At 39.0% G+C, this 70,493-nt stretch overlaps 6 protein-coding genes across 6 annotated transcripts; 2 read left to right on the top strand and 4 right to left on the bottom strand.

Annotated features, from left to right (window-relative positions):
* Positions 1 to 2,703: 2,703 nt before the first annotated feature.
* On the top strand, positions 2,704 to 15,129 carry LOC134845781 (trimethylamine monooxygenase-like). Its single transcript, XM_063862861.1, has 5 exons — positions 2,704 to 3,060; positions 3,436 to 3,884; positions 4,265 to 4,442; positions 12,754 to 12,995; positions 14,683 to 15,129. Exons 1-5 carry the CDS (start codon positions 2,915 to 2,917, stop codon positions 14,928 to 14,930), a joined length of 1,263 nt encoding a protein of 420 aa, XP_063718931.1. The 5' UTR covers positions 2,704 to 2,914; the 3' UTR covers positions 14,931 to 15,129.
* Positions 15,130 to 21,559: 6,430 nt separating this feature from the next.
* On the bottom strand, positions 21,560 to 22,540 carry LOC134846797 (thymidine kinase, cytosolic-like). Its single transcript, XM_063864189.1, has 2 exons — positions 22,480 to 22,540; positions 21,560 to 22,002 (listed from the first exon to the last, which is right to left on the bottom strand). Exons 1-2 carry the CDS (start codon positions 22,538 to 22,540, stop codon positions 21,560 to 21,562), a joined length of 504 nt encoding a protein of 167 aa, XP_063720259.1.
* Positions 22,541 to 25,710: 3,170 nt separating this feature from the next.
* LOC134846130 (thymidine kinase, cytosolic-like) lies at positions 25,711 to 28,769 on the bottom strand. Its single transcript, XM_063863352.1, has 2 exons — positions 28,522 to 28,769; positions 25,711 to 26,215 (listed from the first exon to the last, which is right to left on the bottom strand). Exons 1-2 carry the CDS (start codon positions 28,763 to 28,765, stop codon positions 25,773 to 25,775), a joined length of 687 nt encoding a protein of 228 aa, XP_063719422.1. The 5' UTR covers positions 28,766 to 28,769; the 3' UTR covers positions 25,711 to 25,772.
* A 237-nt stretch (positions 28,770 to 29,006) lies between these two features.
* On the bottom strand, positions 29,007 to 45,307 carry LOC134846011 (dentin sialophosphoprotein-like). Its single transcript, XM_063863177.1, has 18 exons — positions 44,875 to 45,307; positions 44,105 to 44,576; positions 43,575 to 43,735; positions 42,986 to 43,225; positions 42,507 to 42,711; positions 41,974 to 42,118; positions 41,438 to 41,589; positions 40,257 to 40,589; positions 38,180 to 38,347; positions 37,667 to 37,815; positions 36,754 to 37,114; positions 36,332 to 36,471; positions 33,445 to 33,598; positions 32,902 to 33,203; positions 31,829 to 32,191; positions 31,477 to 31,631; positions 30,218 to 30,481; positions 29,007 to 29,306 (listed from the first exon to the last, which is right to left on the bottom strand). The coding sequence occupies exons 1-18, from the start codon at positions 45,236 to 45,238 to the stop codon at positions 29,199 to 29,201; spliced, it is 4,236 nt and encodes a 1,411-aa protein (XP_063719247.1). The 5' UTR covers positions 45,239 to 45,307; the 3' UTR covers positions 29,007 to 29,198.
* Positions 45,308 to 45,472: 165 nt separating this feature from the next.
* On the top strand, positions 45,473 to 49,828 carry LOC134846467 (uncharacterized). The gene is made up of 4 exons (XM_063863838.1): positions 45,473 to 45,752; positions 48,657 to 48,917; positions 49,230 to 49,354; positions 49,431 to 49,828. The coding sequence occupies exons 1-4, from the start codon at positions 45,629 to 45,631 to the stop codon at positions 49,707 to 49,709; spliced, it is 789 nt and encodes a 262-aa protein (XP_063719908.1). The 5' UTR covers positions 45,473 to 45,628; the 3' UTR covers positions 49,710 to 49,828.
* Positions 49,829 to 51,430: 1,602 nt separating this feature from the next.
* On the bottom strand, positions 51,431 to 52,724 carry LOC134846466 (metallo-beta-lactamase domain-containing protein 1-like). Its single transcript, XM_063863837.1, has 2 exons — positions 52,387 to 52,724; positions 51,431 to 51,803 (listed from the first exon to the last, which is right to left on the bottom strand). Exons 1-2 carry the CDS (start codon positions 52,621 to 52,623, stop codon positions 51,495 to 51,497), a joined length of 546 nt encoding a protein of 181 aa, XP_063719907.1. The 5' UTR covers positions 52,624 to 52,724; the 3' UTR covers positions 51,431 to 51,494.
* Positions 52,725 to 70,493: the final 17,769 nt, after the last annotated feature.

The following is a 70,493-nucleotide window of genomic DNA, read 5'->3' as shown; positions in this document are numbered from 1 at the left end:
CCCCTTGCTTCAATCTGTGACCTCTACCTTTCTTCACTGTCCTCGGGGAGCAGCACCGCCTTGTCTTCGCCGATAGTCGGTCACTACCACTTGAATGGATCTGAGATGCCAATCAACGAAAATATCCAGCTTCTGGAGGGTGGTAATGAGCCACCATTTCTCACCATTAAATGACCAACTAAAGAAAAAACTTAGCAAATTATGTGAAGTTTTTTTTACATGAATAAGTTTCTGGTGAATATATTGATAAATTCTACAAATACCAATACCTTTGCAATACCCATAACAATACCCAAGGGTAAATGAACAGAAAAGTTATTTCGTTGTTTATAGCTGATCTTCCCTTGTATAAGTACTACAAGCTTCACCCTCCACCAATGATCATAGATCATGGTGTACCCCAATCAACCAGTATTTTAAGCAGCCCCAGATGCTCTTGGTGGACCTTTTGGTTACTTTACTTGCCATAATTGTTGTTCCCACCATTTGAAAAATGTGAAGGAACTTTGTATTCGGTAAGATTTAGTTTTGTTTCTTTGTTTTCCATGCAAATAGAGGTATTTTAATTAGTCATCGGAATGTGTCGAGTGATATATCATAATTAAAATAAAATTTTGAAATGAAAGTGGAATCATTCATAGTTCTTGTTTCCCAATGGAAAATATCGGTAAGCTAGCACTGTCTTATGATGATTTTGATGTGAAACTATTGTGAATAGTCAAATAAACATTCAAAAATCATTACATTAACAAACATAGGCTTATAATGGTTTTTCATAGCAGTTTTCATAACATTTTAAAAAGTTATTCCGACTTTGGTAAGCTCTAATAATGAGTAAGGAGCCTTTATTTTGGGTGTTCTGACATAACTTTTAGATATAAAAGTCCGATATGCCAGTAACTAGGAAGGATTAAGTACTTACTAATTTGAGGATTCGAGGTCAAATAATACAAAAGGGATTTTAACTGCCATGTAGTGAAATTATTTAAGTGTGAAATGCCATGGTCTTAAACGACATTGTGTCGAAGCATAAGGAAAAAAATAGGGTGCACATTCCGTCACTTTCTTCAATCGGATCAAAAACAATTGTTTATACACACTAAGTTTCCTCCTCTGCTGGCGCCCCTTGCTTCAATCTGTGACCTCTACCTTTCTTCACTGACCTCGGGGAGCAGCACCGCCCTGTCTCCGCCGATAGTCGGTTGCTACCCCTTGAATGGACCGGACATATCAACCAAAGAAAAGATCCAGCTTCTGGAGGGTGCTAATGAGCCACCACATCCCGCCATTAAATGGCCATTTAAAAAAAACTAAGCAAATTATGTGAAGTTTCTTGCAGGAAACAATTCCTGATATATATTGAAAAAATGTACTCATAAATACCCTCGCTAACCGCAAGGGTATTTGAACAGAAAATGTTATTTCGTTGTATATAGCTGAGCTTCCCTTGTATAAATAAGATCTACAAGTGAAATGCTTTGGTTATTTTACAGATGATGAGCTTCCTCCTCTGCTGGCGTCACTTGCTTCAATCTGTGACCTCGACCTTTCTTCACTGACCTCGGGGAGCAGCACCGCCCTGTCTCCGCCGATAGTCGGTTGCTACCGCTTGAATTGACCGGACATGTCAACCAAAGAAAAGATCCAGCTTCTGGAGGGTGCTAATGAGCCACCACATCCCGCCATTAAATGGCCATTTAAAAAAAACTAAGCAAATTATGTGAAGTTTCTTGCAGGAAACAATTCCTGGTATATATTGAAAAAATGTACTCATAAATACTCTCGCTAACCGCAAGGGTATTTGAACAGAAAATGTTATTTCGTTGTGTATAGCTGAGCTTCCCTTGTATAAATGAGATCTACAAGTGAAATGCTTTGGTTATTTTCCACCCTCAATCATTTATCATAGAACTTCTCTCATAGAGCTTACCTCAATAAACTAGTGCTTTAAGCAGCCCCAGATGTTCTGCGTGGACCTTCTGGTTACTTACCATAATTGTTTTTCCAACCATTTGAAAAATGTGGAGGAACTTTGTATTCGGGTGTGATTTAGTTTTTCTTTGTTTTCCAAGCAAAAAGAGGTATTTTAATTAGTCATCGGGTCGAGTGATATATCATATTAAAAACCTTTCAGTCGTGATTCAAAAATTTTTTCTAGCATCGAAACAACCGGTTTAAAAATTTTGATTTTTCGTCTAATTTCAAGCAATTACGGCGAGCGAGCATGCTTATTTAAGCTTAATTAGGACCGTCTACAAAAGCTTAGCTATTCTTTAGTTTGGCTTTACTCGAGTACAATTAGTGTTTGGAGTTTTATTGACGCCCTTTTGAGAATCAAAAAATTTCATTCTGCAAAAAAAACTAAAATTTTCTTTGAATTTTTAAAACATTTTTTTAAAAGATGTTTTTGTTTTTCCAGTCATTTTTCATCAAAAACTGTTGTCCAGTTTGCCTTTTTCACTATTAAAGTTTTTTGATCATTCTTTTTATCACACCACGCAGAAAAACGACACTATTTTGAAAGAAAAAATTTGTGTTTTTCTTAAGACTACGGTCGGAAGATTATGTGCTACTTGCACAGTAACCGGCTATCCTTGTTTCAAATTATTAATAGCTAGAATACAGAGCTGCGTGATTCTGTTTTGATAAATCTTATCGAATATAATCGCAGGTACAAACAGTATTTAAACATACTCGTTCAAAAACAAGTACATAAAATGATCGCCAGATTCAACGAGTTAAATTCAACGCCAATTTCAACGAACTTTATTCAGCATTGAAGCTAAGTGAACAAACCAACTCTTTCATTCTTTCATACTATCAAATTAACAGATCAACAAACTCAAGACGTGTTTTTGAAAAACAAACAAACATTCTAGTGAAATCGACTACAAATTTGTGGCATCATTAAGTAATGCCGAGAAAACGAGTGTGCGTGATCGGAGCCGGACCTTCTGGATTGACAACTCTACACGCACTGCAGAAACTTGATACAGAAACAGATTACGAAGTGGTGTGTTTTGAGAGATACGACAAAATCGGAGGCATTTGGAATTTCCAGTAGGGCGAAACATTGAATGTCCATTTTTTTGGGTTATTTGATCAGTAATAAATTTAGTATCCACTTCCTGAGCTAAGGATTAGTGTCAAAGCAGCAATTTCTTCAATTTTTTTTCTGCAAGTGTTTCCAGATGATTCTATCGGGCCAACGTAAATTAATTCAAAACCATCCATTTACTCAATTATTTCAATTTTTGCATTTCAATTAATTAATTTTGGTTAGAAAAAAAGTATGTAAAACAGTGTACATATAAGCACTTGAACCTCTCTCAAATCTTAAATCTTAGCACATAAAACATCAAATATAACTAATCACATACTCGACTTGTTCCGAAATGAGAAGTTGAAGTTGTTCCGAAATCTGAATTATTTCAGGGGAAAAGAAGGCGTGGAAGAAGATGGCTTAGAGGTTCACTCCGGCATGTATCATAACCTCATCACAAATGGCCCAAAGGAATCAGTGGAACTACCCGATCACCTGTTCCCGCTGGACGACCCAGAACTTACTGGATACCCTTGCTTTCCAGACCGACCATACATGTACAAGTACCTCGAGAGCTACGCTGAGAAATTCGGACTCATGAAGTTTGTAAAATTTAAAACTTGGGTCGAGGACGTCAAATTTGAGGACGAAACGGAACATTTCATAGTTAGGGTGAAAGACTTGGACACCTCTGAAAGCCGAATCGAGGAACCTTTTGACTTCGTTATTGTAGCAACTGGTCATTTCAACTACCCAAACTACGTTTCATACCCGGGTCAAGAGACATTCAAGGGACAGGTGTTGCACTCGAAGCACTTTATAGACGGGGAACGCTATAAAGGTGAGCCAATTTTCTCTTTCCTCAGTACTTCCGTCAACCTTACCACCAAAAATTCCTGTTTAGCACTGATTTGCAACAACCATTTTGACTGGCCATAGCTCAACATTTTCTTAAGGCGTCTTTTGAGCCAACCAGTACAAATTTTCAGAGGGGACTAGATGCTAAAATAAAAAACCTCGCATTTCGGCACTTTTCGAAGCTGTCTTGCTGGCAGAATATTGCGTGCTTAAAAGGGCTTTTTAGTGATTCGGGAGATCTTGAAAACCAACTTGAACAAACTTGAAAATCAACTTGAACAGTCATTTTAAACAGACTATTTATCTGCTTTTCCATCAATATTTGCACCACATTTCCCAGAAAACAAACTTAAAAAATCACAGGGAAAAGAATTCTGGTAGTGGGTGCATCTTATTCGGCGGAGGATATCGCCTTCCAGACGCTCAGAGCAGGGGCTGCTCACGTGACCATCTCCTACAGGACTAAACCCATGCAGGCCACGTGGCCAGAGGGAATCGACCAGAGGCAGCTGCTGGAGAGAATCGAAGGCAACACAGTCAGGTATGAATCGGTCTGATTATTTCGCTTCAGCAAGGTATATTTTGAACTGTTGATATTAAACAAAAAAGAAAGCAGAGAACAACGCACATTTGCGACTGAAAGAGCAAATAATAGAAATATATTTCAGTATAAAATCAATCAATGTGTTGCATTTATGAAAAAGTTTAGACACAGAGGCGAAGCTGAGCTTTGCACCACTTGCAATACAACTACATCCATCAAAATGAATGAAGATAGCTGTGAACAAACATGCCCAAACACTATTATGCAAAATCAGTATCGGAACAAAGTTAACCAAGACAAAACAATTTGAGCAGAAACTCTTCAAGCCGAAATGCAGGGCGGATTTAGGGGGGGGGGGGGGGGCTGGGCTGACGTCCCCCCTCAGGAATTCGACCCCCTGACGACCCTTTGATACTTTTTCAGAAATCCATTTTTGGCCGACCGACCCTACAATTTTTCTAAAGGCGCCAATATATACTAACTTTAAGGGGGAGCGCGCGCCAAAAAAAAGCGATTTTTTGTCAAAATTTTTCAAAAACTGCCCAAAATAGGTGCAAAACAGTGCTTTGGGAGAGCTCGAAAAATCAATTTGGTCGACCGTAAAAAAGGTCGTCAAAATTTTGGAAAATTTTTTGAAAATCCGCCCTCCCCCTCGAGAAAATCCTAGATCCGCCCCTGCCGAAATGTTTTAAATTTCAAATTTATTAAAAATTTTTTGCCCTCTTTCGCCGCATAACGCACATACAGACACAAAAACTTTTTTTGCGCATCAAACTATACCTCTATTCAAAAATTTTTCCGGAGATCTTAATAACCGAGACAGAGTCTCTGCTTTTACATTAACAAATTTTAAAGCTGTTTTGAAACAATCACAGAAATGAAGTAACAAAGCCTCTCCAAAATTATTTGCACCCACACTCCAAAAATTGACCCGTCAGAACAATCTCTCTCTTGAACCACTCGCTATAAGCTCTCCCAACTTGGGTCTGGTTACTGAGTTATGACCGATGTGGTTAACTCATAGAGTAATTTCGGATAGGGTACACCGTCTGCTCGTCACGCTATCTTATTTTCGGCCGGATAGATTCGTGCAACTTCTTAGTCTAATACCGATCCTAGTCTTACTCTTATACTTTCTAGTCTCAGGGTGTTTAACTAGTCTCTGCTAGGCTCAATAGATCTAGGGTATACTGGTTTGTTGCGGCGGCTGAAGTTCTCTTGGAGAGGCAACTAATTTCTAAGTTAAATTCAAATCTCTCTGGTGCTGAAATTACAAGTAATTTCAGCACTTACAAATAAGTGGGTTGTTAGTTAGATGGATCATGATTGGTTAATATTAAATACTTTACAGTGGTAAAATATCTAATTTATTCAATCATAAAAAGTAGTTTGGATCACGTTCCACCCATCCGGGTTTTACAGAGTTTTTTAGAATTATCTTTCTGCAATTCAAAGGATGGATGATGAACGTTGGTATTGGGCGAACATCGTATTCTTGTCCGGTTCCTCATGTTAGAGAAGTTCCAGGACGCTGGAGTTTGGGGCATTAATCGTTGTGTCTTCTTGTGACAACGACTGTGTTTCCCAACGAAATCAATCTGATTTCAAAATGGTTTGCTATGACGGGTTTTTCTGTATTATGTAGAGAACTTGTTTTGTGTTCAACCTCGTCTGGGAATGGCGTGGAAATTGTGCGTGGAGGGGATGCCTTGTAACTCGGATCTGTACGTATACTTGCACATCGAGGTGGTCATTGGTCTAGTTCAATGAAGTCCTTTTCTGCGAAGTCAAGTCGTACTCTAAATCCTTTGAGTTAAGATTGTGGACGGCATATCGGTTGTGGTTAGCCATTCTTGTTCGAGTGTAATGGGGTCATTTTGTCTTTGGATGTTCGTCTTTGTTGTTGTGTGCTGATCTATATACTGCAAGGTATAATTTACATTGTATAAAATTTTTATTAGTTCAGTTTTTTAATTATGATTTTAGTTAGTTGTTTTCACAAAAGCATTTTGTTTTAGTTTGGTTATTTTGAAGAGTTACTCACCCTTGAGTACCTCTTATTAAAAATAGAAGTGTGGTCACAAAGCGTGGATGTAGCACGGTGGGTTCGGCCGGCTATAGAGCATGCTCAGGACGTCCTCTCTGGTGGGTTAGGCCAGGAGTGGGAGTATGATTTCGTGCGGTTTCTTTGAGAGGTCCTGTTATGTGATAACGTTTTATGTTGGGTTTATGTTGGTCTTTCTTATGTTCCTTTGGTTGTGTCCTTTTTTCAAAAATCAAATTGTTTTTGTTATGGGTTTGTCTTTCGACTTTTTTGTGTTTTATTATTTCTTTCTTAGACTTTATAATAGTCTTCAAAAAAATAAATTATCCAGTTTTAAACTGGGTTAATTCGGTTTGGGTACCGTTGGTTTTCTTTTCTTAGTCATGCTGTTATTTTATGATTTGTGGTGCTTAGTAAGCTGCGTTGGTTAGTTTGTTTTAGTATATAATTCCTTTCCAACCGGGTTAAAGGAAAGTTTGGAACTTGTTATCGTGTGTTAGAGTTGTTGAGTGTGAAAACTTGAAACTGAAATTCATTATTTAAACAATTCTTCGTGGGCGAGCTGTGCGAGTTTGGATAGAATTCTTGTGCGAGTGAATGAAAATATCAAAGGTTAGTACTGCATTTTTATTTTATTAATTTATTACATAGAATTTCAATTTTACTGCTAGTTTTTGGGGGAAGTTATAAATTTTCATCATATTTAGATTTACTGCTTTATGGGGGAATAATTTATAAATTAATTTACTACATTTTGTATCAATTTTATCAGATTATTTTGTGAAAATATTAATGAAGTTTAGAATAATTTTAACAAGTTTTTATTTTTTATTTTTCTTTTCTGTTTTTTGTAGATGATCGTGGTATGAGGACTAAAGATCTAAAAGAAACATGAGTAAAGAAGGCTTAGTATTAATTTAAATTTATTAGTAAAGTATATTTGAAATTATACTTACCTGTTAATCGTCTGGGAAAAAACCGTGGGGGAAGATGTCGTGTATGATGTCGGAATTTGTTAAAAACTTTGCTAGTATGCGAATGATGTTTTTAGTTTGAAGCAGTGGCCAAAGCAATTGAAGTGCTTTAATAGTTTTTAGTTCCTCGGTGCCAACTGCAAACTCATAAAGTGTGTTTTGAATGAGATTATATATTTTGTGATTGTATTTAGTATTATGAATAAATTCTAATATAGGGATTTCTATAGGTTGGATAAATTCATGTGGGATAAGGAAGGGTCTGGATTCTTCAGCATTAAAGGTCTTCGTGATGGGACAAAATATATACATCTGTGTTATTGGGTCATAATTGCGGAGGATGCCGTGGAGGTTAGTATCTTTGATGCAATAGGTGAAATTTAGAAAAAATGGTGAGGTGTACTTCGAGTTAAGAAACTGAAAACGATGGTGTGGTTGTCTTGATGGAGTATGTAGATCAAAATGATTTTGTATGAAGCGATAGTATGTATATGTGTGAGTTTGTTTAGTGCGTAACATGATGTCATATGAACAGTGCAAATCGCGTTCATGTGGTGCAAGGAAGTGAAAGGCTAGTGAAAATAATTGAAATTTTTCTTTAAAACTTTCGTAAGCTTGCATATCAGTTAGTGCTTCAGAAATGATGTGATCACATTTTCTATCAAAAATATTGAGTGTGAATACATATGATGTTGTGATGAAGAATTTTTCTGTTAGTTGTGGGTTAGCGAAGCGGTCGTCATCTAAAAATTGATCTTGATTAGTTCGGATGATATTATGGTCGTAATATTCTAGTGTAAATTCCTTAGCTCGGGGTGCAGTGAATGTTTTTAGTGATTTTTTATATCCTATATAAGTAAATTGTCTAGGTGTTAGTGTTGCGGTGAGTCTATATAGCATATCTTTATGCTTTTCTATATCGCTATGAGTATTAGATAGTGGGAGGCAAAGGGGATTAGTAAAATGATAATATGTTGTCCAATGAAGTGTAGGCATTAAAACATGTTCATCTACAAAACTACGTGTGTCGTTAGTGTCATTAGGTGTGTTTAAAGTATCTTGTGGAAATGAAGGTAAGGTGATTGCTAGAAAATCTTTCGTGTTGGTGTGGTGTGGATGATTAATATATTCACTGGCTGTTCCTGGTTTGGTCGGGAATGGATGGTTTGGGAATTTTCTTTTAAAAGTGCGATAAGCTCGGTTAGTGCTATTTGATGATTCGGTGGATGTTGATGATTGTGCTAATGATGCAGTATAGGCTGAGGAGGGTGTAGGAGTAGGTGGGTTTGAGGATTCTATTGTGGATGAAATTTGATTGATTGTGCGGGTGTTAGGGTGTATTAGCTGTTGTTGTAGGGTGATAAAGTTATCAAGTTCTAGGGAAATTTGGGGAGTATCGGGAGAATTAGATGATCGGTCGGAATGAAATGGAGAATAGGTTGGGGTTACTTTGGAAGCATAAGAGGGAGTAGAAATGGGCGGGAGTGGATTATTTGTTGGGATTGGTTGAAAAGGGGGCTTTGAAAAAACTGAGGAGTTGGTTTGAAAATTATTGGATGGAGATGGTTCGGAGTCTGCAAATTCGTCAGGGGTTTCTATATTGGGGTTATTGAGTTGTGAAATGGAGTATAAAACTGAAATATCTGAATTAGTATCCGAATTCATGCTTGATGTTATATTACTAGTTGGAAAATCGGGTGGCGGGAAAGCAAAAAGTGGGATTATTGTGATTGGAGTGTTGAGGTTGGTTGGATGGGAGTTTGAGCGGTGTAGGGATCCAAGTTGTCGGCTCATCGTGGGCTAAAAAAATTATTATTTCGAGACTGAAAAGCGGTGGTATGGGGTTGTTCTATAATTTGTTCATATGTATTTTCATCTTGTGAATGATGTGTCATTATGTGTTGTATGGGACTTTGCGATATGTTTGGTCTAAAATTTGGGTTATGTGTTATTGCTAGGTTTCGGAAATTTCGTGGGACTAAGGATAATGGATGGTTATGTGGTAGGGGTGGCAGCTGTGGTGCTGTAGGCGTTACTTCTATGTTATTATGTTCTTCGTTGTACGTGTTCTGTGTTGTTGCTATTTTTGTATTATATTCTTTGATTTGTGCGTCTAGAAGAATTTTGTTAATTGATGATGAAAAAATTCCAAAAAATCCTGCAAATAGTATGCGTGCTACACTTGCTTGTCTATTTACTTGTGTGTGTATAGCACAAGTGTTGTAGATTCCTTTTAAAAGTGAAAAAAGAAATCCTATAAAGTTAAACATTGCGTATAGGATAGTTAATTTTTCTAAGATGTAATAGGGCCATCCTAGAAAATCGAGAATTTCATTTTTTAGTGTAACAAAGCTAAAAATATTTATGGGTGAAATATCTTGTGGTCTGTATTTTTCACCGTTTAGATATATATAGTCTTTAATGTCTTTAAAATATCCGCTATAATCTTGTGTATAGATATCTGCAAATCCTGCTGTTTCGGCAAGTTTGCGTAAGTTTTGGTCAATTGATTGTCTTTGTATAGTGTCCATTTGTGTTAATAATTCCTGGAATTGTTGTGTTCTAATGTGATGTTGGATATCAGATTTTGAATATATTCCAATTGATTGTAAATCAATATTTGGGTTACGAGCAATAGCTCTGATGCTTCCGGGTGAAATTTTTTTGAGTGATTGCATTAATGTGGGGTATGGGGTAAGAAGATAATATTTATCTTCATCAGGGTTCAATTGTACTACATTGTGGCTATTCTCTGATCCACATGGGACTGCGGTATCCCAAAAATATGTTCGTCTTGAAAGTGTGTCAACAAAATGTACTTTATTTTTATAAAAGATAGGGATTCTTTTATAGCATCTTTTATCTTCAAAAACATAGTGGTGATACTTTTTTGGCACAAGTATAAAACCATAAGATGTTTCCTTCGTAGTCTAGAAAATTTGATCTATTTCCTGATAGTAAATATCCTGCGTAGGGTATTTTTAATACTGCTAGTGCAAGTGATTGCAGTATTTGTGTCCTTTCTAATTCGCATAGTTGGTGAAGTGTTTCTAATTCGGAGAGTGACATCTCTTGCAAAATTCGACTAATCGTGTAGTCTAACTTCATATCTAAGTGGATATCATAGTGGATATTAACAAAATAAGAATTATTCATTAGTGATAGTTCTTGTAAACGTGTGCTTCTAGTGTCACGTGGCTTTAGATGTCCACCAGGTTGACCATTACTTTTTTGAAAGTTAACTGGTATATATGATGTTCCTTCGTGTAGAGGATGACTTGTGGCATTGGGGTCAATTTTTATTTTTCCAGTGGTCATGTCGAAACCTTTTTCGTATTCAACTAATATTTCAGAATATTGTGTTTTGTGAAGTGGGTTTCTGTATTTGCATGCGAGTTCTGTTTCTTGATATATTTGAAAACGTGTTAATTTATTTTCTATATTATGGATATTTCGAAAATCAGTGCTTTGTTTTCGTGATGGATTGACTTGTTCATATGGAATTGATTGTATAAAATATTTTTCGTGAAATTTTATCATTCGAGCGTGTATTTTTGCTACTTGAAATGTTGTACATGTATCTTCGGGAAACCAAACAATTGTTGCTTGTGTCCGTGTTGTAGGATAACAATAACCTTGATCGTTTTTACAAGGTAGTCTAATTCCTTGATAGATCATTATGTTGTCAGATAAATCTCGTGTGAGTTGTATTTTTTCGAGTTGTATTTTCCAATCGAAAAACATTATTTCTTGATATCCTTTATTTTTTGTGTCTGCTTTGCAGTTTGATGGATTATTTATACCAATGTGTGGTATCCAGTGCTTATCGTGTATGTCATAAGTTAATCTTCCGTGTGCGCCGTTGTATGGGTATTTTTCATCTAATTTAATGTGTCCTTGATATCTTTCAAGTTCTGCTTGATGTACAGAATCGGCAAAGACTTGAAAATATACTAGTTTTCTGTCGGTGTTTTTATTTCTTGTGATGTTTAGTCTGAGTAGCTCGTTTTTACAATCATCAGGATTTAGATGTAGAAGTCGTTCTATATTACTTTGGTAGAATGATTCATGGTCAAGTCGGTTTTTATTTCCGTTTGAAACTTGTGAACAATGTACTTTCTTTTCGGAGAATGTTGCTGTAAATTTATATCCTATGACTGTTGTTGCTCGGGCTTTTGAATATAGTGTCGCTATTACATTTGTAGTTTCTATAGCTTGTGGTTCCGTTTCGCATTGTGATACTTGATTTATTGCATATTTGTGTAGTGTTTTTTGTTCATTTTCTTCACAATCATAATCTGTTACTAATAAATCTTGGGGTCCTGTGCGGGGAGAAGGATTTATGTTCTGATCGGAGATGATTAGAAAAAGGAGTTGAAGGAGTATCAATATTTTTAAAATATACATGTATATGATAAACCTGAGTACGGGTTATAAAATGTTATGTAACCAATTGTCTTTTTGGTATATCTGTAGTATTTATATATTACTTCAGTTGTTATGAATGGTGGTGGTAGTGATTGAGCTGTTATATTTGGTGGGTTTAATGGGTAAGGTTGCTGAGCAATGTTGTTTAGTTTAACCGTGATTTCAAATTTTATTTGTAGACTATTGGTGGAGTATTTGGATGTTATGGTCACGAATGTCTTCGTGGATGTCTTGTCTATACTGTAATCTATGAAGTGCCCAGTTGTGGAGTCGGTTACTTTCTGGGTGCTGTCCAAATAATGGTGGGGGTGCTGTGAATGTGTTAAACTCATACATCATCCAAAGGCGATCCCTTCACCTACTTAACCTAACTGTTCCCTTGCGCCCACAGCAAGTATTACTTTTTTATTAGCCTGAATTTCAAATACATTTATAGAAAACTGGATCAAAAATAATTTTTTATTCCGCTGGGATTTCCGAAAAATAAAGTCCACTTTTGAAAGTAGAAGCCATTCGGATTTTCGTGACCTTTTCACCGCTTCTGTTCGCTATTGAAATAACAGCATATAAAAGAAACTCGGCATCAAAAGTTAAGTCGCAACATAATACGCTCTCACAAAGTAACTCGCGCGATTGAAATTTTGTCTGATCAAGGCTTTTGAGTCTCGCTAGCACAGGTCTTGATTCGCTAAGGTCACGCCACAGCCTGGAAAGTCGCCATTTAAATGCATTACCCTCGCGTGAGGTAGATGGCGCCACCGAAATGTTCGGATTAGGGCCGAAGTTTTTCAGTCGCACAAAAACCAACTGTTGTATGCCAGAGAAAAACTATCATTTGAGGAAAATATTTCATGGTTTTTAGTTTCATCGACGGATCTAAAGATGACTATGACGTCATTGTTTACTGCACCGGCTACCTGCATCTCTTTCCTTTTATGGAAGAACGGCTCCGTCTGGAAACTCACAACAGAATGGCTCCTCCTCTGTACAAACAAATTGTGCTTCCGCAGAACCCGAAAGTATTCTACATTGGCATGCAAGACCAGTACTACACGTTTACTATGTTCTGGTTACAAGGCCATTTTGTTGCAAGTATGATAAAAGGTTAGTTTGGGGAGCGGTGGTGATGTGGTTACGTATCCGCCTCTCAATCATACGGTCGGATTTTGGAGGCCCACCCTGATCTGTGCTCGTTGCTTGAGGATGAGTCAAAATTTCCCATCCCAGAAAAATAGCCAAAAAAATTGCAAGTATTTTTTAAGCAGGGCACAACAGCGGTTCTCCGTGAAGAGCTGAACAGCTCGTATAATAATAATAATTTCGTTTACGAATTAAGCACATTACAAAAATTCTATATTATAAATGTACAACTTCTGTAGCGCGGATTCGAATGTTGAACGTAAGGCTACAAGCCTGTATGTTGCTGGTCCTTTTCCTTGTCGATAAATCCTCTCAACTCATGTTGACTAGTTTCCTGGTTTCAACGGCTAATGTGATCTTCTTTTACACTAGATCTGTCTAACTTGAAAGTTTAAAACAAAGAGGCTTTTCAAAGATGGAAAAAAAACTAGCGATCAAAATAACGCTCGCAAGATTTTCAAAGAAATATATCTGAAACGATCGATTCATGTACACGCGACTGCTATTCTCAAGTACAGTGCTATTATTGCTTTTGCAATCGGTATCCCATATTTTTGGATCTATTATTCAGTTTTGTTCTGGGATTGAACTTGCGTGTTCTATTGAAAAGAAAACCACCACCTCAAGACAAAACCATTTTCTCTATTCAATCCACAGGCGGCTGAATGTCGATATAGTTTGACATTGACCAAGTAAATTAACCCACCTACTAGCAATACAAAAGTCCTATTTCTCTATAAACGTCTGCAGGTCAGGTGGAATTTTGAGAAAACGTGTCAAAAGAGCAGTTTATGAGCCATTTTCGGACGATGTAGATCAAAAATTCAGCTGTAGTGACGTTCCACTCACGTAAATATGTTCTATCTTTTGCTTTAAAAATCCTTCCACAAAAATCCTCGTTATTGAACAAAACCTTTCCTATAAAATTAAGCAACCAAGCCGAAAAAAATGCAGTATGATAAATTATCAAAAAGATCTGCAAGTAAAAACAAAGATAGCTCAGTAAATTGGGGGAAAAAATTTAAATGATGAACATAGCCAATCGAAGATTGAAAAAGATCAATGAACGCAAGTAAACATAAAAAACACTTAACTTTCTTGAAAAAATTTTGAATTTCAAAGAAAAAAATAGATGCCCTTTAAGCTCTTCGAATTTCTAGAACAATTTATGGTTGGCGCTTTTTATAAAACATGAATCCAAGTTGAGAAAACTGGATCATGGATTCATAGGTAAAGTTTTTATACCGCTGGAAATCTAAAAAATAAATTCCACTTTCGAAACTAGAATTCGTTCACATTTTTTGAGCCATTTCTACGTTCGTAATTGAAGAGTGTCATTTACATCAATTTCAGCAGATGAACTTCAATTAAACTCAAAAATTGCATCAATAATTTTAAACTTTTTCCTGAAAAAAAAACAACCAAAAAAAATCAGCAAGACCTATATAAGAGTCTTCACTACGTTCATTACTCTTAAACATGAAAGGTATTGAAAAGCCTAAATGCAATTAAAGTTCGCCCTAAAAATGTTTTCTGGATTCTTTTGAACTTCCGAGTTCCAACAACGGAAAAAAAATACCATCAGATAAAAAACTCAAAAGAGCAGTCTGAGAACATCACTTGGGCTGAATTGGCGCTATGTTTGGTTTAGGCGACATCTCAGTACCTTCCAAAGAAGAAATGCTCTCCGAAATAACTCAGAGCCAGAAACAGGAGGCGGAGCTGAAAAACTGTTATGACGACATTCGCTTCCAGACTACATACGTGAACGAACTGGCCAAACTGACGGGACAAGTGAGCGTGGACTCCGCTGAGTTATTTTACGTATGGGAAGAAGATAGACATGTAGATACATCAACGTACAAAGAGAAGACTCATTTCCAGTCTCTTTTCAGATGAAAACTCACTTCACTTCGAATAAAACAGTCAAATTATAAACAAACCGAAAACAAGCGAAGTGTTTACGCTGTCGAACGTTACGTATATTGTGTGGTAATTTGCATAAATTTCTCACCTGTATTTGGTTAATTTTCTCACCTGTATTAGTATTAACAAACTAATTTTGAGAAATGAGCGCGCGCCGAAAAAACGCGGTTTTAAAAAATTGCAAAAAACGCCTATTTTTTCAAAATTTTGCCTGTGGCGCAGAAAATTTGGCCAAAACAGGTCTTTTTACTGGAAAATCAATATGGTCGACCTAAAAAAAAACGTCGACCAAAATTTTGAAAATCCAATTCAGGGGAGCTTCTCAATACCCGTTATCTCCTTTGAACTCACAATCTCAGGTTTGGGAGCTGAGTTTTTGAGAAAAGTTAAAAAATCCAAAAATTGGTAAACAAAATCATAAATTTCACAATTGCGAGGGCCATAAATTATTGCGTAAAAAAGTTTGGACGTAGCCGCTTATGCAGAGAAGCTTTCCAAATCGGGCTCATTCGTTGAGACAAAAACATCAGATTTGCTAGGTTAGTTTTTGAAAGAACCAAAAAAATGGGTCAAATATTCTCCCATAAACTTTTTCGAAGGCTGTAGACAAAGTCGAACAGTCAAAAGAGACCAGGTAGTATGCAGGCACACAAGGGTGTATGCGATCATTCTATGGATAACCTTTTCGAGGACGGTAATTTTTTGTGTAAAAAAGTTTGTGAGAGGCCGCTAATTCAGGGGAGCTTCTCAATACCCGTTATCTCCTTTGAACTCACAATCTCAGGTTTGGGAGCTGAGTTTTTGAGAAAAGTTAAAAAATCCAAAAATTGGTAAACAAAATCAAAAATTTCACAATTGCGAGGGCCATAAATTATTGCGTAAAAAAGTTTGGACGTAGCCGCTTATGCAGAGAAGCTTTCCAAATCGGGCTTATTCGTTGAGACAAAAACATCAGATTTGCTAGGTTAGTTTTTGAAAGAACCAAAAAAATGGGTCAAATATTCTCCCATAAACTTTTTCGAAGGCTATAGACAAAGTCGAACAGTCAAAAGAGACCAGGTAGTATGCAGGCACACAAGGGTGTAGGCGATCATTCTATGGATAACCTTTTCGAGGACGGTAATTTTTTGTGTAAAAAAGTTTGTGAGAGGCCGCTAATTCAGGGGAGCTTCTCAATACCCGTTATCTCCTTTGAACTCACAATCTCAGGTTTGGGAGCTGAGTTTTTGAGAAAAGTTAAAAAATCCAAAAATTGGTCAACAAAATCAAAAATTTCACAATTGCGAGGGCCATAAATTATTGCGTAAAAAAGTTTGGACGTAGCCGCTTATGCAGAGAAGCTTTCCAAATCGGGCTCATTCCAGTCTCTTTTCAGATGAAAACTCACTTCACTTCGAATAAAACAGTCAAATTATAAACAAACCGAAAACAAGCGAAGTGTTTACGCTGTCGAACGTTACGTATATTGTGTGGTAATTTGCATAAATTTCTCACCTGTATTTGGTTAATTTTCTCACCTGTATTAGTATTAACAAACTAATTTTGAGAAATGAGCGCGCGCCGAAAAAACGCGGTTTTAAAAAATTGCAAAAAACGCCTATTTTTTCAAAATTTTGCCTGTGGCGCAGAAAATTTGGCCAAAACAGGTCTTTTTACTGGAAAATCAATATGGTCGACCTAAAAAAAAACGTCGACCAAAATTTTGAAAATCCAATTCAGGGGAGCTTCTCAATACCCGTTATCTCCTTTGAACTCACAATCTCAGGTTTGGGAGCTGAGTTTTTGAGAAAAGTTAAAAAATCCAAAAATTGGTAAACAAAATCATAAATTTCACAATTGCGAGGGCCATAAATTATTGCGTAAAAAAGTTTGGACGTAGCCGCTTATGCAGAGAAGCTTTCCAAATCGGGCTCATTCGTTGAGACAAAAACATCAGATTTGCTAGGTTAGTTTTTGAAAGAACCAAAAAAATGGGTCAAATATTCTCCCATAAACTTTTTCGAAGGCTGTAGACAAAGTCGAACAGTCAAAAGAGACCAGGTAGTATGCAGGCACACAAGGGTGTATGCGATCATTCTATGGATAACCTTTTCGAGGACGGTAATTTTTTGTGTAAAAAAGTTTGTGAGAGGCCGCTAATTCAGGGGAGCTTCTCAATACCCGTTATCTCCTTTGAACTCACAATCTCAGGTTTGGGAGCTGAGTTTTTGAGAAAAGTTAAAAAATCCAAAAATTGGTAAACAAAATCAAAAATTTCACAATTGCGAGGGCCATAAATTATTGCGTAAAAAAGTTTGGACGTAGCCGCTTATGCAGAGAAGCTTTCCAAATCGGGCTTATTCGTTGAGACAAAAACATCAGATTTGCTAGGTTAGTTTTTGAAAGAACCAAAAAAATGGGTCAAATATTCTCCCATAAACTTTTTCGAAGGCTATAGACAAAGTCGAACAGTCAAAAGAGACCAGGTAGTATGCAGGCACACAAGGGTGTAGGCGATCATTCTATGGATAACCTTTTCGAGGACGGTAATTTTTTGTGTAAAAAAGTTTGTGAGAGGCCGCTAATTCAGGGGAGCTTCTCAATACCCGTTATCTCCTTTGAACTCACAATCTCAGGTTTGGGAGCTGAGTTTTTGAGAAAAGTTAAAAAATCCAAAAATTGGTCAACAAAATCAAAAATTTCACAATTGCGAGGGCCATAAATTATTGCGTAAAAAAGTTTGGACGTAGCCGCTTATGCAGAGAAGCTTTCCAAATCGGGCTCATTCGTTGAGACAAAAACATCAGATTTGCTAGGTTAGTTTTTGAAAGAACCAAAAAATGGGTCAAATATTCTCCCATAAACTTTTTCGAAGGCTGTAGACAAAGTCGAACAGTCAAAAGAGACCAGGTAGTATGCAGGCACACAAGGGTGTAGGCGATCATTCTATGGATAACCTTTTCGAGGACGGCATATTTTTGTGTAAAAAAGTTTGTGAGAGGCCGCTAATTCAGGGGAGCTTCTCAATACCCGTTATCTCCTTTGAACTCACAATCTCAGGTTTGGGAGCTGAGTTTTTGAGAAAAGTAAAAAACCCAAAAAACGGTAAACAAAATCACAAATTTCACAATTGCGAGGGCCATAAATTATTGCGTAAAAAAGTTTGGACGTAGCCGCTTATGCAGAGAAGCTTTCCAAATCGGGCTCATTCGTTGATACAAAAACATCAGATTTGCTAGGTTAGTTTTTGAAAGAACCAAAAAAATGGGTCAAATATTCTCCCATAAACTTTTTCGAAGGCTATAGACAAAGTCGAACAGTCAAAAGAGACCAGGTAGTATGCAGGCACACAAGGGTGTAGGCGATCATTCTATGGATAACCTTTTCGAGGACGGTAATTTTTTGTGTAAAAAAGTTTGTGAGAGGCCGCTAATTCAGGGGAGCTTCTCAATACCCGTTATCTCCTTTGAACTCACAATCTCAGGTTTGGGAGCTGAGTTTTTGAGAAAAGTTAAAAAATCCAAAAATTGGTAAACAAAATCAAAAATTTCACAATTGCGAGGGCCATAAATTATTGCGTAAAAAAGTTTGGACGTAGCCGCTTATGCAGAGAAGCTTTCCAAATCGGGCTCATTCGTTGAGACAAAAACATCAGATTTGCTAGGTTACTTTTTGAAAGAACCAAAAAATGGGTCAAATATTCTCCCATAAACTTTTTCGAAGGCTGTAGACAAAGTCGAACAGTCAAAAGAGACCAGGTAGTATGCAGGCACACAAGGGTGTAGGCGATCATTCTATGGATAACCTTTTCGAGGACGGCATATTCTTGTGTAAAAAATTTTTTGTGAGAGGCCGCTAATTCAGGGGAGCTTCTCAATACCCGTTATCTCCTTTGAACTCACAATCTCAGGTTTGGGAGCTGAGTTTTTGAGAAAAGTAAAAAAATCCAAAAAACGGTAAACAAAATCAAAAATTTCACAATTGCGAGGGCCATAAATTATTGCGTAAAAAAGTTTGGACGTAGCCGCTTATGCAGAGAAGCTTTCCAAATCGGGCTCATTCGTTGAGACAAAAACATCAGATTTGCTAGGTTAGTTTTTGAAAGAACCAAAAAATGGGTCAAATATTCTCCCATAAACTTTTTCGAAGGCTATAGACAAAGTCGAACAGTCAAAAGAGACCAGGTAGTATGCAGGCACACAAGGGTGTAGGCGATCATTCTATGGATAACCTTTCCGAGGACGGCAAATTTTTGTGTAAAAAAGTTTGTGAGAGGCCGCTAATTCAGGGGAGCTTCTCAATACCCGTTATCTCCTTTGAACTCACAATCTCAGGTTTGGGAGCTGAGTTTTTGAGAAAAGTAAATAAATCCAAAAAACGGTAAACAAAATCAAAAATTTCACAATTGCGAGGGCCATAAATTATTGCGTAAAAAAGTTTGGACGTAGCCGCTTATGCAGAGAAGCTTTCCAAATCGGGCTCATTCGTTGAGACAAAAACATCAGATTTGCTAGGTTAGTTTTTGAAAGAACCAAAAAAAATGGGTCAAATATTCTCCCATAAACTTTTTCGAAGGCTGTAGACAAAGTCGAACAGTCAAAAGAGACCAGGTAGTATGCAGGCACACAAGGGTGTAGGCGATCATTCTATGGATAACCTTTTCGAGGACGGCAATTTTTTGTGTAAAAAAATTTGTGAGAGGCCGCTAATTCAGGGGAGCTTCTCAATACCCGTTATCTCCTTTGAACTCACAATCTCAGGTTTGGGAGCTGAGTTTTTGAGAAAAGTAAAAAAAATCCAAAAAACGGTAAACAAAATCAAAAATTTCACAATTGCGAGGGCCATAAATTATTGCGTAAAAAAGTTTGGACGTAGCCGCTTATGCAGAGAAGCTTTCCAAATCGGGCTCATTCGTTGAGACAAAAACATCAGATTTGCTAGGTTAGTTTTTGAAAGAACCAAAAAAATGGGTCAAATATTCTCCCATAAACTTTTTCGAAGGCTGTAGACAAAGTCGAACAGTCAAAAGAGACCAGGTAGTATGCAGGCACACAAGGGTGTAGGCGATCATTCTATGGATAACCTTTTTGAAAGTCGCTAAAATGGCTTTCGAGAAAAAAAAATCGAGAAAGGAAACAAGGCCGACAATCACACACCAGTTTAATAAAAAAAAATGAACTTGTTAATTTTATTATGTCCCCCTGAAATTAACCTATAGTAACAGCACCCAACCAGTAGTTAATAGTAACTTAGTACCCACCCAGATAATAGTTACCCATAAGTGACTCAACTGATTTTGTGATACAAGTTATTAACCCGAAAAAAGTCTACATTCCGTTTTGATGACGCTTGCTAATCGCAACCGTAAAAATCAGAGTAGGCAAATGAACAAACTAGAGCTAATTTCAATACGTAAAAATCATTTGAATCAAAAAGTATAAAACCTCAGTTTTGAAGAAAAAACGCTTGATTAACTTACCAGATAAAACAAATTGCATTTTAGAAAAAACTGAAAATCAGCCGATCGAATTTAGGACGAAAACCGCAAATCTGAAAAAAAATTAACATTTTTAAAAATAATTATATTTGAAAAAAAATTATTACTACCCCACATGAACTAAAAAGTAGTTTTATTTGAATTTTCAAAACTAAGAAAACTGTGTACGAGGAAAAAAGTTCTTGTTCCCGATTACAAGTCACTTGCTCTCGCAATTGAAAATGAGAAGTTAATACACGTTGCTGCTGTAACTAGCCATCAAAGTAGTACACCAAAATGCAATATTCAATTACAATAACTCTCCACTATAGTCTGTAAGATGCATGTTTTCTAAGCTCAAACCTCTCGAATCTCGCAAAAAAAACTAGTCATTGAGTGCTCAAGCGATTTGAGTGGCGCCGAAAGTCAAGCATGGTTTCCTCGCATAAAGCAACCTTGAATTTATTCCTCAAGAACTAAAAATAAATGGTTAACTAGAGTATATATTTTAAGCCAATTGCTAAACAATCAAATCAGTTTGGCAGACCAATTTGCAAGCCAAATGGTGAAATCAGATGTTGAAGCAAAGCAATTTTCACTAGATAACACAATTCAGTTTCTATTTTCGTGTTTAGAAATTGAATCTCAAATGCAGTATATCTATCACTAATGATTCGTGAAGCTCATATAAAATTCAAACTTATACTCGGACTTTAAAAAAACATTTAATACTTGTGAATACCTGTTATCCTGACCGATTTTATGTTGTTTAAAAATATTAGTCGACAGAATCCTCATGAGACTAAGGGACACGTTATTTTTCAATGTTGCTGCATTTATAGTCAAAACCACGAAAAAAAGCCCAACGCGGCTTGAAAAACTGCAGTCAGAGACCTCTTTGCCGAAACTCAAGGCGTAAAAAAATTTTGGCTCAAGGCGTTGATAAGGCAATAGAAATCCTTTCCTGAATGACAAAAATTATGCCCTCTATCGTCTATATAAATTATTGTCTATAAAAATAAAAACTTCGTGTGATAACAGAACGGCTAGTAAAAATTTAAACTCATTTCATTGAAACACACTAGATAAGCAAAATTCAAACAACATAACTGCACAAACTTCAAACAACATGACTTCAACACAAATTTCAGCTCAAATTATTTGATTCGGTTTTTCGGATGTTCTCCTTATCTTCTGATGAAGTTTTGACAAGTTCAGCTTTATTTAACAAAACGCAATCTCTTAACTGCGTGTGATTTCCATTAATCATTACACTAGGCGTTAAAGGAGAAAGCAGTTGCTTCGAATGACATGATCTACAAGCAGCGATATATTTGTCGCTGCCTCCTATAACCTCAAGCGTCATTTCTGTTCCGATTCTTTTAGTAAAAGAAGCGTCGCCATAACACAACATGCACACTGAGTTAAGTTTGATGACACTTTCGGCTAGCGGTACCAGGTTAAGAATGTCGTTGAATCCATGTCGCAGGAAGTCCCCGTCTAACGCTGCGACTATAACGGTCTTTCCTGCATTCGCAGACTTCTCACAAAAGCTAACGATGTCGTCGAAAAACTGACCTTCGTCAATTCCTAAACAGATCAAGACTGCTCAATTTAGACCATATTAATCTCACAATCCTTAATTATGCAATGGATAAAAGAATTCTTTGAAGCAGTGTTTTGTATACGTTATACGAAAAATTAAATGAAAAAACTTTTATACAATATAAGATTATACGAGAGTACACAAGCAAAGAAATGACCGATAAAGCTACTGGGAAAAACTGAATGAGTAAAACTTTGAGTCTGCAAAATTTCTTAAGTGACACACGCAGTACCAGTCGATTTGAAAAAAACTACCAACTAACATAACCTCAATTTATAGAGCGCACATATTTTAACTAGTATACGAAAAAGTTCATTGAAAACAAACGACCCTGCCCAGGTTCGAACCCTCTTATTCTGTTGCAGGTCTCCTTCCATACCTCTACACTACATATCCATGATACCTTGATAAGCTATTTGTAATATAATAGTCTGTGTTAATATCCTTAGCATTGGCTGTACTTAATAGCTGGTTATTCATCAAAATAAGCACTTCTAAATGGACACCTTTTGTCGCAGCCATATTAGCGTCGCTACAATATTTGCGACTTAGGTTGGAAAAAAGAGAGTTCATACTATAACACGTGTAAAAACACCTGAAGAATTTTTTTTTGGTGAGATTAGGCCAACCACGTTCTCACATCTGCTCCACGACCTTTTGTAAATTTACTAACACTGGCCATCAATTGCGAGGGCCATAAATTAATGCGTAAAAAAGTTTGGACGTAGCCGCTGATGCAGAGAAGCTTTCCAAATCGGGCTCATTCGTTGAGACAAAAACATCAGATTTGCTAGGTTAGTTTTTGAAAGAACCAAAAAATGGGTCAAATATTCTCCCATAAACTTTTTCGAAGGCTGTAGACAAAGTCGAACAGTCAAAAGAGACCAGGTAGTATGCAGGCACACAAGGGTGTAGGCGATCATTCTATGGATAACCTTTTCGAGGACGGCATATTTTTGTGTAAAAATTTTTTTGTGAGAGGCCGCTAATTCAGGGGAGCTTCTCAATACCCGTTATCTCCTTTGAACTCACAATCTCAGGTTGGGGAGCTGAGTTTTTGAGAAAAGTAAAAAAATCCAAAAAACGGTAAACAAAATCAAAAATTTCACAATTGCGAGGGCCATAAATTATTGCGTAAAAAAGTTTGGACGTAGCCGCTTATGCAGAGAAGCTTTCCAAATCGGGCTCATTCGTTGAGACAAAAACATCAGATTTGCTAGGTTAGTTTTTGAAAGAACCAAAAAAATGGGTCAAATATTCTCCCATAAACTTTTTCGAAGGCTATAGACAAAGTCGAACAGTCAAAAGAGACCAGGTAGTATGCAGGCACACAAGGGTGTAGGCGATCATTCTATGGATAACCTTTTTGCGGACGGCAATTTTTTGTGTAAAAAAGTTTGTGAGAGGCCGCTAATTCAGGGGAGCTTCTCAATACCCGTTATCTCCTTTGAACTCACAATCTCAGGTTTGGGAGCTGAGTTTTTGAGAAAAGTAAAAAAATCCAAAAACGGTAAACAAAATCAAAAATTTCACAATTGCGAGGGCCATAAATTATTGCGTAAAAAAGTTTGGACGTAGCCGCTTATGCAGAGAAGCTTTCCAAATCGGGCTCATTCGTTGAGACAAAAACATCAGATTTGCTAGGTTAGTTTTTGAAAGAACCAAAAAAATGGGTCAAATATTCTCCCATAAACTTTTTCGAAGGCTGTAGACAAAGTCGAACAGTCAAAAGAGACCAGGTAGTATGCAGGCACACAAGGGTGTAGGCGATCATTCTATGGATAACCTTTTCGAGGACGGCAATTTTTTGTGTAAAAAAATTTGTGAGAGGCCGCTAATTCAGGGGAGCTTCTCAATACCCGTTATCTCCTTTGAACTCACAATCTCAGGTTTGGGAGCTGAGTTTTTGAGAAAAGTAAACAAAATCCAAAAAACGGTAAACAAAATCAAAAATTTCACAATTGCGAGGGCCATAAATTATTGCGTAAAAAAGTTTGGACGTAGCCGCTTATGCAGAGAAGCTTTCCAAATCGGGCTCATTCGTTGAGACAAAAACATCAGATTTGCTAGGTTAATTTTTGAAAAACCAAAAAAATGGGTCAAATATTCTCCCATAAACTTTTTCGAAGGCTGTAGACAAAGTCGAACAGTCAAAAGAGACCAGGTAGTATGCAGGCACACAAGGGTGTAGGCGATCATTCTATGGATAACCTTTTTGAAAGTCGCTAAAATGGCTTTCGAGAAAAAAAAATCGAGAAAGGAAACAAGGCCGACAATCACACACCAGTTTAATAAAAAAAATGAACTTGTTAATTTTATTATGTCCCCCTGAAATTAACCTATAGTAACAGCACCCAACCAGTAGTTAATAGTAACTTAGTACCCACCCAGATAATAGTTACCCATAAGTGACTCAACTGATTTTGTTATACAAGTTATTAACCCGAAAAAAGTCTACATTCCGTTTTGATGACGCTTGCTAATCGCAACCGTAAAAATCAGAGTAGGCAAATGAACAAACTAGAGCTAATTTCAATACGTAAAAATCATTTGAATCAAAAAGTATAAAACCTCAGTTTTTAAGAAAAAACGCTTGATTAACTTACCAGATAAAACAAATTGCATTTTAGAAAAAACTGAAAATCAGCCGATCGAATTTAGGACGAAAACCGCAAATCTGAAAAAAAAAATTAACACTTTTAAAAATAATTATATTTGAAAAAAAATTATTACTACCCCACATGAACTAAAAAGTAGTTTTATTTGAATTTTCAAAACTGTAAGAAAACTGTGTACGAGGAAAAAAGTTCTTGTTCCCGATTACAAGTCACTTGCTCTCGCAATTGAAAATGAGAAGTTAATACACGTTGCTGCTGTAACTAGCCATCAAAGTAGTACACCAAAATGCAATATTCAATTACAATAACTCTCCACTATAGTCTGTAAGATGCATGTTTTCTAAGCTCAAACCTCTCGAATCTCGCAAAAAAAACTAGTCATTGAGTGTTCAAGCGATTTGAGTGGCGCCGAAAGTCAAGCATGGTTTCCTCGCATAAAGCAACCTTGAATTTATTCCTTAAGAACTAAAATTAAATGGTTAACTAGAGTATATATTTTAAGCCAATTGCTAAACAATCAAATCAGTTTGGCAGACCAATTTGCAAGCCAAATGGTGAAATCAGATGTTGAAGCAAAGCAATTTTCACTAGATAACACAATTCAGTTTCTATTTTCGTGTTTAGAAATTGAATCTCAAATGCAGTATATCTATCACTAATGATTCGTGAAGCTCATATAAAATTCAAACTTATACTCGGACTTTAAAAAAACATTTAATACTTGTGAATACCTGTTATCCTGACCGATTTTATGTTGTTTAAAAATATTAGTCGACAGAATCCTCATGAGACTAAGGGACACGTTATTTTTCAATGTTGCTGCATTTATAGTCAAAACCACGAAAAAAAGCCCAACGCGGCTTGAAAAACTGCAGTCAGAGACCTCTTTGCCGAAACTCAAGGCGTAAAAAATTTTTGGCTCAAGGCGTTGATAAGGCAATAGAAATCCTTTCCTGAATGACAAAAATTATGCCCTTTATCGTCTATATAAATTATTGTCTATAAAAATAAAAACTTCGTGTTATAACAGAACGGCTAAAAAAAATTTAAATTCATTTCATTGAAACACACTAGGTAAGCAAAATTCAAACAACATAACTGCACAAACTTCAAACAACATGACTTCAATACAAATTTCAGCTTAAACTATTTGATTCGGTTTTTCGGATGTTCTCCTTATTTTCTGATAAATTTTTGACAAAGTCAGCTTTATTTAACAAAACGCAATCTCTTAACTGCGTGTGATTTCCATTAATCATTACACTAGGCGTTAAAGGAGAAAGCAGTTGCTTCGAATGACATGATCTACAAGCAGCGATATATTTGTCGCTGCCTCCTATAACCTCAAGCGTCATTTCTGTTCCGATTCTTTTAGTAAAAGAAGCGTCGCCATAACACAACATGCACACTGAGTTAAGTTTGATGACACTTTCGGCTAGCGGTACCAGGTTAAGAATGTCGTTGAATCCATGTCGCAGGAAGTCCCCGTCTAACGCTGCGACTATAACGGTCTTTCCTGCATTCGCAGACTTCTCACAAAAGCTAACGATGTCGTCGAAAAACTGACCTTCGTCAATTCCTAAACAGATCAAGACTGCTCATTTTAGACCATATTAATCTCACAATCCTTAATTATGCAATGGATAAAAGAATTCTTTGAAGCAGTGTTTTGTATACGCTATACGAAAAATTAAATGAAAAAACTTTTATACAATATAAGATTATACGAGAGTACACAAGCAAAGAAATGACCGATAAAGCTACTGGAAAAAACTGAATGAGTAAAACTTTGAGTCTGCAAAATTTCTTAAGTGACACACGCAGTACCAGTCGATTTGAAAAAAACTACCAACTAACATAACCTCAATTTATAGAGCGCACATATTTTAACTAGTATACGAAAAAGTTCATTGAAAACAAACGACCCTGCCCAGGTTCGAACCCTCTTATTCTGTTGCAGGTCTCCTTCCATACCTCTACACTACATATCCATGATACCTTGATAAGCTATTTGTAATATAATAGTCTGTGTTAATATCCTTAGCATTGGCTGTACTTAATAGCTGGTTATTCATCAAAATAAGCACTTCTAAATGGACACCTTTTGTCGCAGCCATATTAGCGTCGCTACAATATTTGCGACTTAGGTTGGAAAAAAGAGAGTTCATACTATAACACGTGTAAATACACCTGAAGAAATTTTTTTTTGGTGAGATTAGGCCAACCACGTTCTCACATCTGCTCCACGACCTTTTGTAAATTTACTAACACTGGCCATCAATAAAACAGCCACAGCTTCTATCAAATTGCTAATACTGGATCCACCTGTTTTAATATATTTAATCATATATTGTACTGATACGAAACGCCTTATTTTCAAAAAGGGGACTTTACGCAAAACGCTAGTGATTTCACTGTATAGGGGATTATCCACTTGTTTTAAGGAGAAATCAACTACTCGCTCTTTGAAATGAAGTCTTTATCTCAAAATTTTTTTTTCAAAAACGATCAAAAATTCAAAAAATTGACTTTGCTTCAATCCAAATTTTTATGCAGGAGAGACGTCCACGCCCTGATTGTTAGATTGAAACCTTGATATCAGATTTAGCTAGTAGCTTTCGAGAATAGTGAAGAAATTTCTTACGAAAACGCTAAAAACTTCAAAGATAGGATTTTTCGAAAGTCCATATCAGCTTTTCTACATGCAAATAGGGTAAAACAGATTGCGAAAAAATCTAAGCACCAAGTTAGTTTGTATGAGCTACCAACCTCAGAATCAGTAGGCTAATTTTTGATTTAAAAAAAGAGTTAACTTTCCAAAAACTGGACAAAAATTCAAAAATTTTCTGAGGCCATATTTATTTTCAAAACACAGGAACACAGGCAGAGTCACTTGCTCAAGAAGATTTGCATAAGAGACTGACTTTTTTTCGGTCAAACTTTTAATATCCGATTTGGCAGGGTAACTTATGAGAGAGGTCAAAAGTTAACAAAATGTCAACTTATTTGGTTGTTTGAGCCGATAACAATTGTTGAACCAAATTTAGGGAATAGCCGCTTGAGAAGGGGATGGATATCCCCATAGTTTTTTTAAATTGAAACTATCTCAGATTTGGGCATTTAATATCTTAGAAAATAAAAAAAAATAAAAACAATTAGATCAAAAATCCATCTTTTGAAGGCCTTGAACGTTGGGTAAAATGTATAGCAAAAAATGTAAGCGCAAAGAAAAGCAGCCAATTTTTCCATCGGTACAATTTTATGAAAAATGGTTCAGTATTTTTTTTGATAAAAATTGAAATTTCTCAAAAGGTGCTGAAATTTTACAAAGCGTCGCGAAAAAAAACCAACAAAAACCATATACTTTTATAATACCTGTTTTTTTTTTCAAACAGGATTTAACACTAGCCAAAAATAAAGCAGCAATATATCCTTTTAAATTGATTATTCTTAAATAGGCTTAAATTGAAATAAACCAAAAATGCCACTAAATGGCACTTTTATTTGCAACTTAGATTAGAAAAAAAAACTTCTAATCAAAGGAAATAAACTGAACTCAGACAAAAATCAAAAGTCAAACCGATAGTCTGAACAAAGTTTGCCTGAAACCGCGAGTCTTCACTATTTATAGTCGTCAGACAGTTATTCTTGAATCAGTGTAGAAGGCGCATTATGTGCTACTTGCATTGACTCTGGCTATCCTTGTTTCGATTTGACGTTTTAAAAATTTGATGTTTTTAGAATTGAAAAAAAACTATGTTTTTAGTTTTTTTTCCTCAAATGGTAACTGTGTTCGGATCCTTGTGCTACTTGCACATCAACTGGTTACTTTTTCTGCAAATCGTTTTTTTAGCTCAAACAGCCTCATCAATTCTTTTTACTTACCAATAACAGAGAAACTTTTGGATAACTTTTCGATTTCGCTCAGTTTGGTGACCGCGACAGCCGCCATTGTGCTATTGTCGTGAGTTGCTAGCATTTCTTTTTCATACCGAGTATCTTTTGCATACTTTATCACCAAACAGGATGACTGCGCAATTGCCAAGCGTCTCACTCTTCTAATTAATTCTGTCGACTTTCCAGAAAACATTGGCCCAAAAATGACCTGAATTTGTCCTTTATTGGACATTATTTTCTCTGAAAAAAACTCAACTTGCTGTCACCGTCGAAACATCTCTGATTGATTTCTAACTCATTGCACACTAGTTGTATGAGAAAAATTTGTTAGCTGAGTAAGTAATTTTTCTTTACAATTAAAATATTTGTAGCACTCAAAACCCAAGTTAAATCAACTTGCTCAGGTTGTTTTGATTTCCCCAAACTCATCTTAAGCTATCACAGCTGTTTTCTCTTACAGGTTGGAAAAAAAATACAGACAAAAATTAAAATTGTGAGTCCAACAAAATTGATAAAACAATAGAAAAAATTTAAAGCTTCACAGAACAATTTCTAGTAGTGGAAATTCTAATTTACTCACAGTACAACAATCAAACAAACAACTGATCAAAAACAAGTAAAGCAGTATTTTCTCCCAAATCATTGATTATACGAACAATATATTTCTAATCTAAATTGTCTAAAATGAATGACTTTGCAGCTCTGAGTCTCGTTCCAATATCGAGTTTAGCGTGTTTCATCAGTGGTGTTCCGTTGGTCAAAGTTGAATCGTGCTGAAACAGAGAATTTTTATGCAAAATTAGTTAAGGCAGGGAAAAGCAAGTTCTAAACAAACAATCCTAGATTTCACTTAAGACGCTAATAAAGGGCCAATCTGAAGCGGAAAATTCTTAAATTTGTTTCGTTATAAAAACAAGGACATAGCCAACAGACAGTTGGAAAATAGTCAATGAACGCAATCAAACAGAAAAATAGATGCCCCTAAAGCTCTTTGAATCTTTAGAACAATTTATGATCGTCAATTTTTTGATAAAAATAACAAAATTTGAGATAATTAGATCAATAAGTAAATTCTTTATTCCGCTGGGAAATCTGTAAATTAAATTCCACTTTCGAAACCAGAAGTCAATCAAGTTTTAGAAAAGACTTCAGCTTGCGAATTGAAAATATATGGTCTTAACTCTTTTTGAATTTCAAGGACAATTTATGATTAATACTTTTTAAAATAAATTTAACCCAATTTGAAAAAACTGGATCAATAAGTAAAACTTCGCTGGGAAATCTGAAAATAAAGTTCCATTTTCGAAGTTGATCACGTTTTTCGTGACCTGTGCCCTTTTTCTGTTCGATAATTGAGCTTGCCTTCCTTTTCTATTTAAGGCAAAGAACTGAACTTAAGAAATCAAAAAGCAAACCTCGAAAAAATGAATTCGAGCCTGAACAAACTTTAACTTTTCCTGAAAAACGAAAAAAAATCATCGCGACCTATATAAGAATCTGAACTACGTTCATCGGATCTTGAAAAGAGCAATCTGTCAATTTTGAGCACTTTTTTCATGCAAATTTGACAATTTAGGTAACCTTGAGACATACTTTCTGTCTGAAACTTCAGCGTTAGCATGCAAAAACTTTCTGAAATAGGTCATTTGCTGTTCCAGCTGTTTCCAATTCTCTATACACTCACCATTGACTTTCGCTTCACATTTTTCGTCTTCGCGGTCGCATCTGCTGGCTGCCTACTGTCCCCTGCAACATCACTAGGTGGCATCTCTTTCCTCTTGAACACCATATTCTTCGTGTCTACTGCCGGCTGCATCACACTGCTGCTACTCTTTAGTCCACTTTGTGTTCCCCCGCCTGCTTTCGAAGCACCTGACTTTTCTCTCATTTTGTCGGCTAATTGTGTCAATCTCACAGCTGCACTCTTCAGCATTGAACTGTGTCGGAACTGAAAGACGAAGAACCGATTTTGTGGAGTTCCCAATCCGATAAATAGAAATTCAGAGCCCAAATTTTTAAGCATCAATCTCTTTAACAACCATTTAGACAGAATTCCAAGTTTGACCATACAAACACTCGATCTCCAAAAAATATAGCAGTCTGTTGACAAAAAATTTAGCTGTCTGTATGTAAATTTTCCTTTCTTATCAAAAATAAGAAACTTTACGAGCGTCAAAAGATCCATCTACCGCATTAATTTCATCACAGAGGCGAAGCTGAGCTTCAACCACTAACGATGCAATACTCGAAAAAAAATGGTCGAAAAAACATCAAAAAAAGTCAAAATTATCGAAAAGTTTAAGATAAGTCGAAAAAACTTGATCTACTCCAGAAACCATAAAAAGCTAATACAAAAGAATGTAAAAATTTAGCATTGGAAAACTTAACAGGCGTTAAAAAAGTCAGAGCAGAAACCCTTGTAGCCGAAAAAAATACACATAAAAATCGGAAACTAATTCAAAACTAAAAAATTGTTTAATCTCATCCTCCTCGAAACGCACACAAAATTTTTTTCGCTCATCATAAGATGCCATATGGGGCCACTAAGCCGATATAAAATATGCAGAAACCTTTTGAACTTAGGTTCTTAGGCAGAAACCTCCTAGAGAAAAAAGAAAAGGTTGAAATGAAGTTTTAACAAATCGAGTTGGTAAAATTGCAACCAACATGAAAAAAAAAAACATATTTCGAATAGGCCGTATATTTGAAATGCTAACATGCTCTAAATATCTCTGTAGCAACAGAAAGGCCTAGTGGATGAATGAGTCCAGGATCCAGGAGGCGAGTCCTGTTCACTAAGTTATTTACGGGGGAAAAGCCTAGTACCCGATTGCAATAACCTTGCTTATCGCAATGGTAAACATTCATCATTGTGAAAAATTCAGGTTTTCATATTTGAATCAAGCTAGACATAGCAAAAAACAAGACAAGAAATGTTCTTACAAGTGCCTCTGAAGACAGCTTTGATCCCCTTCGTTTGAAATAGTGGTCGATTGGCATGCTATTCCATTCTGCAGGTACTGTTGACTTGGAAAAGAGATTGGACGCGCTCTTCGGATCAGTGGACTCAGTGCCGCCGAGAACACTTTGATTGGCCCCTAAATAAACCACAATTATCTGATTTAAATATTGAAACTAACTGAAACAACTGTATATATAAAAACGAATTGAAACTAACTGAAACAAATGTATAAAAACGCTTTCCATAAAATCATTACCGTAATCACTAGTATTTTGACACTTAACGTGACATATACATATCCAAAAAACACTTAAAGCAAACATAATTTCTAACCAATATCTTCAACGATATTTGTGGAGCGCGCAGCAATAAGCGAAGAGGTAGACTTGAACTTCAGTTTTGTGATATTCGAACACGCCAATTGTGACTGGGAACTCTGGAGCTGTTTTTCGTAATGATTCTGCATCTGGACGGCAGCATGTTCCGACTGCAGCCACTGGGATAACTCCAGTCTGGCTTTGGCCTTGGATCCCGATTGTTCCGAGATGTCCTGGACAGCGCCAAGTGCGGCTGCCATACTGCTCATAAATTCTGCCTTGGCATTCGGATCAAGTAGATCACTAACACCACCACCCAAGTCCATTTCGTCGTCCGAGTCATCATTGCTGTGGAACAAGAGAGATCCGTCGTTCTCATCTGCAAATATTGCAAAATCAAAGGATGGCTGCGGTTATTTCGAAACCGCAGAAGTTCCGACCACGCTTATTGTTGTAATGAACTTTGAAAGCTAGGCAAAAATTTAAAAAATTGAACTTTTTCTCAAATAATTTTCAAAAAATTTTGACTTCCCCCCCCCCTAAATTTTCTATATTTTTTTATTTCATAACAGGGCAAGGAATGAGATCAAAAGCTGTAAAAATTGCAATAGATTGGAAACTCAGCCTCCGCGACAGTCATACCATAAATGAGTCTGAAGACCGGAAAATTCATGTCTTCCTCGACGTTCACCTCAAAATTCATGTTTCTTTTTAGAGCCCGAATTACGACTGAGAGGGATGTGATAGGATATCAAACTTGACCCCCTGCGAGCTTTCTTTGAGTTACCTGTCGACTGGAAAAAAAAACACCCACGCCAGAGTCACCTGTTCCTTCCTGCTCCTTAGTAAGAAGCCGGAAAAAACATCTTCATATGATTTGCCCCATTAATGAAATGCAGATGACTTAGCAGCAGATTAACAAACAACAATCAATGTCTTAACATCAAAATAAAACAAATAACCACCGGTGCAGACCCCAATGTTCATGCCAGATAAATAAGCTAGGCCTTGATACTTCTAAGTTTCAGAACCAAGAAACTCATACATCAAAGTGAATCAAACCCAGAGGATCTGTTAAGTGGCACATACCTAGATCTTTCCACTTGAACTGTCTGATCCTCTGCATTCCTTCTTCTTCGTCATCTCCAAGCAGAAACTCCTGCAACAACTTCAGATCCCGCTGTTCCTCGCTCAGCATATCTTGCAACAGGATGCGTCCGTTTTCGTCTCGCAGCTGCGCATTCGACACCGAGATGTTGTCGTCCAGGCCATCCTGTTCGTACTCGTTGGGGTTGAGTCCCCCGTAGTCGCCTTCGTCGTCCGAGCCGCCTTCGCCCGCGTCGCTGCCCGACAACTCGGCCTGATCATCCATGTAGTCTGCTACCTTTATTCTGAAAAAATTGAGTAGTTTTCACTTTTATCGACGTACCGTCAATATCTAGCGTAAAAACTTGAGCCATGTTTATAAATTTTGAAATATAAAAATGGAAACAACGTCTATTCATCACTTCTGTACCTAATCTTTTTTTCTGCAAAACTAACTTAAATATTGTTGCAGGCGAAAAAGTTGAGCCGATCTAAACCATCGACTGGTCTAAAACTATCAAAAACGAGTAGGTAAGCAACACTCACCCAGCCGCTGCTCTTCTATACTCCAACAGCTCTTCGTTTTCCTCCGCCGGCAACGCCCCCTCTTCATCTTCATAGTAGCCCCCATCTTCTGCCTCACCATCCTCGTACTCTCCCTCCCCCTCTGAGTCATTGTCATCGTCGTCCTCGTCTCCTCCTAATTAATACACACATTAATAACTGTTCAACAGATAGAAAAGAAACCTACCATCCAAAAAAATTTTCTCTGCAGTTTGGCAAAATCATTTTGAAGCGACACGTTGACCATTAGAAAGACGAAAAATGGTGGCAGGACAATCTACCCTATTCTAAACTACCCTGTACAATTCTAAACTATGCCATTATACCCTACATACCAATTTACCCTATACCAATGTGCCCTATATACCAACCTACCCTGTATCGATTTGCCGCATAATTATGTAATCTTTCAGAGTGCTAATTAGAACTTGAAAGATAACAGCACGTGTTAATTCATTTGAGCAAAAAATTTTGAACTCAATTTGAGTATTTCACTTAAGGAAATTGCTCAAAAGACTCAATCGCAATTTTAGCCTCAAAACCCAAAATTTCTCTCAATTAACAGGTTTTAATCCCCAATTTTCAATATCACGTACAAAAATAAAACAAAAACTACCTCATTAAATCAATTTTCCTTGGAATAGCATTTTCAAAATGAGTCAAAATTCTTGGGGTCTAACAGAATCGGAGAACGCTTGTTATCAATGGCCACTAGTTCACCAAGAAACTGGAAACAAAGAATGGAAAATTCACTAGAAAAGTTTAAGGTGGGGATCCCATAAATGCAAAACGACAGCAATAACCCGAGAAAACGATCTTATTTCCTGTAGAAATGAACACACTCACGAAGTATTTCCTAGTCGTTCAGATGCAAGGCTTCTCGAGCAGAGAATGAAACCGGACACTAAAACTCAGCAAGTACCAGTCAATAGTATCATCATAGCAAACTGCCTGCAGTCTGTGTCCGAACAAAAAGCCGTTCGATTAGCTCTTCCTTGTCGGTCGGCGATTAATCGGGCCCTCAATCGACAGAAGGTAAATGAGAGCCCCACAATGCTTCCAATTGTCGACAAACATTTTGAGATACAGAAGCATCACGAGGATTTTTGCGGCATTGAAGATCCAGAAAGAGCGCTCATTTTTGCAGATCGCGACAAAATCCAGAATTTGATATTACATCGAGATGCTTGGCTGAGTGACAAAACAATCAAAGTTTTCCCTATTCAGTTCTATCAACTTTGCACCATCCACATTCAACTCGCTGGATTTCACTTCCCCTGCATTTATGCACAGTTGCCAAACAAAAAAGAACACACATACAAAATCTACTGAAGGTCTTATCAGCCATCACCAAAAACATCGAGCCTCAACGCTTTCTCTTCGATTGAGCGTGCAGCAATAAATGCTTTCGCTAGTCATCATACCGGAGCGTTGCTTAGAGGCTGCTATTTTCGTTTATGTCAAGCGTTCAACCGGAAAATAAACGAAGTGGGCCTAAAACGACTATGAAACAAATTACGAGCTCAACTTGTCGTTGCGCCTAATTCCACCTATTAGTTTTGTACCAGTTGAAATGGTCACCGCTGCTTTCGACTTGGTTATTGAAGAGATCGAAAAAGTATCTGATTTGATCTCGACGACAATATCACTTAAAAACTTGATGAGGTAGCGTCATACTTCCAACACACCTGCATCAAATGCAAAACCATCGGAAAGAATTCTCGCGACCACTTTGGAATCATTCCGAAGAAGCAGCTGCTGGATTAATTGGATTAATAAGGACAACAAATGCCGTAGAAGGCTGGCATCTTGGCGTTGCTACTCTAAAGGAAACCACCTATCCATTCAAACCTTTCAAGAGCAAATCAAATTGGATGCTGCCAACCAAAACTTCGATACAAAGAAAACAGCAAGCCCAGTCGCCAGAAGTACAGGGAATTGAATGAGAAAATTCTTTTTTAACATATTTGAATACTCTCGCGCAATTAAGTCATTCCTAATTCTGTTTATTTTATCAAACTTTATGAATTTTTTAAAAATTCAATTGAATTTCTAAAAACATACACATTTTTGAGGTTCCCGTAGCCGTAGAGGGCTGATATTTTGGGAGGTGATAGAGGCCAATATCAAAAGAATTTTACTTTCGCGATCACCCCGCCCCCAGTACAGTCTTGGCCTGGTACTGGGTGATCTACCCCTCCTTTTGTGTTCAACTAGTCGAACCTTTAGTAATTTTCGAATTTCATTAAGAGTTCCACTTTTCGGTGAGTTGATCTTTCGATTTGAAAACACATGCATTATCCGCTAAACTATGTCGGCTTGGTGTGATATAACTTTTGCGCGTTCAAGAAACAGCCGCAACGCATTTCTATCGCAAAATTGGATTAAAATTTCTGTTCATGCTTTCAACTCATTTCAATTTTGAACAAGCAAATTGTACGTTGCTTTGATATTTTGTTCACGTGTGGAAATTATTCTTTGAACACAATTAATGGTTCTTTGATTTGTTCGGAAATATTGTTTCGGATTCTTCAAGAGGATGGGGTAAGTTTCAATTGCTTTAATTATAGGGTAGAATGGTATAGGGTAGGTTGGTATAGGGTATTTTGGAAGATAGGTTTGAATAGTATAGGGTAGACTAGCACAAGGTAGATTGCAATAGGGTAGAATGCCATTGAACCGAAAAAATAGCCCTGCAATTAAAAAAAAAACGACAACAAAATGATTTGCATTTCCTAAATTCGAACATAAAATGGCATTTTAAAATGGATTTCATTGCGCAATTACAAAGCATCGTTTCATTCTTGTTTTGATTCAACATATTAGTGATATTTTGAAAATCTATGAAAATTTCATTGTGCAAGCTCACCTTCGTCATCTGCGTCTTCATCCTCGTCGTCGTCATCATCATCCAGCACAACTCGGCGCAGCTTTCGGCCAGTCTCATTTTTTCCAAATTCGTTGTTTTCCTCATTTTCAGTTGAATTACTTTCCTGCTCGTCTGATTTTCTGGTCGACAAAAAAAACAATAGAACAAAAATGATTTAAAACAAAATGTTCCAATGAGCAAGCATGACTTCTGTTAAACTTTCGGAGTTAAATTCAATATTCGATAATTGACAATTGATTTTTAATTCAAGAGAAACGAAAGTATATACAAGGTGTTGAGAATCACAATGTCTAACTACATGCAACTTATATGAAATAGATTCAACAGGAATAGCCACGCCGGTGGCCATGTCAAATGATGCAGATGTTAGCGTTGATATAAAAATCAAAAAAGATACTCACTTTTCAAGCTCCTGATTTGTTCTATTAGCCGATTGTTTCTCTCCCAATTCACTTGCTGCCGACTCCGAAAATAATTTCACACTATTTCCGCCATCAAACACACTCAACTCATCTTTGCTCGTCTCTTTGACCTTCGATTCGGCTAATTCCTTCATGACGTCACATTCGTTGTCCTCGATATCAACCTTGTCCTCTTCTGCTTCCGAGTCACTGTCAGCAAGAACCCTGGATTTCCTAGACTTTTTGGCGGCCGATTTTGGAGTTTGAGGCCTTTTCCGGGCAGTCATTAGAATTTGATCTTCATCGTCGTCTTCATCGATGTTGCTACCCTCGGGGGGTTCTTCCGACGGAGAGTATTCCGCTACAAAGCAGCAAACAAAAGTCAAATCGAGTTTGAAAACCATTCGGACCCAAATAAGACAATGAAGATTTTTGGGCCAATTCACATCTTTAGATTTCAATTTGGAAATCATTAAGAACTAATCATATATTTTTTTTCACTTTGGATACAACAGATGTTCAATTTATACAGAGGACTATTGTGCTCTGTAAAAAGCACCTAGTTTTTCCAGCAACAGCAAACGCAAGCGGATCATCGTGTAGCTAGAACCACATACCTCAGCCTTGCAAAGCGAAGCAATGGTTGCCTCACCGTCACTTCTTTTTTGTCGTCATTATCATAGATATGCTTAATGGGTAGACTCTTAGTGGTCAATCTATGTGCCCTTTGTCTATCCACTCCAAAGTCTGGTGCTTATAACGTTGGCGTAAATGTCTAATTTCTAGTAATCTTAAATTTATTTTATGCTGATATTGTTTGTTGTGACTTGTGAAAAAAATAAATTCTTCTTCTTCTTTTTCTCGTCCTACGTACCTTAAAAGCATTCTTTACTTTTGAGAATTCAAAACATACCGTTGACTCCGAAAGACTCTTTGCCTGCAAGGGGGCTATTCGGGTCCACAGCAGAGAATGCCGGCGATTCGAGACGTCCATTTAAGCCAGCAGCTGCTCCTTCCACGTTAACTACAGCTGGACTATCCTCCAGTGGACTCGACTGATATCTAATCATAAAAAATCAATTGTTTTTCAAGTGATCAAACTTTAGGAGTTTACTGAGTCGTCGGACTTCAATATTCTCGGCAAATTTCTCTTGTATTAGATAATTTCTCCATCGGATACTCTCTGATTCAAGGGAACTGAAAAACCGGTACTTGAAAATAATTCCATCAAATAACTAACCATTCTCACTAACATTTACAGCAAAATCAAGGCCAAACAATACTACTCTCTGCGCCTAATATATGTTAGAATTTTAAAAATTCAAAAAAAATTGAAGATATTTCTACCCACAATAACTTAAGATCTTCCATTAACGTTTGATTAATTGCAAACTACTGAATTTCTTGAGCTAATAAAAGAGCTAACCGTGAGTTCTGAGACGCCTGTGCAGCTCCACGAGGTTGCGTCTGGCTCGCGAAATTGTTCGGAAAAGGAGCGGAGCAAAGCATGGCTAATTCGTCCAGAGAGCTGCTTGGATTGGACCCGGAGTTGCTCATGTGGGGGAATACTGACTTTTCTTCTGCCTGCTTTGACCTTCAGCATAGAACAAAGAATTAAGACAGAGGCGAAGCGGAGCTTCGCACCACTGCGATACAATACAAACATTAACAAAACATTAATCAAAAACAGAAAAAGGTGAAAAAAAACATAGCCAATGGACAGTTGGAAAAGAGTCAATGAACGCAAGTAAACAAAAAAATATTGACTTGTTTTTTGAAAAAAAAAATCTTATTTCGTAATTTAAAGAAAAAAATAGAGGTAGATGCCCTTAAAGGTCTTTGAATTTCTAGAACAATTTATGACTAGCAATGTTTTGATAAATGTAACCCAAAATGAGAAATCTGGATCAATCAGTAATTTATTTATTTCGCTGGGAAATTAAAAAACAAAAAAAAAACATATCGCGACCTATATAAGAGTTTACTTTATTCGTATGTCTCGATAGAAGTTCATTCTAGGCAAACACGCCAGACATTTGAATATTAAATTAGCAACGGAACAAAACTTACATGAGCAAAACAAGGCCTTAGAGCAGACACCAGTTGAACCAAAAAAAAAAACTACTATGGAAAACACTTGAATTTGCATTTTTTTTCAATGAAAATTCTTAAAGCAAAATCCTTGATGTGGCGACTTAGCCGACAACACTCGAAAAGAGAAAAATCCGACAATTCTAATTTGAACGAAAAAAAAATTCATTTGTATGCATACTGCAAAAAAACAAGGTCCGGCCGATACTCGAAACCCAGTCGTTAGGGTGCAAAGGCGACGGCCTTACCCCTAGGCCAAGTGAGAACGAACCTGGAAAATGCTAAGAGAAGGGAAAAACAGAAAATGAAAGAAAAGTATAGCTCCAGAAACCCGAAAACCGCCCGAGAATGGTTGGCTTCAACTATTGAAGCATGGCTTCTTCTATTAACCCACTTTCAATTTTATTCACTCTACACAGATTCGAAGCTGAGCTTCGCAAACACCAGCGAGAACACGACAAAAAAGCAGCTCTATAAAGTGCAATAAGAAAAAGTATAACTAAGCCTTGAAGTAAAAAAAATTCGGCTTATTCGCAAATTCGATTTGCGACCTAGAGATTATGAGTCTAACGCACTAACACCTCAGCCACTTAATAACTAACAGACACTAGCACAAATAAAGCAGAGACCAGATGCAATGAAATTTTTAATGCTACAGATTGTGATTATAGCAAATACACTGTTTATGAACACTTTTATTTGCGAGTTAGGTTGAAAAAAAGAATGTTCGTACTAATACCCTGCGCTCTCAAGCTTGCACGTGTGAAGATTTCAAGCATCAGAGAAAGCAATATATTAAAGCGGATAGAACTGGATCTTGCTTAGGTAGCTTATCAACTTTGCACAACAGTTTGCAGAAAAATGCGCAACCGAGTCCAAAAAAGACTGATCATATAACACTCAGCACTCTTGGGTATCAAAGCAAGAATAGCCAATTGACACGTGAAAACATAACTAATAAAAAGTTTCAACTTGCAAAGCAAAAATATCTGGTCTTAAAGCTCTTTGAACTTCCAGAGCAATTAATGATTGACACTTTTTTGATAAATAGAAATTTAAAACTGTATCAAGGGGTAATTTTTTATGGTACTGAGAAAAGTAAAAAAAAATTAAATCTTATTTTGAAATTAACTCCACGTTTTTCGCGCCATTTCTGCGTTCGTAATTGAGGAGCACAATTTGCCTTCCTTTTCGTAAATGAATTCAATTTAAACTTTAAAAGAAATCAAAAGTCAAAGCGCAAAATTGGCGTCAGCAAATTTTAACTGAAAAAAAAAACCAACAAGACCTATTTAAATGCTTTCACTACGTTCATGACACTTAAAAAAACCTCGATATACATTAAGACAAGCTTCTATTTCTCAAAAAAGAAACACCGAGATATTTCTTCCCGCTATCTGACCTAGTCTTACCCTTCGGTCGAATTATCGGCAGGGTTTTCCTGCGAGTTCTGAGTAACAAAATTCCCACTGCATAGAAATCCGATATCCTCGGGGTCCAAAATTGCATTTTCGCCAGATGAAGGTCTAAAGTTGGTCATACTTTTGTTCACATCGCTTGTGTTGTTCACGCTGCTTGCAGCACAGAGTTTTGAGACTTCCTCGTCACAAGTGGTATCGTGGGCCAATACATTTGCACTATTCGAGGTATTGTTCGTGGTGGAACTATCGAGTAAACATTTGATCCAGTTTTCCCGCTCTCGTTCACTCTTTTCTTGGTGACTTGACCTCTCAGTTCGAATAAACCTGAAAAATAGAAAAAATTAGCTTACTACGGGATTCAAACCACGGCCCTCTAGATTATGCGTAGTTTGTCTTCTCCACTGACCCATCGCCTTGTCATTATTCTCAAGTAACACTCTCAAGTTATTGTAAAAAATGACCAGAGGCTGATCTAATTTGATTCAACAATCTGGCTTAGTGTAAGGAAACTTAACAAAGACCACGGAAGTCAGCAACATCCATGTTTTTCGTTTTGAAATCAGCTGCGAGAACACGACAAAAAGCAGCTCTAGAGTTCTAAAAAGAGCAATACGAAAGTAAAAATCAGCCTCTAATTCGTAAAAATTCGGCGACGTCTCCTCGGACTCAAACCTAAAACCTCAAAATTTTGAGTCTCACACACTAAACACAGCCACAAACAACCACTGGGCCACAAATAAAGCCGAGAACAAATGCTATGAAATTTCCAATGCTACATTTCGTGATTATAGTAAAAAGGCACCCAATTTAACACTTCTAATGAACACTTTTATTTGCGAGTTAGGTTAGAAAAAAAAGAGGTTCGTACTTATACACTAACTGCTCACTTGTGAAAAACTTGAACATAAATTTTGTTTTTAACGAAAATTTTCCAAGCTCATTTGAAATGAGATTAATCAACCGTTAAAAACATGCTATGTAACATGTCACATATAGGCTGTGAAAGGGCAGACGCTTAGTGGATCCAAGGATCCTGTTGTCTGTCCTCTCCAATACTCATATTTTGCTGCTCTGATTGTATGTTCATTTATGATGAAGAAATATTCTTTCTTTCAGAAAGATTCTTTCTTTCTTCCGTTATATCTTAAACACTGCAATGATTGTACCCTCACCCGTCGTCGTCGAATAGGTTTGATTGGCTAAAGAGGTACTCGCTGTCGCCGTCTCCTTCTGGACTCTTGCGACTGCTGCTGCCGTCATTAGTGCGGGAGGAGTCGGCTCTGTAGAGTATAGGTGGAAACATGCTGTCGTCTAAGGCAATCGTCTGAACAAAAAATGAATAAAAATAGATTAATGAGACTATCAAAAGGTTAATGACCTATTAGCAGAGAAATGCCTCCATGGCGAAGCACATACAGGTATCGCTTCAAGAATTTCATCTTTCAAAGAAGATGACAACTTTTATGATAACCATTTTTCAAAAATTTGGACATTTCATTTCTTGTATAACGGACACTGAAAAACTAAAGGTAGCACGCCCGCTGCTCCCTATATGACTCGATTCTAAAAACAGTTATGAGAATAGTCAACGAACTACTAAAACTTAATTTGAACTCAATAAAACGGATGAAAACAGAAATTTGAAGATAACAGATAGCTCTCTGAAAACAGATAGCTGCTAGTATTCACACACCACTTGAATACATACGTTGTTATTTGTGTTGGTGTTAGTGATGCTGAGTGGCGTGATGTTGCTGTCTGATCTAGGCATCTGAGCATTCGGAAGGAAGGAGGAGGCGTCACTATATCCAGTCTCATTCGCCATTTCATTGTTGGACCGAACCAAGTTCAAACTGCAAGAAAAACAGTAAATTCAACAAAAAAAATCAGAAATCAGACATGTTTCTATAATAACTGGTTTTAAAACAAACTCAAGTGACCACATTCAGTAGCGAATTTAGGCGAGGGGGCACAGAACCTCAGGCCAAAACAGGGTATTTTTAGAGCTTTGGGAGAGCTCGGAAAATTAATTTAGTCAACCTAAAAAAAGGTCAGTCTTTGAAATTTTTTTAAAAATCCGCCGACCCCCTCGAGAAAATCTTAGATCTTCCCAGACTACGTTGATTAAGTTCCTCCTATATCAGCAACACTACATGAGATGAGGTAGGGACATAAATCATTTTTGAATGTACTCCCAAGACGAAAAAAAATGCAAAAAATAGCCACTAAATTTGAGCATACCTTTTCAGCTTGTCTCTTTTGTCTTGGTTGCTTTTCCCTCCAGTGACGTCATCTTCATTTTCGTCTTCTTCCTCGTCACCTTCTTCAGCTTCGTCCTCTATCATCATGTTCCTCTCACGTCTCTCTTCTTCTTCGTCGTCGTCTTCATCCACTCCCTCCTCTCCATTGACGTCTGAGCCCAGATCACTTCCACTATCTCCTTCAGCTAAAAAACCAAATCCGAACTCTTAACTTACAAGTCTTGAAAAGCTGCATCATCAAAAAGAACATTGAGCAGTCTGCAAAAAGCAACTAAACTGCCATAAAATATCTACGAAAGCTGTAGATCAATACAGAGAACTGTACGAAAAAGATCAGCATATTTCAAAAAACTTCACTTCAACATAGACCTTATAGATATGTCGATAGTATCAACAACAAATATTCTCTATGCTGGCCTATTTCAACGATCAATTTAAAGTAACCCAGGATAACCTCACCTTGATCATCACTCCCCTGCCCCTCATCCGGCTGGAAGTCCTCGTCACTTTCCACTTTCTCCTCGCCTTCCTGGCCCTCCTCAATGCCCATCCTCTCGTTGTACTCTCTTCGGCCCTGCTCGTACATTTCACACCTGACCTCGTGTTTCTGTCTCATCTTGTCACTCATACAACTCTTCAGTTTAGACCTCAACAGGTGTCTCCCACGTCCAGGTGGTAACTCCTGGGATGCATCCATGCCTGGAAATGTTTTAGTGAACTTCAATGCGAAGTATTAATCAAACAAAGTCGAAGCGGAGCTTCGCATCACTTGCGATACAATGAAAGCGTACCAGTGCAAGCTACTAAATGGGCAGTTAAAGAGATGAGAAACACAACCACTAGCATTAAGCAAGCTTTTAGTAATTTCCCAGCGTCCACTAAGCCAACAACAAGTGGTTAGACGCCAATTAGACCGAAAACAAAAATTGTCAAAGGAAACTGTCGTAAAAAACTAAAAAGCATGAACCAAAAATTTAATTTAAAAATGACGCTTAAATGATGCTTGAAAATTGCCAGTATCTAGAACCAATTAATTATACTTTCTAACCTGGCATAACTTTTCCGTCCTTGGAGGCGACTACTGCTTCAATTGCACTTCTCTTCTTGGCGTCTTCTAAGGACTGCAACATCATCTGACTCAGCATTCGCTCGTCTATTGCACTCGCGGCTGTGATGAGAGGGGAACGCGTCAAAATGGGCTTCGGTTTCCTAATAATTCAATCATAATTTACAGCGTCACATTTGAAACCCAATTTTAAGCACAAATTCAGACTACATCATAAGTGATATTACTCTACACTTTAAAACCTCCATTAAGCATACTTTTCAAGCACTATCATAGAAGTTTCTTAAACAGGTAGGATATTTTGCTCAATCCTGGATAACAAGTTAATACTATATAGAAACTATTTCGAACTGATTATTCTTATCGCTTTTAAAACTGGTGAATTATTTAAAAATCGGCAGTGACAAGGCGGTCTATTGAGTGTCACGGCTTAATCTCTGTCACTGACCACTACCATCCAATGATAACCAATGAAAACAATGAAAAGTTAGAACAATTTCAATCATACGCACTTTTTCTGTGCATGTTGCGTAAACCTCTCCATTAATTTTTCCTTCTGAATATCCTTTGCAGATTTCATTAGCACAATTTCTTCTCCGCAACCGCTGCTGTTTACAACCTGTTGATAACTCTCGACATTTTCAACGCCAGATTTTTTTGGCTCTGATTTCTTCTGATGTAGTTCTGGAAGTGGCTTTCCCAGTAACCGTTCCAACTTTTGGGCCCTCAACTTCGCAGCAGCTGAAATAAGAGTGTTTGCGACGTTTTCCTGGGAGGATTCTCCAACATCATCAGGAGCTGCGTCTGGCTCTTCGGGTTGTGTCTTCAGCTCAGTAAGATGTCGTTTTCCTCTGGAAATTTGACCAGCTGGTGCACTGTGTTGTTTGGCAAGGAAAGAGCCAAATTTCGAATCTGATCTCACAAAATCTGCCAGCGATGCTTTACTCTTGGAACTGATTTGTTTTGGTAGTTTGAGAGCACCAACTAAAAAAAAACAGTATAAGATACATCATATTTACGATTTTTACCTGTAAGTTCTTCAAGTATTTGAGGCGCGTTAAAAAGTTTTTTAGGCCACACCCCTTAACAATGAAATCCTAAGTCACCCCCTCAATTTGAAATAACTGCACTCCAAGCACACATTTTACATCAAACATAGATCATCAAGATCTACTGCTGCAGGTGCGAATAAATACTATCACTATCTAATTAACTTTTGGTCAAATCATCTCCTTTTATAGATCTTAAAACATATAACAGTCTTAAATATGATAAAGCACACCTCTCATAATTCGTTGACTTTCCGAATGCAGCTTCATTTTTTCTGCCTCAATTTGTTTCTCAGTCAGTGCGCGTGGTTTTTTCCCGCTCTTCAAATTATCTTCCGAACCATCAGATGATTCAGCCCCGTCTTTTTCTTTTTCAACCACACTCTGGCCGTATTTATTCTCTTTCTGATCATCATTTTCATCTTCATCAATTTCGGCATGAACATTTTGAGCAACCTTATAGGTGTCATTGTTAGCACCAACTTCTGCACTTTCTTCATTTTCGGGCTGTTCATTTTCGTCAAAACTTGACTGAATTTCATTATTTGCTAAATTTTGAGCAGACGGTGAAAGCAGTGCAATACATCCTGAGCTCATTTTGAAAGAAATTTTGAGAAAATCGTCTCAAATCAAGCAGAAACTTTCCTGTTTAATCAAAATTCATTGCAACCTGAAAAGATTTAATACTGGAATTGGAAGACCATTTTACTCAACTTAATGCATTTTTGTCCCAAAAGGAATAAAAACAAATCAAATTGTTTACGCAACGAATAAATAGAAAAAAAAGCAAAACGCATTTCATATAAAATAGCGAAAAATCCAGTAGACAACTATATCCCATTTAAGAATCTGAACATTTAAAAATCTTCATTTTAAGTTAGATTACTAAAAATTTGTTAGCTTTTTTATGTTTGTAGTAAATTTTTTAAATTCTTGTAGTTATTTTTCACAATTTTTGCAGTTTAAATTCTCAATTCTTGTACTTCAATGGACAGCCGAGGAGGAAACAGGAAATCGGTTTCATTCCGTGAAACAATCGACAGCCAAGTGATTTCACAAGAGGCGTCAGAAGTTATGACTAATTTTTCAGCAACAGACGACCATACTCAAGGTAAGGTTCAATTGATCGATGAAATACCAATGTGAAAAAACTATACCATAAAATGCTGAAACAGTACTTGATATAAGAAGCAGTATTAAGGAACTATGTCAACGTCTTAACGTATCTTAGATTGGCTGCTGGCACCAGCATTCAATTTCATGACCAACATTCAAGTTTCCCAAAACATGACTTTTGCGATTAAGAACGTTATCAGGGGCCATAAATAATCAAAAAATGACCTCTTAGCACGATGAAAACCAGAAACCTCTCGTAAACCTTTGCGACTAACTTGGATCGAAACCTAGCACAGAATAGTTGGACACTAAGACGAAAAGCCTGAAAAATCAAAAGCTTATACAGCAACGTATTTATTGCAATTCGATCAGAAAAAATTGCGGTATCATTACCTCCATTAATTGCTTGCTTATAACTAAGAAACGAATGAAAAAGAATAGTTTTTAACAATTAGCTCAAAATAGAATTGTAAGAAAACTTAATAAAACATGCATGAAATGTATACAAAAAAGTTTAAAAAAACTAACAACGTACAGAAAAAAAAGGAAAAATTTCAAATCTTTTGGATATCTTTGAGCCAGAAACTATCACTCTTGAAAACACGCTGGGACATATAAAACAGCCAGGTCACAGTTGTTTCAAAAATTCTAATCTTTTTTTGAAAATTTGAGGCATTCAAAAAGTTTGCCGAACGATCACTTTGAACGGATTGAAAATAAAACTGCTGGGAAATCTAGCTCGTGACTCTAAGTTGCCAAAAAAACTGACATCGACTTCAAACGTTTTTTCTTTACTAACAAAAGCTTTCAGCGCATTCAAAACAAACAATATAAAAGTTTGTGCTATCCTATTTTTATAAGATTATTCTTTCACAATTATTCATTAATCTATGAAAATACTCTTAGTAAAAACTGAGGAAGTAAAAAAAAGCGAAGTAAAAATTATTGATTTAAAAAACGTGGGAAGTAAACCAACAAATATTCAGTCATCCATGAAGACGATAAAAAATCAAATTACTTCTGAAAAATTTGCAAATTAAGCTTTAAAGACAAAACCACTGCATTAAAAAACCAGACTAGATGTTGAATTACATCCATGCCAACAATGAACGCCAATTTCAATCATCCAGTAAACGGGAAAAATATTAGCAAAGGGTTGTATTAACCTTTAGTAATTAATACCCTGTTGCTTATCGTAAGGGTAATTAATCAATTCATCAAATGGTTCAAGGATTCTATCGGCCAAATTAATATTCTGAAAAAAGTGTACGTTCCGATTCGATAACGGTGACTAATCGCGAGCGCAAATAATAATAAAAAAAATTTTCTAAGAAAATTTTGACATTTTAATCCCTCTGCTCGATTCAAAAATGCTGCGCCCGCGTATCACAACACTTAACGAATACAGCGGCGTTGTAATTTTCTAAATATAGACACAGCGAAGCCTGGCACCAATTCCACTACAAACAATAAGAGACCATTGCATACTCCCGATATTTGGTAAGAACAACAACTATTGTTTATTGTTCCGACCATTTGAGAAATGCAGAGGAACTTTGTATTTTTGTTTGTTCTTTTTCTTTGTTTTCCACGCAAGATTAGGTATCACAAATAATCATCAAAATACGTCGAGTGATATATCAGATTAAAGCCCTTTGAGTCGTAATTCAAGCTACATTAGGAAAATTTTAAAGAACATTTCCTAGGGTCGAGAGAAACCGGTTTGAAATTTGGGTCTACTTTTGAGCTAATAAGAGGAGCCTGCAGGCTTACAATAGCTTTATACTTAATTTAAGCTAGAAAACTTAATTTTAATTGAGAAAGTTAGTTTTTGGAGTTTGTTACCGCCATTTTTGGATTCAACACTTAGGCATAATCGACAGTCATAGTAAAATAGTGCACTTGGAAATCAGTTTTTTTTTTGAAAAAGGACTGGAAAGAAAAAAAAATTGACAATTTTTGCAGTATTTTTTTTGCAATTTTTTTGAAGTTGTTGATTGCCAAAATGGCGCTAACAAACTCGTTGTTGATTGCCAAAAATGGCGCTAACAAGTTTTTGTTCAGATCTAAGAAAACGAAACAAAAACCAAGTTTACTTTGATAATTATTACTGGGTTTTTGAATTATTAAAAATTACTAACAAGTTTTTCTCTTTTAAATGATTCAAGAATATGTCGCAAGAAAAACAGAGATGTAATCGACCCCAACTACATATTTTTCGTACTTGATTTTGCGCTGAAAAATTAGAAAACCAAATCCACAGATTGAGTTTCTTCAACCTTCGTGGCAGGGAACAAAAAACCATGAAAATTTAGACTTATAATATTGGGCCTAAATTGAAGTGTGTGAAATGATGTTATGACCGGGAATCAAACTTAAAACCTTTGTCGCAAAAGTCAGATACTTTTCCGCTACACCAATCAAAAACAATGTGGTCAAATTCTCCAAAAGAAAGAAAAAAGTAACGGTTGCAAACGCCTTGCTGATATATTACTATGACATATTTAACACAAAGACGAAAGTTCGCTTCGGAAACAATAGCGAGAACACGATAAAAAGCAATCTATAAAGTGCAAGACGAAAGAGTAAAAATAAGCCTCGAATTAATTAAAAGTTCGGCTACGCCTCGGATTCAATCTGCGACCTAGACATTATGCGTCTCATGCACTAACCACTCAGCGACAGTCGCTTAATAAATAACAAACACTAGCCGCGAATAAAGCAGAGAACAGATGCTATGAAATTTCAAGTGACCACTGTTTATTAATACTTTTATTGGCGAGTTAGCTTACAAAGAAAGAAGGTTTGTACTAATAAAATACGCTCGCAAGCCCGCAAGTGTAAAGAGATTATTAAAAATAAGCCAATTCAAAAATTTAAATTCAACATTTTGTTTTAGATTGCTTGCCAGAAAAAGAGAAGACCGATACTTCAAAAGTGGAGCCTCAGACCTATCGAAGACATGAAGATTATATGTCAATACTGGACATGAAATTGCACGGCAAAATAGAATCAAATCTATCACTTAAAGAAGATGTCAATAAACACGAAACATTACTGGTGAAATTTTTGATCGTTGTTTTCTTTGTGCTGGGTATCCTGATATTTACCTACTCAATTGCTATAACAGAACAGCTCCAATTCCTCTTCATGAGCAGCGGTATGAAAAACAACTCTCATTAAATTCGAATAAAAAGCTAAAACACTTGGATTAACAAACCAAGTTTCTTCCTTTTCTAATAGTCATTTGCCTTTGAAAAATGCAGCTAGACCAAATATAAATTCTACACAATCGCTTACAGTTACAAATTACTTCAGTAAGGCATTATAAAATTTCAGATGAAATAGTACATCTTAATCGGGAGAGAAAAAAAGATTTTAGAAAAAAAATCAAATTTTGATTTTATCTTGAAAGGCAGCTCAATGACAAGTGAAATAGGTCACAGAGAAGACTATTCTTTATTGGATTTAGGCGATAAGACCAGCGTTACAAGGAGCAACCACCCTTCGATGGGATCTTTCACTATGAATCCAAGATCCATCATAGATGTTTGTCTAGTTCAAGAAGGTAAACTCTTCCTCAAACTGCGTTATCCGGTAAGCATCATCGTCCTACTTCTTTAATACAAAAAATTTCGCCAATTTGTTATTGATAACAGCAGCTTTTTTTTAGTTCTACGGGCAGAATTATTGTTTCTCGTATGTAAATAATTCTGAGAAAATGGGTCACTTTCTACTTGAAAGTCCTCAAATGATTGTACCCCTACCCCATGACGATACAAGTGGGAACAGTTGGCAAATTCTTTTAACACGACTCTCAACCACACGAAAATTCGCTCAGCCACAATTCGAACTTTTGCAGGTCAATGCTTCAATTTGCAAGTATGGCAGCAGCAAAAATGCGTGGAGAGAACTGATGGCACAAAACTTGAACTGTTGGAAACAGCTGTAAAACTTTTAACTAAAAAAACGGACCGGAAGCTCAACATATTTAAAAAAAAACTGGAACTTAGAAAATCAGGGCGCTGTTTCTCCAAGACTTCAAGTCACGCGCTATTATTTCAAATTATTATCTCGGTATCCGTCAATGAATACCGAGATAATTTGAGGCTGTTGACCTTTTTAAAAACCTTTAAAGGTTGTTGAATAAAACAAATTTAAATTGTCTCATTTGGTTTCTTTCTCATATTATCGAAGTCAAATTTTATTATACTTTGCTCATATTTGTCAACATCAATTAATTTTTCCTGAATTCGCCGCTCTTTTTCTAAATTCATGCCATGAAAAAATCTTTTCGAAAGCACCACAGCACGTTTACTTTAGATTGAGAGGTTGCCGTAAGCAGCTTTTTTTTGGTTCTTTAACATAAAAACCTGCTACTATCTAAAACTCAGCCACTGAAATTATAGATAGCAAAAAAACTATGACTAACAAAAGGTTTTTATAATTTTTGGGAAATTTTGAAAAAAGTTCGAAGTTTGATAAAACCCCATCCCGAAAATTGAGCACAAACTTAGTTTAACTGCATAGCGTTGTGGCTCCGTGAACGCCTATGTGGATTTGTCCGCGCCCTTTGAAGAAGCTTTTCATATACACTTCGACTTCTTCCATTAAGCTCGAAGATTTGATCAAACAAAATTGTAAGGTCAGTTACAAATGTCAAACAGTTTTTGAAAGACAAATTGTAAACTACAGCACCTTGGAAAAAATCGAACAATAGTTTCTAGTAAATCACTTAATGAAGTATTCATCCTAGCTGAAACCCAAAAATTTTTAGCGGGGATTGTGAATAAAAAATTAATTCACTAATTTTCAAATTAATTTTTGAAGGATTTTTACATTATCTAACTTAGGATTATCTAATCGGAGCTTAAAATCAAATCGTTCGTAATATCCAAAAAAAAGCACAAGAAATGACATAGAAGCTATAAAGCGAAGCTTTGAAACACTTCCGATACATGAAAAATATGCTTAGAATGTCAAGAATATTTCAAAGTGAAAATTTCTACATTACTCAATAATGATAATTACGATTTATTGTGAGTTACTCCAGTTGAAAGAAAAAATTTGGAATTTAAGAAAACTCTCTGGCGACAAGCTGAAAAAAAGCCGTCCAAAAATGACAAACATAGCCAACAGACAGTTGGAAAAATCAAAAAATACTGACTTGTTTTTAGAGAAAATCTCAACTTTCGAATTTCAAAGAAAAAAAATAGATAACCTAAAAGCTCTATGAAATTCTAGCACGATTTATGATTAACACTTTTGTGATAAAATCAACTTAATTTGAGTAAAGTGGATCAATAAATAAATTTTTTTATTTGGCTGCGAAATGTGAAAATTACATTCCACTTTCGAAATTAGAAGTTAATCACGTTTTTCGTGACCATAACACTTTTGCTGATCGATAGTGGAGTTTACCTTCCTTTTCTATTAAAGGCAAAGAATTGAACTTAAAATGAAATCAAAATTCAAACCGCAAAAAAATTGAGCGTGAACAAATCATCGCATCCTATGTAAGAGTCTTCACTACGTTCATCGACTTATAAGTAATTATAAAGCGTTTTACAATTTTCTCCATAGAACTTCGGAACTGATGATTTATACAGTACTGTTTTTACTAAACTCACTAATAGTTAAAGTGGGCACGACCGTAAATATTCTGAGCTGTCAATCTGCTCTTAGGATAGCAAAATGAATGGATTGCTTGCAAAAAATTCTGATAATTCTAACAAAACTAATTTAGCTGCATAAATAATTTTGAGACAAAAGGGCCCCCATGTCCTGGCACAATAACTTCGGCTAAACTTTGAATTCTCGTTCGATGATATTCTTGTAGATCAGTGTTAGAAGATAGAGATCTCCATGAATTCTCGTCGTCACTATTTTCAAAAAGATCGCCAGCAAAAGCAACAGTAACAAAAGGCTTAGATTGAGTTGAAGTATGCAGAATGGACGATAAAGAGGACGAATTAACTTCAGCTATTAGAGAAATGTCTTCGTTGGTGTGACCAGGAGTAAATGTTATAAAAGCATCATCGCATATCTAAGCAAAAACATCCTCCAAAAATTTAAACTGTTATTGTTATAGCTATTGAAAAAACGAACGCTAGGCTTTAACAGCTATGAAACTGATTAAAAAAAAACTACCGGGTTTAAAAAATTCAACGTTTTAAAAAAAAAATTATTAGTAAAAATCATTGCTGTCAGAAAACCGACAACACTTATTTACTGCCTAAATTAAGATAGTATTATTTAAGTTTTTGAGAAATTTACCATGCCTACAAAAATGAACTTTCTGTGAACAAATTTATTTAGGGGGGCAAAGTCTATTACCCGATTTTTCAAAACTCGCTACAACGAATCAGATACATGCACTTGGCGCATTTTATGCGAATGCAACAACTGTAGAGACCTGAAGAAACTTACACTTATAACTGAAAACTAAACTTTGAACAATGCAATGACTGGGTTTTATGCGAAACCTTGGATTATATTCCTAAATCCTTTGTTATTATTATTATTATTATTATTATTATTATTATTATTATTGCAATACCCTTGCACATCGCAAATGTAATTAATGCACCAAATAAGAGGCAGCGTTAAAAAACATAATGTTAACTAGCCTTAAAATCTGTTGTTTTAACTGAATAATCATCTGAATAGCAGTTCGTAGCCATACCCATATCGGCTCCTAGTATTATTTTGGAATTTGTGAAATGGGAGAGTAATCCCACGTGATCAAGATGTCCATGAGTACATACAACATAGTTGATATCATTAGGATGAAAGTTGATTTCATTCAGACTTTTCAAAATGTGGTTGGCATCCCAGGGGCTTCCCGTGTCAATCAGGATGGTCATATCAGGTTTTGTCAAAAGGGACACGGAGCACGAAGCTTTGAATACATTAATTTGATTAGCGGTTTCGATGCAGTAGCCTTCTTGCAGCAATCGAAAATCAAACATCTTGAAAACAAAAACATAATTGAGTTACATAAATGCCAATAATCCCTTACAAAAATGAAAACAAATACTGTCCAAAATTTATCAGTTATGATTTTCTCTCATTTTAACTACAGTACGCCTTTGACACACTAATTATGACGAAAAAAAATTTTGTAGCCAGACTTCCGGGTGAAAGGCTTTCAAGCCCAATCGGAAATATAATAGAGATCTTTGCAAGTCGAGAATTTTGACAGGAGTTCACAATTCAAATAAAACTCCCGAATTTCCCGTAAGTGTGCTACAAATAAACAAATGACACGAAAACAGGCAGGGTACAATTTTAGTGTAGTTTATAATAAGTATTAGCAAAATTGTACGTATATTAGATGAACCTAAATTCTTTCCAACATACTTTACCATATGTCACTTGGCCTGGGTCTGTGCCAGTCGGTCATATTTGGAAGTTTGACCTTGAGCAACACAAGAAACATGATTTTGGGGTGAAATGAAATTTTTCAAAAATTCGAATTGGACATGTCATGCTCAAGTTTCTCGCGAAACTGAAAATACAAAAAATAATAAAATCAGAAGAACCGATTTACAATCGCGGGAAAATGATCGAAAAAAGCAGCGAGAAATTGCTATTCGCAATTTCTAGACTTAGAAATACACGAGAGTAGAGCTATCTTGTTCGAAACAGAAGGCAGAGCGATTGCGAACAACGAAGAAACAGATTAGAAGTGGACCGGAGTGAATCTTCGGTGGAAAGGTGAACAACCGAAATCTCCCAATGGTCCAGCCACAAAAACTTATTTCTCAAGTCAAAACTCATTTCTCAAGCTAGGACTTGTCAATTTAAAGCTCCTCGAGTCAAACTTGATTCCCTAGTTATTCTGGAGTTACTTGTTAATTTAGTTACCCAAATTCTAGTGTGCCGCTATGTGAGTACCCAATTTAAATTTCTTGGGTGTGTTTTATACTGTTATGTTGAGGTGAGTCGAGATATAGGTTGATCCATCTGAAATGGATCAAAGTTCCACTGTCTAATAAAAAGTAGCTATACGGATTATTCCGAACCTGTTTTTAACGGCGTTCGCGTGTTTTAGGTATTTTGAGACCGAAGTATGGGGACGTTCTTATTTTCTAGATGGGGGGGTATTTTTGTAGTGGCCTCTAAGCTGTAACAAAGGTTTTAGTCTCATGTCGCAAGTGAACCGAATTGGCTCCGACCGTTTGAGGTAGAAAAACACAAGAGATAGTGTCCCTGACTCTTGAGCGAATGGTTATAGGGCTTATTTTTCTTTAACCTCATATGTGACTTAAGTAAGCGACTGTTATATAGTGTTTTTTTGGCGCTCCTGGGTGTTTTTACGACATCAAGACTACGGGATCAAACCCACTTGACAAAGCTCCGGGCTACATGCCCATTCTAGAGTACCGGTGGTACGGTTCAGCAGGAACGTGTAAACCTTCCAGATGTACCGTGATAGCTTTTTAAGAAATCTCGAGAAAATTTCCTGATACGCTCTCCGAACGAGGCCTCGCTAGCCGAGTAATAGGGGGCAACTAGGGGGACAAAAAACGAGTAAAAGACAAAAAGCAAAACAAAAAACCAAAAAAGAATAGAAAAAGCAGCAAAAAACCATTAAAACATAAAAAGGACAGTGGTTTGACTTCCAGATTGGGTGGATCAAACCTTTATATTAATTGAATTATTATGCCCATACTGTTTTTTTTGAATAAGACCGATCGTCTCGATCAAATCAGCAACTTTCTACAGGTGCCCAGTTATGGGGCGTTGTGAAGGGTTTTCAGATAGCTTGCAACTTCACCGGACCACTAGGAGACCTAACTGGAACAGGTTATCAGCCAAGTGGGAAACCGGTTCTCAAGAAGGGGACCCGAGAATTGCTGGAAACGCCGGGCGACATGCAGCACGGACAAGAACAAACAGAGAAGGGCTCACAGGGGTGTTCTGTTTGGTCGATCAACGGACCACTAGGAGACTTGACTGGAACAGGTCCCAGCCAAGTGGGAAAGTGGTGCTGGAAAGTGGTGCTGGACACGCCAGGGAGACAACCAGCACGGAATCCGAACAAATAGAATAGGACACACAGGGGTTTTCTGTTTGGTCAATCGGGTATCGTTAAAATCCACATTACATTACAGGAGATAAGTGTAAAATTGGATAAGCGGATACCCACTGTTTTGAGGATACGTTTTTACTTGAGCAGAGCTTGGAAACAGGTTCTACGGTTTTCTCTCAAGAGGATTAGCACCCATCGCGCTCAAGGTAAATTTCGGCTTAGGAGGGGGCTAAATAGGGGGGAGGTTAGAAGGGGGGCTGGTTAAGTTAGAGGTTGGCGGTTGCAAATTGTAAAAAGGGGGGATACATTATAGTAACTATATAACCGATATCGTCGATTTAGTTACGTTAGTACGACCAGAGTCTAGGAAGATACCTCTCTAGACCCAAAAAGAGAGTTGCAACGCGAGGATATCCAAATTTAAGATTGAATTAAGTTAGGTAACCAGGTAGGATCGGGTGGGGGGATCGGACCTAGACAGTTTTTGAAACCCGAAAGGACAATACCCCATAAGATCGTTAGTAGGGGAGAGGAAAACGCGTGACAATCAGGTACCAGACATATTTTTTTACGAAAGGACGACATTGGTCACCTTTGAATTTTAGGCAGGTTCATCTTTCTGTTTTTTTTAATCATTTTACTCGCTTAAATTTTTTCGTTTTTGGAATTAATTTTATCGGTTTTTGAAAAACAGGTGATCACCAGACACTTGCTAACAAGTCGTATTTCGACTGGCATCGGTATTTATAGGAGGGCTAATAGGTAAAAACTTTTGGTCAGTAAGATTGGGTTTTAGGAAACTTTTAACAGTAGGGCTCGAGTGGTGGTACCGGGGATAGTGATCTAAGTGTCCCAACACCGATGAAGAAGAGATCCGACTGTCCCAACACTGGAAAGAAAAAATCTAGGGACAGTACGAAGGGTCTAAACACTTGAGCAGGCAGTCTTGGGACAGTGCGAAGTCCCACCGCTGGAGTGAGGGGTCTTGGGACAGTGCGAACTGTCCCCACACTTACGCGGGAGGTCTTGGGACAGTACGAGGTGTCCCAACACTAGGCCATAGGACAGCGCGAAGTGTCCCAACGCTCGAGTGGGTGGTCTTGGGACAGTGGGAAGTGTCCCAACACTTGAGCATGAGGTCTTGGGACAGTGCGAAGTGTCCCAACGCTTGAGTGGGCGGTCTTGAGACAGTCCGAGGTGTCCCAACACATGAGTATAAGGTCCTGTGACAGTGCGAGGGTCACACTAGGACGAAGGGTCTTGAGACAGTGCGAAGTGTCCCAACGCTTGAGTGGGTGGTCTTAAGACAGTGCGAAGTGTCCCAACACTTGAGTATAAGGTCTTGCGAGGTGCGAGGTGTCCCAACAATAGGTCTTGGGACAGTGTGAAGTGTTGCAACACTGGGACGAAAGGTTTTGAGACAGTGCGAGGTGTCCCAACACTTGAATATAAGGTCTTGGGACAGTGCGAGGTGTCCCAACACTAGGTCTTGGGACAGTGTGAAGTGTCCCAACACTAGGACGAAGGGTCTTGGGACAGTGCGATGTGTCCCACCGTGAGAGAAAGGTCTCGGAACAGTGCGATGTGTCCCCACACTTGAGTATAAGGTCTTGGGACGGTACGAAGTGTCCCAACACGAGGTCCTGGGACACTGTGAAGTATACCAACACTAGGACAAAGGGTCTTGGGACAGTGTGAAGTGTCCCAACACTTGAACGAAAGGTCTTGGGACAGTGTGAAGTGTCCCAATACTACAACAAAGAGGTCATGGGACAGTGCGAGATGTACCAACTCTTGAGTAAAAGCACCAGGAACCTGTAAGAACGAACAAAAACAGCTCAAGTCCACACTATAAAGATTAAGACTCGAATGATTTTTTTAATTAAGAGAATTGGGAACATTTTAAAATTTTTATTTTGTTAATATAGGACTTGTAAATATTAATATTGTACATAAAAAAAACGTAAATAAAAATCATGAGGCGAAGTAGGGTACCAATAGCAGATGAAAGAGCGCAAGAATCAAAGAAAAATTACAACTCGTCGCAACGAAGAACAACATTGTCGGAACCGAAAGTAATGAGAAAGAACTTTTCAGTGAACATGGTCAACACAAGAAGCCCGAAAGAACACAAGACGAAAGAAAGCGCTGTGGAAGGACCAACTGTAGAAATTGATCTTGAGACACCAGGTCAGAGTGTTGACGAGGTGCAAAGGGAAACAACGGAATCAACACCAATGCCAAATGTGGAAGAACAAGAGAAGAAGACGATTGAGTTTTCACCAATTAATACTGTAGACGACACAACGAGTAACACGACCATAAAAGAAGATTCTCAAGCAAAAAGAACGTCGTTCACAGAGAAGATTGCAGCGATGGTTGGAATGAAACCAAGAGAGAAGGAGGAGGTGGTACAATCGACCGAGAAAAGCAAAACATTTGGAACAGTTTCCGCAATAACAACAGAGGCCAAAAAAGACGATGAGCAGATCAAAAGTAGGGCAACAGTTTATCATGAAAAAACAGTTTCTATTGAGCTAGGCGACTTGATGGCAAAGTTGGAACAAATCGACAAAATTTGAAATGCAGCGAGGAAGATCGACAAATGCTAAAAAATCAGAAACGATACAATAAAAATGTTAACCTGGACAATTGCTTCAACCTGGCAAGGGCAACAGAAGAAAAGTTACAGCAGATGTCAGAAAAAGTAGAGACTACCGACAAAGAGCGCGAGTTACATATCAAAAAGGACATGCAGGAAATGAAGCAACAATAGGACACAATGAGCAGAGACCAAGCAGAAAGTTCATGTGCTATACAGTCCAAACTGGATGCTCTCTTCAGAAGCTCTACAGCGCAAGACAAGCTGCCAGCAGATAGACCGCATGGCACCAAAGTTGACTCCATAGAACAGCAACGGAATAAACGGGAGTCTACACCGTTTCCCCGGATTGCAGCGAGCATCGGGACAGAGGGTTCCAAGACCACCATGAAGGGTGGATCCTCAAACACTACGAAAGCACCAGAGGTCTCAAGCACAAACACCCACGTAGCACCTGACGCCATGACATGGGCAAGCACCTGGGAGACGATGAACAGGACACTGGAAGCGTTCGCGACCAGGAACACTGACTCGAGTGATAGAGTAAGTGGTAAATCCAGGAAGACCTTCAAGAAACCCAAAGAGTTCAAAGACGACTCGGATGGCTGCATTGACACATGGGTGGAAGTCATGAGACTACAATTTGGCTGCATTGACACATGGGTGGAAGTCATGAGACTACAATTAGAACAAGACAACTTGAACGACGAAAGGCAGGCTTGCACAGCAGTAGTAAGCAATCTAGAGGGCACAGCGTTGAAATGTGTAGTGGCGAAGAAGGAGGAGGAATGTGATACGGCGGACAAGATATTCGAAATACTGTTGAATCGATTCGGATCAGGGATGAAGGGCCACCCAGCGATGATGAAATTTGAAAAAATAAGACGAAGAGGGACGACGAATCATCGATAGGTTCATGGATGATCTTGAGAGCCTGAGAATAAAGAGTTATCCGGAAGAAATTTCAGCATCGCCTCGAAGTTCATTGACGGCGTAAAAAGTGACGACTTGAGAACAATGTTGGCAACGTATTATACGCTTTCGAAGGATAATGCACCAACCCCGGAGGAGATGAGACAAAAGTCGAGGGATTACATGTTGATGAACCAAAAAAACCAAAAAAGTATTCGTAATCAGAGGGCAGGAATATGCAAGGGGAAGGCAAACAGCAAAGGTCGTCATTGTATAAGCCGAGAGATGATATGGATAAACGTAGGTCATGCGCAAATGCGGATCAGCAGATCATCACGTGGTGGATTGCACGACATATAAACAAGGCATGAAAAGTCTGGGATATGCTCCGGATAAAGAAGACATCAGCCAAACGGAGGAACACGAGTTTTATAGCGGCTTTATTATCAAAATAGGCGCAAGGTGCTTCTTCTGTAACCAAGAGGGCCATTTCAGGATGGACTGTCTGTTATTTTGGGAGGCTGTAAAAAATCAAAATCATCCCAAACATAAATCAGCGCTGGCTGCGGTACAAAATACGAGGAACAGACAAGCCGAAATCGGTTTGAAAAACACAGAGGCAGCGAGCGGGGAGTTACCAACAAAGACGGTGAAAGCGGTAACGCAAGTCAGAAGTGCAATGGAAGCCGAGGTTGGGAACTAACTGAAGATACACTACGAAAAAACAGCTGCAGAAGCAATCAACAAAGTAGAGCAAGACTTGGCCACGAAAGAAATCGAGCAACGACTGAGGCAGGAGATAGAGAAGCAAAAATTGAATGAGGCATACTGCAGAACAATCCCAGTGCAGGAGGCCACAGAGAATGCACCAGACGATGGAAGTTGCAACACTCTGAAGATGGTGAGGGGAAAACCATTTGGCATAACAAAAATTGGAGCGAGAACAATGTCGATAATCACCGTGAGCGGTCACGAAGTAACAAGAAACCTGAATGAACCGAGCGATCAGACGATAATGCACATCGATGTGTATGCAGATTACTTGAGTACGGTAAGCCCGCAAACAACTTCTAGAGCCGTGAGGGCACTACTCACGAGGGGTAGCAGCAAATCAATTCGCGTTGACAATAGGTACACGGAAGCATATGGTCCACATGAGGTGATGCTAAATATAGATGGATAAACATCTACACGAAGACATTGATTACATGCGATGAAAACCTAGCTGGTTAAATCTACGTGGGTAGAGAAGAACTAAAAGTGAGAAGACGCTGAGCCATGTTGCAAGAAGACGCAATGTATATAGGGACACAAGCGGACGTATCTGGGCATGTACTAGACATAAGTGGAAAGAAGACTCAACTGTGTGGGTTATTGGACACAGGGGCAGTCTTGAGCGTCATACCAATCGAAACATGGAACAGGTTGGGCTTCGACAAAGATGACTTGATAGATTCAAGAACACGGCTGTCAGCAGCAAACAAAGGGGCGCTGCGGGTACTAGGCAGAACACCGATAATTGCCCTAAACTTGGGGGAATGCAATTTGTGGATGAGCTTCCTCGTGGTGGAGAATCTAGATAAATCTGACCAATTCATTTTAGGCAGAGACTTCATCAGGAATTTCGATGTAGCAATTGATCTAAACAATGCGATGTTCAGGATTTGGAACCCGCAAAGGAAGTACGTAATTAAACCGGTAAATTTAATAATGGCGAATAAGAACAAAGCACCGGTATTCTTGAGTAGGATGGTAAGTCTGAAAGCAAATGAAGTGGCAATAGTAAGCTTGCGGATGAAAAACTATAATGAACTAAGTGACAATGAACAAGTATGTATAGTACCGAACCCAAACGCTCAAAGTGCTGCTATTTTAGGAAGATCCTTCTCGTTAACCAAGAGTGGCCTCTTTGTCAGTGTTTTGTTGAATACTCTTGATATACCAATCACAATCCAGAGGGGGAGGAAGCTTGGATACGCACTGCCCGTGAAACCTCGATTTGAAATGACTGAAAATGTAAAAGAAAACGAAGTTCTTGATTGCCCGAATCATAGGGATAAGATTTGTATCTTGAGAAGATTGAGGGGCAAGGTGACGGAAGAACAGCTCAAAGCCATCAAGGAGGTACTAGATCGGAATGAGGACGTTTTTTCGAAACATAAAGCAGACATTAGTTGTTGTAACTTTGTTGAACATGAAATAGAGCTTGAAGAGTCGGCGGTACCACACAGGGAGGGGGTGAGGCGTATGACACCTAACAAATCGGATGCATGTAGAAAAGAAATTGAAACCCTACTAGAGTATGATATGATAGAACTATCCAAATCACCGTGGGCGTGTGGAGTAGTGATGGCTAAGAAGAAAGGCGACCAACTAAAGTTTTGTTCTGACTTTCGATATCTAATCTCTGTCACGGTGAAAGATGCCTATCCCATACCTAGGATTGATCAGAGCCTCTCAAAATTAGGGGACGCAAAATTTTTTTACTTAATTTTTTACTTAACTCTTAATTTATTTTCGGCTTTTTAGCAGGTCCCACTGAGGAAGCAGGACAGGGTTTGCCTGCGAGCTAGTGCTGTTTCAATGGAAGAGGATGCCCTTTGGCCTTTGCAAAGCCACGGCCACGTTTCAACGACTGATGGCACACGCATTGACAAGTGTAACGAAGAAAAATGGCAACCTGGTGATGTGCTACGTGGACGACGGGGAAATAGAGACACCTACAATAGAGGACCACATCGAACGACTAGAAGAGATGTTCACTTGCATGAAAAGAGCAGGACTAAAACGCAAGCCATCAAGGTGCGAGATACTCAAGGACTCAATTAAATACCTGGGGAGGATGGTGGATAAACATGGCATCAGATCAGACCCAGAAGCAATAGAAGCGGTGCTGACTTGGAAATCACCAAAAACGGAGCATCAACTGATGAGATTCTTGGGTTTTGCGAACTATTACAGGGAATTCTTTAAAAGCTATGCGGACAAAGTGTACCCGATGCAACACCTCAAGAGGCACAAGGGCAAGAAATTCATGTGGAAAAACGTAGCGGAAGAGTCATTCTAGAGGATAAAGAAGGAGATATGTGAAGCACCTGTGCTAGGTTTGCCGACGGAAAAAGGGATGTACGTGCTGGATACGGATGTGTCAGTGGTAGCGATCTCGGCCATACTCCATCAAGAGTCGGAATGGACTGGGAACACAGTCTTGAGACCAATAGCATATGGGAGCAAAACCTTGAGTCATACTGAGATGAAGTAGGGCGCGCCCAAGGCAGAAATGTTTGCGGTTGTCACCTTTGTTCAGAAATACAGGGCGTACCTAGGTAGCGAACCATTCAAGTTACAGGTCGGCAATAGAGCACTAAGTTGGTTGAAAACGTACTCAATGGATCAGAGCTACATTGGGAGATGGATAGTTTGTTTGGATGGCTACAAAATGATCATCGAAAACAGAACAAGAGACAAACATCAGAATGCCGACAGCTTGAGTAAGAAGACGGAATTCTACGAAAGACAGGAACAAAGGGAGGCGGACAAACCAGAAATTAAAGATGGCTTTTCTTTTTTGGACAAAGAAACATAAGACAGCCTACCACTCACGAGATGGCTCGAAAAGTCAGGTAAACCAATAGAGGATCATCCCGAATTGCCAGAAGAGCGGCCAGAGAGAACAATCTTGAAGAAAAACGGAGGGATGCCATTGGAAGAAATGCTCAAGTCGAAAATAGTGAGGGAAACACTAAAGGCGAAAGGTTACGATCTCAAGCAGTTAGAGGCGGGAAGCGCGAAGATAGGTGAGGACCTGCGGAGACTACTTGAGAGTCTGGCAGACGATAGACCCGTTACCAGACCAATGATAAAGACGAACCAGAAGTCTCAATACTGAGAAGAGGTGAGGCAGCGTATAGCGAGGACTCGTTGAAAGAAAAGCAACTCGATGGCAAGGATGTCGTGCAGTCACTTGTAGAGAAGATCCCGAAGAGATACTAAGGCGGACCATGGTTCGAAAGAAAGAAGTGACATTCAACGAGGCCGAACACCTTGGATTGGGTCAAGAGTCCGGGGAGTGGGCCGCATCAGAAGAGGATGCTGAAGAAGAGAAAATGTCCGGGGAGTACGATGAATGGGATGAAGACTCAGAGAAGAGCAGCAATGATCAGGATAGTCTATGCATGATATTGGCAGAAGAGAAAAAGAGGCACCGAAACAGGGAACTACAAACTGAACTTCCTCAGGAACATACAATTTGGATCAGCAAGAGGTGTGCGGAGGTGAAGAACTTGAAAAAATTGCAGTATCAAGGAAACCGTTCAGGGAGCTATCGTGCAGTTCAAATGTCAGAACAAACCTGGTTCCCGACGATGATAGGAAGATCTTGAGAAGTATAGTCTGCGTCAAGCTGAGGGATGACATCTACAGTCCCGGAGAAACGAATGGTCAAATAATGGCATCGAAGGAACACGTCAAGGCGAGATACAGGCTGTCAGATCTGATACGAGCTCAGAAAAAAGACAAGATGACGAGCAACCTCTCCAAATGGATTCAGACAGGAGTCAAAGAAAAGGGGGATCTAGAGGAAAACAGCTACAAAATCTTGAGCCAGTTCTACAAGGAGAGAAATGATTTACTTTATCACACAGCTGATGGTGTGGTAGCCTGCAGAAGAAAAGATGAGGAGAAGATACTACACAAGCACAACCTCATCATACTACCACAGCTGTAACAGACAGAAGTGTTATTCAGATCGCAAGACCAGATGGGACATCAGGGGATAGGCAAAGTCCAACAAAGAATACTGCACAGGTTTGACTGGCCATGGTTAAGGAAGGCCTGCGAGAGGTTGGTGAACGCATGCCTGGCGTGTTTACAAGTGAAAAATCCAAGAAAAATGAAGCTCCCACTCAAGTCCGTAGAGAGCTCGGAGTTTAATGAAGTCGTGCAGATTGACCATCAGAAAATCTGCATGACAGACTCGGGGTATAATCAAATACTGGTCATAATAGATCACTTTACGAAGTTGGCAGAAGCGGTGCCGTGTCCAACAGCCTCAGCAAAGGAGACTTCTGACCATTTGATAACACATTAGATATCACGATATGGTTGTCCGATGACATTCCTGTCGGACAACGGGAAAGCCTTCGTGGGCGACTTAACAAAAGAGTTGATGAGGAGATCGCATATTGCTCATGCACACTCAACTACTTACCATCCCCAGACTAACGGACTAGTTGAGAGACAGAACAGAACGCTGGTGAAAATGGTCAGGGTGTATTGCTCGAGATATATGACGGACTGGGATAAGTATCTGCCGCAAGTGGTAGGGGCGTATAACAGCACGCAACACTCGACAACAGGAATCAGTCCTTTCATGATATTGACTGGCAGGGAAATTGCGATGCCCCTAACTTTCTTTTACCCGGAATACGAGGGGGAAAAGACGTCGCCTCAAGCTTATGATAAAGAAGCGGTTAAGAGACAACAGGAACTAAACGAGCTCTACAGGAGGAACACGGCGCAAGCACAAATGAGGCAGCGGAAGAAGTACGATGTGAAGACACTTCAAGCGAAACCGCATGCAGTGGGACATTATGTCTGGGCGTTCCAGAATATCATACCTCCATAGGGGACGAAGAAGCTACTGAAGAAATGGCGGAGTCCGTTCATGATAACGGAGGTACTTCAACAGGGACGGTTCTACCGCTTGAGTACAGGGCGTGCAGCACACTATGAAAATCTGAAACCTCATGTCCCATCCCCGGAAGACTGGTGTGTACCACAGAACATGGAAGGACTTGAGTACCTATTGGTAGAGCCAGCATGCGAAGTGAACGCGAAAGGCATCAGAGAAAAGAACGATGGCAGCGAGGACGTAAGTATGGATGATAATGAGAAAAGAGGCAGACTCAGATGCGGGATCCTTTGCGGAAGAAGATTGGAATGATCCAGAGCAGAATGAGGTGCCGAAGGGCACAGAACCAGACTTGCCGAGGACAGCAGAAACAAGGACTGGCAATCGCAAGAGGACAGGCATGAGATACAACAGGTACGGGGATGACTTCTTGATTGACAAGATACAACCTGATGAGATGAGCGGAGCGTTAGTGAATGTGGGCGAGTTGTTAGCCGATGACGAATGGCAAATAATCAACGACAGCGAGCACTACTTGCAGGAGGATTACTTGATACCTGAACGGGAAACAGATCTGGAGCAGAGCGAGATAGAAAGGAGGGAGAACACAAACTTGAGGATACTGGAAAGGATGCGTGATCTCAAGATTGAGGGGGATGAAGAGCAAAGTATCCAACAGGTCGACGTGTCATCGAAAAAAAACGTGAAGACGAAAGACCCACTCCTCGGTTGGACAGCAACCGACAGACCGCTCGAGGTACCACCAGATAACTTAGACTCGGCATCATCGACGGGGACATCGATAAAAAATTTTGTCCGGGGAGTGGGGGTAGGACTTACCAACAACGAAAATTTGATGATAAAGAAGCTCAGGGAAGTGAGAGAGACCAGCGGGCTGGAATTGGATCAATGGGATGCTGAGCCTACCATAGGGCGAAATTTCAAGACAAAATTTGAAATAGCCAACGAATATTCAGAGAACATCCTGATCACAGACAGCGACTTCATCTTGTCAGACAGGACAAGCGTGATCTGCATAACGGCAGACATGGGCCTCAAATCAAGACTGGAGGCTGACATTAAGAGAGAGTATCAGAATGTGTATTTTCTATTTATTCGGAGACCGGGGCTGGGAGGAATGGCTGCGCTTCCTCCCTCAGTTTTACAAGTTCCGGGCAAATACCTGTGCTTCTTGGTAACAAGGGTCAATAAAAGGAACACGATAGACCCCGAACACGTGATGTTGGCACTAACGAGGCTGAGGGACTTCATGGGTGAAAGAGGGATAATGGAGGTCTCGATGCCGGTCTATGGCCCAAACAGGGGCAAGTTGAACACTAGGGAATTGTACGCCATCCTACACGTGGTCTTTGCAGAAACGGAGATAACGGTACACCTACAAAAGAAGTACTACTTGAGTATCGCCTGAGTTTCGAGCGGACAAGGGGTCTTCAAGTAGGGTTAAAGGGAGGCATGAGTCAGGTACAAGGGGGCACGAGTCAGGTAGAGGGATTTTAAAGTAATTGGCATGACAATTAAATCTTAGAGAGTTAATGCTGCTAAAACATGAAATGAATCTGCATGCTCTTAAAATCACTAATTGAAATGTTTTAGTAAATAATTGGTGGGAGAATGTTTTAAACGCAATAATGGGGGGGGCTTAGGTTAGGCACAAGACATCTCGGTCTAAAAACTGGGTTTTGTTTTTAGATTGATTTGCAAAATTGAGTTGACGACCTAGCCGCACTCATTTAAAAAGAAGAAAGAAGGTCTTGAGCAAGTTGAGTATCAGCACTATTGAAGAGAAATATTTCTCAAGTAATAAGTGAGGAAAAGGTGTTATTCAAGTCTAACTGGTAAGTTATTTCTCAAGTCTAACTGGTAAGGTATTTCTCAAGTTGGTTGACACGTGAGATAATCTGAAGATTGTGACGATGGCGGATCGTTTTTGGAAATCTATGCCTCCAGCGCTCAAGAGACCTACGCTCGATGAATTATACAAACGCTTGAGGGATCTGGACAACACCCAAGTCGATGAGAGGATGGCGGTGATGTTGATCGCCAGCCTGCAGTTAGAGGCGCAGGGTGAAAGTAGGGAATCAGCGACAGAAGCTGTCTTGATGATTGGCAACACGTCAGAGGGGATATACAATCAGGAGCAGACCAGATGGTTATACTGGAACGTGGATAGAGACGTGAGGGGATTCGACTGGGCAAGAAATCCCGGCCTGAGCAACAACACAGAATATGGCGCGGGAGAATTTCCACTCCCCACCAGACCTCCAGCGGGATTAGCGGCCCAATCCACGAGCAGGCCTTTGTTTATGATACAGTCTCAACAGACAGACCTCAGTAGCTTGAAGAGGAAACTAGAGAGGACACACATGGAGCGAGACAAGGCAAACCTTGATAGGGACGGTGCGAAGCTCGAGAGGGACCAGGCAAACTTGGAAAGAGATCAAGCGATCCTCGAGAGGGATCAGGCGAGGCGTGATCTCAACATGATCAGAGCGGGATACCAGCAGGAGCAGAAGGTCCGCGAGAACGAGGCAAACTGTGAACAGCTGAAGTCGGATATGGAAAAGATTCAGAGAAGACAACGAGAGTTCGCGAGACTGAAGGAAAAGAGGACGAGGACGCTGGAACCAGCCGCAACTGGATCGAGACCAGAGTCGCGAATGGAAGTGGATGAGGTTCCTCGTCCCAGTGGTCGATTCAATTTAGACCCTGCAGCCCAGGAGCACATGAATGAAGGGCTAGAGGTGTGGATACCACCCGAGCCGGTGTCTTCAGTACACAGTCTGGACACGCAACCGATACGGCCATTGATGGAGGTCACGCTCCCGGGATATACTCCCAGTTCAACCCCAAGCAGTAGCCAAATGGGCTCGAGCTCATCACGTCTTAAGGAGCTACATGACAGGTTACAGCCGAGAATCCGTGACGATTCGATGAGAGAGGAGCGACCTCATACTTGGAGGGACCATCCAGTCAGGAGTATGATAATCGCGAGCTACAAGAAGAATACGGTTGGCGCATATCACAGGCACAATCAAATGGACTGGACGACGGCGCAGCGGGCCAGGAGGGACTGTTTTCATGACGCGGCCTGGGCTGAGTACTTCACTCAACCCAAGAAAAACGGAGGACGCGGTTCACCTGATCATAGGGGACAGCTTAATACGGGTACTGACGAGAATCCAGTCACACTGGCAGGTTGGAGTCTTGAGTTTTTCTGGAGCTGCGACGCCGCAGACGTTGGCGTCCCTGGAGATGTTGGATATGGTAAAGATAAACAAGGTCACTTTGATGATGGGGACCAATGACGTGTCTAGAGGGGAGTCAAAGAAAGTGATGAGGTTGCACGAGAAGATGAGTTGCATCCTTCAGGAGCTGAGAATTTGTCTTGATCCCGCGATACTCACGATCTGTACTGTCCCATACAACATGAAGTTTGACCAACATGCGATGGAGATGAATGAGAAGGTGCGCAATATTAACGAATTAATCAGAAAGATTCAGCAAAGAAGCGTGCTCACCGTGAGATTACTAGATGTGGCCGAGCTGATGGAACGCTCGCTTCCGGACAATGCGTCCTCGGACGGTATCCACTTTGATACGCCCAAGGGAACGGAATGGCTGAAAGGTGTCTTCCAGAGGTACATAAACTTGCTAGAGGCGGACCTGCTGGAAACGGCCCAGTTTACCTTTGGTCTACCCCCGATATCACCTTTCTTTGCCCCTAGACCCCTATCCAGCCGTCTAGGAGCGAGAGTCGACTCGAGAGATAGCTCGAGGAGTAGCCGGACCAGACAACCAGGATCCACAGCGATAGAAGCCGAAGAGGCGGAGTCATCCACGCCCCAGAGTTCGTTGGTGTCTTCGGTGGTAGTGGTGGACAAGAAGAGAGTGGAGAGACCGGCAGAGGCGAGTAAAACGCGATATCTGGAGAGGGTAAAAGAGTTGAATCTGGAGGATTTGGAATGCAGACGGGAATTGGCAGAGGTTCTGGGACTCAAGAACGTGTCACACGAGGACCTGAGTCGACACCACTGCGTGGATTGGTTGAAGACACACGAGGCGCATTTCTCAAGAGCGAGGATAATGGAGACAGCAGACTTGACTGGGATTCCGCTAAAGTCGGGGATGGTACCGATCAACTATAGGCCAGTCAAGCAGTTGGAGAGTCCAGGACTCATAGTGGAACCTCCCAAACATCGAACAAGCATAGCCCGAATCTTTGTCGCAGCTCCCGCACAGTTAAGAGTGGTGGTGGAGAAGCAGCTTGAGCCGAGAGACATGGGGCTACCGGATGCCGCGCACGAGGGTTCTAAGCTAGCCAATGATCCGAGATATCGTAAACCCTGCGGAAGCTCACAGTTGGCCAAGACGTTGGCATTATATGATAGATCGGACCCGGGAGCGACAAGGGTAATCATCGTGGCGGGCTCGGATTTCGAAGGGACGTCCCCGAAACTATTTTGACAGGAAACTAGAGTTAAATCAGATGCTGAACCTGGTGGTGGCAATCAAATCGGAGATGTCTTGCGAGCCGGAACTGCTGCTATTTGCAGGAATGAACGATCACTTGCATGCGGCAGGACTACTGGAGCACCTGAAAGGCGAGGCACCAGCGCCAAAGAAGATCTGGGAAGCGATTCAGACATTGTTTGCTGCAATGAATGAGGTGCAGGAATCTGTGGTCTCTTGATTTGGACCCAGGACAAGAGTGGCATTCACGACATCCCCGGGCTACGCGAGTAAGCCGCCTGCTTTACAGTTTGTGATCTTGATAGCGGAAGGGAACGCGTGGCGGGTACTGATAGCTGCCCCCAATCGCGGGCTGGAGCCGACAAACTTGGTCTTCTGAAGTCAGAGCTGGCAGCGGCATGGGCGGATGTGTCTGATGCCTTAAGGGGATTCTACGAAATGGCGGATATCCTCATAGTACTGGATGAGGTCCTTTTACTTGAGATCTCGAACCTGGCTCGGCAATTGAAATTTAATCCAGAAATAAGGGACAATCACCCAAAAATAAGCCACTTGACAGCCAGTCTGTGGTTTCGAAGCATGAATCTGACAATCACGAGCTCCACCAGCAACGCGAGGGGACCAAGCAACGAAAGGAAGAACGTGGCTGCGGCCGAAAAAGAATTGGAATCAATGGCATACCGTCTAAGGCAAGAGAGAGGCAGGTGGCCGTTTCTGACCCCAAGGCTTGAGAATGCCACGAACAAGACGCGGGAGGATGCGCCACCTCTCATCAATCAGATATGGGAGTTTCTGTAGGGGCAGCTAGAAGTGGCAGAGAGTAGAGACATGGCAGTAGGAAGATTTGTCACAGCGGCGAATGAAGTCATCGTTGGGGGATTCTGGAGGGAACACGCGAAGGGCGATCTGAAGACGAGGAAGAATCACGAGATCTTGAGATTCTTGAGCCCTTGTTGGGAGAAGAGGTACATGGCTAGTGTGTTCTATGCGAAAATACGTGCAGGAATTGCTGAACGTGCCCATAAATCTCTTTTTGGCCCTGTTCTTCGTCTACCCCAGGTGTTTGTTCTTCATGGGTCCGGCCTAAATGTGCAGCAGGGGTGTGGAAACACTGCAAATATATGGATATGTGACACTAGTGCTCTTGATCCACGGGGAATTAACGGCATTTCATCAATTGATGAAATATGGAGAACACTTGTCGATGGGGAAGAATCACCCAAGCGCGGAAACCTACTCGTAGAAGTGCACGGCTGGGCTGAAGACGTTGTTGGTGGAGTATCTCTTGATGCAAAATCGACACCTGACAGGCGAAGAAAAGAATCCCAAGACTAAAGAAGAGTTGAAGGAGGCGAATGGAGGCATGCCTCTCTTGACTGATCTGTGTCTGGCCATGAGATCTGACCCACTACGGATGATCAGGGGACTTGGTGAGGTCGTTACCTGTATCTATGGGTTGGCGGTAACATACGCCTTTCATGATCCGCTCGTGGCGGCATACCGGAACTCAGTGGTGCACGTGAGCTTGATAAGTGTGCTAGATGGGACAGCGCTGAACTGATGTAGACAGGAGGAATTGAGGGCACGGATGAGCGACACGGGGCTCTTCGGGAAGGTGAAGGATCCCTATTTGATTTTGTTCAACTTCCGGGGACAGTTACAGTGCAGAATGGGGGGAAAAAGTGAGGGTCCTATTGAGGTCTACCCCAAATTCTGGAACTCGAATCCCCTAGCGGCGGATAAGCAAGAAATCTTGAGAATCCCGGCATGGAAGGGAAGTTTTGACCTAATAAAGAGAGAGTTGGAGATGATACTTGAGCGAGAAGTTCTGCCCACCACTGTCCTTGAGTTCCCGATAATCAGAAGAATGACCCTGGGGGTGAATAGCCCGCTGGTGGTCCCATACCTACACGCGAGAGCCACGGTGGAAAAGCAACAGAAGGAGTTCACGGACGGTTGGGATCCCTTGTTTATTGGGTACTCAGCCGCAGTTTATTTCCACACGTGCGACATCAAGATAAACTCGTGGACGACACAAGCGAAAAAAAAGATGAGAGTCTCC

The sequence above is a fragment of the Symsagittifera roscoffensis genome, chromosome 5 (genome assembly GCF_963678635.1).
Source record: "Symsagittifera roscoffensis chromosome 5, txSymRosc1.1, whole genome shotgun sequence".
In the NCBI taxonomy this organism is placed as follows: Eukaryota; Metazoa; Xenacoelomorpha; order Acoela; family Convolutidae; genus Symsagittifera; species Symsagittifera roscoffensis.
The sequence above is the reverse complement of the archived record's forward strand: the minus strand, read 5'-3'. Positions and strand labels throughout refer to the sequence as shown.

Excerpts from the sequence above, each read along its gene's own strand:
- LOC134846011 (XM_063863177.1), bottom strand. The coding sequence starts at position 45,238 with ATGAGCTCAGGATGTATTGCACTGCTTTCACCGTCTGCTCAAAATTTA. Across the intron at positions 41,590-41,973 it reads ACACCAACACAAATAACAAC|ACGATTGCCTTAGACGACAG; the intron begins GTATGTATTCAA and ends TTTTTTGTTCAG. Across the intron at positions 29,307-30,217 it reads ATGTGAAGCGAAAGTCAATG|CACGATTCAACTTTGACCAA; the intron begins GTGAGTGTATAG and ends TCTCTGTTTCAG.
- LOC134846467 (XM_063863838.1), top strand. The coding sequence starts at position 45,629 with ATGGACAGCCGAGGAGGAAACAGGAAATCGGTTTCATTCCGTGAAACA. Across the intron at positions 45,753-48,656 it reads AACAGACGACCATACTCAAG|ATTGCTTGCCAGAAAAAGAG; the intron begins GTAAGGTTCAAT and ends ATTTTGTTTTAG. Across the intron at positions 48,918-49,229 it reads ATTCCTCTTCATGAGCAGCG|GCGATAAGACCAGCGTTACA; the intron begins GTATGAAAAACA and ends TATTGGATTTAG.
- LOC134846797 (XM_063864189.1), bottom strand. The coding sequence starts at position 22,540 with ATGGCTGCGACAAAAGGTGTCCATTTAGAAGTGCTTATTTTGATGAAT. Across the intron at positions 22,003-22,479 it reads GATGAATAACCAGCTATTAA|GAATTGACGAAGGTCAGTTT; the intron begins GTACAGCCAATG and ends TGATCTGTTTAG.
- LOC134845781 (XM_063862861.1), top strand. The coding sequence starts at position 2,915 with ATGCCGAGAAAACGAGTGTGCGTGATCGGAGCCGGACCTTCTGGATTG. Across the intron at positions 3,885-4,264 it reads AGACGGGGAACGCTATAAAG|GGAAAAGAATTCTGGTAGTG; the intron begins GTGAGCCAATTT and ends AAAAAATCACAG. Across the intron at positions 12,996-14,682 it reads TGTTGCAAGTATGATAAAAG|GCGACATCTCAGTACCTTCC; the intron begins GTTAGTTTGGGG and ends TGTTTGGTTTAG.
- LOC134846130 (XM_063863352.1), bottom strand. The coding sequence starts at position 28,765 with ATGTCCAATAAAGGACAAATTCAGGTCATTTTTGGGCCAATGTTTTCT. Across the intron at positions 26,216-28,521 it reads CAAAAGTTTCTCTGTTATTG|GAATTGACGAAGGTCAGTTT; the intron begins GTAAGTAAAAAG and ends TGATCTGTTTAG.
- LOC134846466 (XM_063863837.1), bottom strand. The coding sequence starts at position 52,623 with ATGACCATCCTGATTGACACGGGAAGCCCCTGGGATGCCAACCACATT. Across the intron at positions 51,804-52,386 it reads TTAAAACAACAGATTTTAAG|ATATGCGATGATGCTTTTAT; the intron begins GCTAGTTAACAT and ends GTTTTTGCTTAG.